Source organism: Rhinoraja longicauda, chromosome 39 (assembly GCF_053455715.1).
Source record: "Rhinoraja longicauda isolate Sanriku21f chromosome 39, sRhiLon1.1, whole genome shotgun sequence".
NCBI classification, from domain to species: domain Eukaryota; kingdom Metazoa; phylum Chordata; class Chondrichthyes; order Rajiformes; family Arhynchobatidae; genus Rhinoraja; species Rhinoraja longicauda.
Window position 1 is genome coordinate 13,844,690 of NC_135991.1, and position 72,089 is coordinate 13,916,778.

The following is a 72,089-nucleotide window of genomic DNA, read 5'->3' on the forward strand; positions in this document are numbered from 1 at the left end:
AAACGGCAGCGAAGCCCTGCTCTAACTACTGACGGTAATACCACAAACGGAGCAACGTGCACACATTGGACAGGGTCAGAGTGTAGCACAGTAGATAAACTGGCCAAGCACATATCTATGTCTATGCTATCCATTTACTAAATAGCATTTATTCGCAACTCATCCGCAGAATATTATGCCCTGACACTATATATTTAAGGAAGGCAGTCCTTACTTAAAATACGACGTGGAGACTGAAGTTGAGCTTTATCTCTCGGATGAAGGAGCTTCCAAATGAACCACAATTGATCACATCATCTACGCTGTGCAGTTCGGAAGAATACAAGTGAATTGATTGACACTGTAAATGTAGGAGTCTGCGAGGCCTGGACTGGATAGATGTTGAAAGCATTGTACAACCGATATATAGGTGTTGACTTCCGGATACAAGTTACAGAGTGACTTGTGATGAGAAGTAATTTACGCTTGCAAAAAGATATGAACCTCCACGACCCTGTACACCATAAAATTAGTGATGACAACTCATTACGTTAAAACAGGGCTGGAGCGAATGTGTTCGTAGCCAATAAGCAAGTAAAAACCAATGTTATGGATTAGTACAAGTCCAAGATCAGTTCCCGTTTAATATTGAAAATGGGAATAGTCTCGCTCTTTAAATTACGCATTCAGCAGTGTACCTCTATAGGATAGAGGGTGGAGTTTCTATTATCTCCAAACGCCGGGACAGAGGTATCTTCACCTACTCTACCCCTGAATGCTCGATTCTATGACCAACAGTCCTCAGTCCGTGTGGGCAGGTTACACTTCCTCCAGGATAACACCGGAGCCCTGCAAGGATTCGTTTTCAGTCCACTGCTATACCACCTTTACCTGGAGTACAGGCCCAAATCTGTACCAATTGTATGGAATTGAAAATAGTTGAGAACAAGTTGCATGCGTTACACCAACCAACAATCTGTCGCGTGGCAAGCACTTTGATGCGACACCCAAGGAGGCACACGAACGCCTCTTCTACAGGTGGAGTCTGAGGAAATGCTGTATGTCAACATTAACTTTTACAGTGTTCTAGGGATGTACCGTGGACTGCAGACTGTCGGGTTAGACCACAGTTTGGATCGGGTACAAGTCTGTCTAGCCGGCGAGAAATTGCAGGGAGATATAAATGTAGGCTACTACATCACACGGACCAGACGTTCTACCATTGACTCCATCTGCACATCACGCTGCCTCGAAAAGAAAACGGCCAACGTAATCGAAGAATTGTCCAAACCTGTCCGTTCTTCTTTCCCCTACTCAAGTCATGTAGAAGGTGTAGAGGCTTTTAAGCGGCGAACACTACCGGATAAAGGTATTTATTCACAAAATGCTGGACTAATTCAGCAGGTCAGGCAGCATCTCAGGAGAGAAGGAATGAGTGACGTTTCGTGCAGACCCTTCTTCAGACTGATGACAGGGGGGCGGGACAAAGGAATGATATAGGTGGAGACAGGAAGATAGAGGGAGAACTGGGAAGGGGAGGGGAAGAGAGGGACAGAGAAACTATCTAAAGTTGGAGAAGTCAATGTTCATACCGCTGGGCTGCAAGCTGCCCAAGCGAAATATGAGGTGCTGTTTCTCCAATTTCCGGTGGGCCTCACTATGGCACTGGAGGAGGCCCATTACAGAAAGGTCAGACTGGGAGTGGCAGGGGGAGTTGAAGTGCTCAGCCACCGGGAGATCAGTTTGGTTAAGGCGGAGTGAGTGAAGCTGTTGAGCGAAATGAATGCCGAGCCTGCGTTTGGTTTCGTCGATGTAAAGAAGTTGACATCTAGAGCAGCGGATACAATAGATGAGGTTGGAGGAGGTGCAGGTAAACCTCTGTCTCGCCTGGAAAGACTGTTTGGGTCTTTGGATGGAGTTGATGGGGGAGGTAAAGGGACAGGTGTTGCATCTCATGCGGTTGCAGGGGAAAGTGCCTGAGGATGGGGTGGTTTGGGTAGGAAGGGACGAGTGGACCAGGGAGTTACGGATGGAACGGTCTCTGCGGAACGTAGAAATGGGAGTGGATGGGAACCTTCATTCCTTTGTCGTCCCCACCCCCCGGCATCAGTCTGAAGAAGGGTCTCGACCCGAAACATCACCCATTCCTTCTCTCCTGAGCGGCTGCCTGACCTGCTGAGTTATTCCAACATTTTGTGAATAAATACCTTCGATTTGTACCTGCATCTGCAGTTATTTCCGTACACTGCCGGATAAAGCATTAGCTTATTTTCCTTCGTAATCACGGTTCTAAACGGCCCCTCCATATACTAGGGTAGTTCAATTCGCCTCTACACCATTGCGGATATCGGAAGGTATCTCAAAATGCTGGAGTAACTGAGCGGGCCAGGCAGCATCTCAGGGGAGAATGAATGGGTGACGTTTCGGGTCGAGGCCCTTCTTCAGACTGATGTCAGGGGAGGGAGCGGGACAAAGATAGGATGTAATAGGAGACAGGAAGACAGTGGGAGAACTGGGAAGGGGAGGGGAAAGAGAGAGACAGAGGAAGTATCTGAAGTTAGAGAATCAATGTCCATACCGCTGGGGTGTAAGCTGCCCAAGCGAAATATCCTCTGTCATTGCGGATACTAGAAATTGTCGAGGTAATTGATGCACTGCAATAGGGTCCAATGCTTCGAACTATATTCTGCACTCTGTATTTTCCACATTTCTCTATCTCTTGTCATAGAGTTATCGAATCGTACAGCACGGTAACAGGCCTTCTAGCCAGATTGCCCATACCGACCAATATGCCCCATCTACACTAATCACTCCTCTCCGACTTTCATCCACATTACTCTAAATCTTTCTGATTCATGGTGGAGTCTTACTGTCTTTGTCACAATGTCTGCCTCAAATACCTCCCCTGGCAGTTCATTTTCTTTGTAAATTCATATCCCCACCATCTTATGTTTTCGAGTTTGAACTGATACTGTCTATATATGGTATATGTGATGTGTCTGGATACCATGCAAAACAAAGCGTTTTATTGTAGCTCGGCACATGTAAGAATAATAAACTTAAACCTGAATCTAAAACCTGAAACGCCTCTCATTTTAATTGTTTCCAACAACGCGATCCCAGCGGGATGTTTCATTGCTCACAGAAGCATTGCATCACCCATTGTTCCAGACGTGCACTTCTGCAGATTTAAATAATATGTTTTGCACAAATTTTAAGCTTTGTGTTTTCACAGAACTCGAAATCTCAAACTGCACTTGTCCGGTTCGATGGAGAGCAGAATTAAGCAATGTGGCTTGAGTAAATGTTGTTCATATTCACAAATATACGGACAATTCAGGGATTAATGGAAATAGCCAACAATAATCAGCATTCTATATCTTCCTCCTCGCTGCATCTGCAGGACGTTAACTGATTGTAGCTATGTATGGCTCATCTGAACTGAATGGACAGCGTGCAAAGCAACGCTTTTCACTGTATCTCGGATCATGAGGCCTAGCTGAACCTCACCTAGGCTAATGATCTGACGTAAGTAACATCTATGATGTCTACTAAGATTGTCCATGTATCACAAACAGTATTGATATGCAAAGTAAGGTGTTGAATGCGGGTTAACCACAAATTAACTGTTAGACAAATGCGAAGACAAGGTGAGGAGTGGGCACAGGAGGATGATCACGCAAAAACACCTGATACCGAATAAGGCGCCGTACTAATTGCCGGGTATCTGCAATACAGGTGTAAATGCATGTAGAAGGCTCCGATGACGTAAGTCCAGGAAGGAAAGTCATGTAATGTCAGAAGACCTTATCAAAGATCGTACCATCTCCCCAGCACCCTCTCTGCGTCAAGCCTTCATTTCAGGTTCTTTGTAAATCTTGTCCCTCTCACCTTCAACCTATGATATCTGATTTTTGATACCACAAACGGAGCAACGTCGGGATGCATCACAGCCTGGTTTAGATATAGTTCTGCCCAAGACGACATGAAATTGCCGAAATGTTGTCGGTTGTGCCCATGTATAGTATGACTGATCTGAGTGGATTGCATGCAAAACCACGCTTTTCGCTGTAACTCGGTACATGTGACAATAATAAATCTAGCATAACCCAAACCAACCTACTGTCTGGAGATAAGTAACAACTGTGATCAAACCCGAAATATAAGTACTATGATGGGACAAAGATTACCCGCGTGACACAGCCGATGTTGATGTACAAGGGAAGATGACGAATCGCTGCTAACCGCAAATGAACAGTTCGACAAATGTCAGAGAAGGTAAGGTGTGGGGGCAGGAGACAGAATAGAGTAAAATGCTCACACTGTATTGTGGAACACAGTTATTGCCGGGCATCTGAAATAAAAGAGGAAAAAAGGATAAACCAGAAGATTCGGAAGACATCAGCTTGTGGGGACAACGTATCTCATGTCAGAAATGAATGACCTTTTAAAAGCTCCGATCTCGTCGAAACTAATGCCCACACTGCTATTGTTTCGCGAAGCATACGCCCGCAAAATATTGGCGTTGCACCGCCCTCTGAATTAGCGTGTAATCTGGTTCATCAGCGCACCTCAACATTGCTGCAGAATCAGTTGCTGCCCAACATTTATTACTCAGCAGAAATAAGATCCAAGATGGCTGTGCCGCCATGCGGCTGCGGCTCGCCGGCAGTCTGTTTGTATTTTTTCTTTTTTTGTCTATGTGTTAGTGTTAGATATGTGTAGTACTCTATTTTAGCTGTGTATATATGGAGGGGGGAGGGAACCTTTCTTTTAAAAAAAAAATCACTTCCTCGAGGCGCGGCTCGGCCGCGGGACCTTCCATCGCCCGGCACGGCTCGGCCGCGGGACCTTCCATCGCACGGCACGGTTCGGTCGCGGGACCTAGCGAGGGAAGGCGATCAACCTGAAGTCGTTGTGCACGTGGGCACGAATGACGTCGGGCGGAAGAGGAAGGAGGTGCTACAGCGGGAGTTTAGAGAGTTGGGAAAAACGCTGAGAAGTAGGACGTCGAAGGTAGTTATCTCTGGACTGCTACCGGTCCCTCGTGCTGGTGAGGCCAGGAACAGAGAGATAGAGGGTATGAATTTATGGCTGAGGGACTGGTGCAGAGAGCAGGGATTTAGATTTCTGGACCACTGGGATCTCTTCTGGGCTAGGGGTGACTTGTACAAAAGGGACGGGTTGCATCTTAACAGCAGGGGGACAAACATTCTGGCAGGCAGGTTTGCTAGTGTGACACCTGTGGCTTTAAACTAAGTAGTGGGGGGGGAGGGGTTAACAAATTGTGAATATGAAGATGAGGTAAAAGGGAATACAGGAGATATTGCAAAAGACTCTCGGAAGAATGGGAACAGAAGTTCTAGAGCGGAAAAGAAATTAAGGGCAGGGCCAATTGTGAACGATGTGAGAGGGGAGGTAAATACAGAAGTTAAAGTGTTGTACTTAAATGCGCGTAGTATAAAAAATAAAGTGGATGAGCTTGAGGCTCAGTTAGTCATGGGCAAGTATGATGTTGTAGGGATCACTGAGACATGGCTACAAGAGGACCAGGGCTGGGAACTGAATATTCAGGGGTACACAACGTATAGAAAAGACAGACAGGTGGACAGAGGGGGTGGGGTTGCTCTGATGGTAAGGAATGATATTCATTCCCTTGCAAGGGGTGACATAGAATCAGGAGATGTTGAATCAGTATGGATAGAAATGAGAAATTGTAAGGGTAAAAAGACCCTAATGGGAGTTATCTATAGGCCCCCAAACAGTAGCCTCGACTTAGGGTGCAAGTTAAATCAGGAGATAAAATTGGCGTGTCAAAAATGTAATGCTACGGTGGTTATGGGATATTTCAACATGCAGGTAGACTGGGAAAATCAGGTTGGAAATGGACCCCAGGAAAGAGAGTTTGTAGAGTGCCTTCGAGATGGATTCTTAGAACAGCTTGTACTGGAGCCTACCAGGGAGAAGGCAATTCTGGATTTAGTGTTGTGTAATGATCCTGATCTGATAAGGGGACTGGAGGTAAAAGAGCCATTAGGAGGCAGTGATCACAACATGATAAGTTTTACTCTGCAAATGGAAAGGCAGAAGGGAAAATCGGAAGTGTCGGTATTGCAGTATAGCAAAGGGGATTACAGAGGCATGAGGCGGGAGCTGGCCAAAATTGATTGGAAGGAGGCCCTAGCAGCGAAGACGGTAGAACAGCAATGGCAGGTATTCCTGGGAATAATGCAGAGGTTGCAGGATCAATTTATTCCAAAGAGGTGGAAAGACTCTAAGGGGAGTAAGAGACACCTGTGGCTGACAAGGGAAGTCAGGGACAGCATAAAAATTAAGGAGAGGAAGTATAACATAGCAAAGAAGAGTGGGAAGACAGAGGATTGGGACTCTTTTAAAGAGCAACAAAAGTTAACTAAAAAGGCAATACGAGGAGAAAAGATGAGGTACGAGGGTAAACTAGCCAATAATATAAAGGAGGATAGCAAAAGTTTTTTTAGGTACGTGAAGAGGAAAAAAATAGTCAAGGCAAATGTGGGTCCCTTGAAGACAGAAGCAGGGGAATTTATTATGGGGAACAAAGAAATGGCAGACGAGTTAAACCGTTACTTTGGATCTGTCTTCACTGAGGAAGATACACACAATCTCCCAAATGTTCTAGGGGCTGGAGAACCTAGGGTGATGGAGGAACTGAAGGAAATCCACATTAGGCAGGAAATGGTTTTGGGTAGACTGATGGGACTGAAGGCTGATAAATCCCCAGGGCCTGATGGTCTGCATCCCAGAGTACTTAAGGAGGTGGCTCTAGAAATAGTGGAAGCATTGGAGATCATTTTTCAATGTTCTATAGATTCAGGATCAGTTCCTGTGGATTGGAGAATAGCAAATGTTATCCCACTTTTTAAGAAAGGAGGGAGAGAGAAAACGGGTAATTATAGACCAGTTAGTCTGACATCAGTGGTGGGGAAAATGCTGGAGTCAATTATAAAAGACGAAATTGCTGAGCATTTGGATAGCAGTAACGGGATCGTTCCGAGTCAGCATGGATTTACGAAGGGGAAATCATGCTTGACAAATCTACTGGAATTTTGTGAGGATGTAACTAGGAAAATTGACAAGGGAGAGTCAGTGGATGTGGTGTACCTCGACTTTCAGAAAGCCTTTGACAAGGTCCCACATAGGAGATTAGTGGGCAAAATTAGGGCACATGGTATTGGGGGTAGGGTACTGACATGGATAGAAAATTGGTTAACAGACAGAAAGCAAAGAGTGGGGATAAATGGGTCCCTTTCGGAATGGCAGGCAGTGACCAGTGGGGTACCGCAAGGTTCGGTGCTGGGACCCCAGCTATTTACGATATACATTAATGACTTAGACGAAGGGATTAAAAGTACCATTAGCAAATTTGCAGATGATACTAAGTTGGGGGGTAGTGTGAATTGTGAGGAAGATGCAATAAGGCTGCAGGGTGACCTGGACAGGTTGTGTGAGTGGGCGGATACATGGCAGATGCAGTTTAATGTAGATAAGTGTGAGGTTATTCACTTTGGAAGTAAGAATAGAAAGGCAGATTATTATCTGAATGGTGTCAAGTTAGGAGGAGGGGGGGTTCAACGAGATCTGGGTGTCCTAGTGCATCAGTCAATGAAAGGAAGCATGCAGGTTCAGCAGGCAGTGAAGAAAGCCAATGGAATGTTGGCCTTCGTAACAAGAGGAGTTGAGTATAGGAGCAAAGAGGTCCTTCTACAGTTGTACCGGGCCCTGGTGAGACCGCACCTGGAGTACTGTGTGCAGTTTTGGTCTCCAAATTTGAGGAAGGATATTCTTGCTATGGAGGGCGTGCAGCGTAGGTTCACTAGATTAATTCCCGGAATGGCTGGACTGTCGTGTGTTGAAAGGCTGGAGCGATTGGGCTTGTATACACTGGAATTTAGAAGGATGAGGGGGGATCTTATTGAAACATATAAGATAATTAGGGGATTGGACACATTAGAGGCAGATAACATGTTCCCAATGTTGGGGGAGTCCAGAACAAGGGGCCACAGTTTGAGAATAAGGGGTAGGCCATTTAGAACGGAGATGAGGAAGAACTTTTTCAGTCAGAGGGTGGTGAAGGTGTGGAATTCTCTGCCTCAGAAGGCAGTGGAGGCCAGTTCGTTGGATGCTTTCAAGAGAGAGCTGGATAGAGCTCTTAAGGATAGCGGAGTGAGGGGGTATGGGGAGAAGGCAGGAACGGGGTACTGATTGATAGTGATCAGCCATGATCGCATTGAATGGCGGTGCTGGCTCGAAGGGCTGAATGGCCTACTCCTGCACCTATTGTCTATTGTCTATTGTCTATTGTCTATTGTCTTCCATCGCCCGGCGCGGCTCGGCTCGGCTGCGGGACCTTCCATCTCCTTGCGGGGGCTGCGCGAGTCCGGAGCCACGGTCGCCTCGGCAGAAGTCGAACTATCTGTCCGTGAGAGAAGCATAGGGGAAGAGAGAAGATTATTTTTGCCTTCCATCACAGTGAGGGGGTGTCTGGAGGAGTCACTGTGATGGATGTTTGTGTTAAAATTGTGTGTCTTGCGTCTTTTACTCTGTACTGTTGTGGCTGTGTGGCAAATTATTTTCGTTCAATTTATTTCGAATGACAATAAAGGTAATTCAATAACCAAACCTGGCTGCCTATTGCAACTGCCGAGTTGCCCATACAAGGAAATAGCGGTGAACCCTGCTACAACTACTGACGGCGATACCACGTGTTGAGAAACGTGCACACACCGGCCCAATAGCCATTGAGTCACATTGCATAGACATAGGCCGAAAAACTGTCTGTGTGTATGCTGTTCAATTACTAAATCCCATCTACCAGTACTTAGTCCGCAAAATATTATGTCCTGGAGCTATCTTTTTTTAAGGAACGGGATACGTACCTTCGACTCGGGGCAGAGACAGAATTCGAGACTTATCCGTCGCTTCAAGCGGCTCTCGAAGGCGAACAGTTGATCAGATCATCCATTCTGCGCAGCTCGTAAGAACGATAAGTGAATGTATTGACCCGACATCGAGACTTCTGCGAGAACTTTGCAGGATAGATTTTGAGAGAATGACAGTCGCCTATGGATGATCACGTTCGGATTATCGTTTAGGATAAGAATTCACCTTGGAGTGACTGAGGTCAGATGTAAAATATTCTCGCAGATGTATCTGAATCGTAGACAGTATTATCTAACCCAGAAAACAAGAATGACCATTTATGAAATGCAGACAGGGTTGGGGCGAAGATCTTTGTGAAAAATAGGGAAATGAAAACTAATGTGACCTGGGTGGAAATGAACATGAAACCAAGAATAGATTGTAATTATGATCTTGTATTCCAAACATACTTGAGCTGGGCATTGTGCGTGTGACCGTGTGTACCTGTGTCTTCTGGGGAAGGGGTGGCTGTTATCTCCAAACTACGAGACCTAGGAATCTGCTCGCCTCCGCCACTGCTTCAAAGGCTTTAATGCCCAAGGACCACAGACAGTGAGGATAATGGACACCATCTCCTCCATAATAACCCTCCACATCGGTGCCCTGCAAGGATGCGGTCTCAATCCCCCACTATACTCCCTTTACACTCTCGATTGTACGGACAGATTTATCTTTAATTACATCTGCAGGTTTGCTCACAACATCACTGTGGTGGGTCTAATCAGGATGAATGACAATAAGGAGTACGGGAAGGAGATAGAGAAATAAGATACATGGTGCCAAGACAATATACTTTTCCTCAATGTCAGCAGGGTGAAGGAGCTAGTTATTGACTTCAGGAAGCAAGGTATAATACATATCAAATCAGCATCAATGGTGCAGAAGTGGAAATGGTTGACGTTTCCCCTTGGTGTTAATACTATCAAGGCCTATACTGGATGAAACACATAGAAGCAAGAACCCGAAGGCGCACTGACGTCTTTTGGGAAGAATATTTATATGGACAATGTGGAAGACTAATATGACCAGTTATGGAAATGTATATGAGACCAAGCCAAGTGTGATAATTATGATTGAATGTCTCAACAAACCTGAGCTTGGCATTGTGCATGTGTGCCTGTGTTTCCCGTTGGAGATAGACAACGCAGAAACGTGGTATCAGGAAAATAACCTCTCCCTCAATGTCAGCAAGCGTTCGTCATTGACTTCAGGAAACGTGTTGAAGTACGTGCCACAGTCAGCAACGATGATGCAGAAATGGAAATGGTAGAGAGCATCACGTTTCTTCGAGTTAATCCAACCAAAGATATGTCGTGGACCAACTACATGGATGCAACAGACCAGAAGCCCCCCAGACCCCTTTCTATACCGAAGAGACAGAGAAAATTGGCATGGCTCCAGTGACTCTTCCAAACTTCTATAGATGCACCATAGAAAGCACTATGTAGGGCTGCATCACAGCTTGTTTTGAGAAAATCTGTGCCTAGGAACTCAAGCAGTTGCAGAGATTTGTAGATGTAGCCCAGTCCATCACACAGCGCTGACTTCTCACCACTGATTCCATCTACACTATACGCTGCCTCGGAAAAGCCGCCAATGTAATCAAAGACCCGTTCACTCAGACCATTCCTTCTTCTCCATGCTCCAGTCGGCAGAAAGTACACATGCGTGAAAGCGCGCACAACCAGCAGCTTCCACCCGTCCGTCATCGAGCTTCTTAATGGTTCTTCCATAAGCGATTGTACTGTTTAATTCACATGTCGTAATTGGACCTTGTCTCTGGAGCTGATGCGCTGCATTCTGAAACTGTATCCGCACTCTGTACCTTCCCTTCTCTATATCTATGATACTTGAGTTCGAACTAATTGTACCTGTGCATGGAATAGCTCACTGGATAGTAAGCAAAGCACAGTTTCTTCTTTCACTGTACCCCATGTAACAATAATAATCCCAATCCTAAACCTACACCTGCAATCATATGTGCCTCGCATCTTCAATGTTTACAACTCCGCCAAGCCAGTGGGAGGTCTCAAAGGTTATGGAAGTATTGCAACATCTACCTCTCCAACTGTGCACTCCAACGTTTAAATGATAATTTCTGCACCTGCTCGAATGAATCTTTTGTGTTTTTACAAAACTCGCATACTCAACTGTCCATTTCCGTTTCTTAGGACAAACGTTGAGCGGAATTATGCAATGCGGTTTGCGCAGATGTTTTTTATTCTTACAAATTTACAGATCAATCAGGGTTTGAAGAAATTAAAGTACGATATGCAGCATGATATTCTATATCATTAACTACAGTTTGCTTGTGTATCTTCTTCTTTGCTCTATCTATTGTACAAGATTGAACTGTTTGCAAATATATATGATACATCTGTGAGGAGCTGGTAGCAAGTGAAACAAATAATTCCACTGGACACCAGTACCCGTGACACAGACAAACCTTACAGACGCTAACCAACCAAATGATTTGAGGTGAGTAAGAACCATGACTAGAGCGGTAATGTTCATACTCTGATGGAGAATACAATTGGAGCCGATGCTGTTACACAGGAGAAGGTGATGAATGGTTGTAAACAACAAATGAACTGTTAGAGCAATGCAAAGAGAAGGCGAGGAGGGGGAATGGGGGGGGGGGGCAACACAGTAACATCATTGATAATGTAGCAGATCGTAGAAATTGCCGCGCTTCTAAAACAGAGGAGAAAGACAGGATATACGCAGACGGGGATCCGCTGTGGTTGATGTTTATGTTAACTTTTATGTATTTGTGTATCTTGTTGCTTTTTTTTAGTATGGCTGTATGGTAATTCGAATTTCACTGTACCTTAATTGGTACACGTGACAATAAATTGGCCTTGAACCTTGAATAAGAGAGTCATACAGCTGGCAAACACGCCGTTCCACACAACTTGCCCCTGCTGAGCAACAGGAATCATGGACGCCAGGCCCACCTGCCAGATTAGGACAATATCCGTCTAAGCCTAACCTATCTATGTACCTGTCTAAATGTTTTTTTAAAACATTGTGATAGCACCTGCCTCATCTACCTCCTCCGGCAGCTCGATCCGCACACCAACCTGCTTTGTTTAAAAAAATATCGCTTAGTTTTCTATTAAATCTCCCACCGGTCACCTTAAACTATGTCCTCTGGTTCTCGATTCCCCTACTCTGGTTAAAAAATGGTGCATTTACACTATCCATTCCTCTCATGATCTTGTATACCACGAACGATCATCCTTCATCCTCTTGCACTCCAATAAATAAAGTCGTGGCCTCCTCAACCTCTCTGTATCGCTCAGACACTCGAGTGCCGGCGACATCCGAGAAAATCTGTTCTGTATCCTTTCCATCTTAACACCATCTTTCCTCCAACAGGACGACCAAAACGGAACACAATACTCCGAGGCCCACCCAATGTCCTGGACAACGGCAACAAGACTTCCCAACATCGATATTCAATACTCTGATTGATGATGGCCAATGTGCCAAAGGCCTTCTTGACCACACTGTCTACTTGGGACGTCACTTTCAAGGAGCTGTGTACCTGCAGTGCTGGATCCCTCTTCACAACAACACTCGCCAGAGCCCTGAAATTCACTATGTAACCCGTGCCCTTGTTTTTACTTCACAAAATGCAAAACATCCCGTCTATGCATTAAATTCCGTCTACAAGTCCTCAGCTCACCTGCCCAACCAATCAAGGTCCTGCTGTAATTCTTAACCACCATCTTCGCTATCTGCAACGTTAGTGACATCGGCAAACTTACTAATGATGCCCTGTACGTTCTCATCCGATTCATTGATATAGATGCCAAATAGCAATCAGCCCAGCACAGAATCCTGAAGTGTGTAAACATCATTGCTGGCATGCCAAATTACCGCAGGTTGCTGTTGGTGTGCTTTATTGGCTGACGTTTCTATCTGGTCGGTGCACGACATATTAATGCCAAGGAATTACGTGTTCAACTATTTCCAGTTTGGTGCTGAATGGGGCAGGGTACTCGTGTCAGGGGTGGGATTAAGAAAGAATATAGGTGGAGACAGGAAGACAGTAGGAGAACTGGGAAGAGGGAGGGGAGGGGGGGAGGGAAAGCAGAGGAACTATCTAAAGTTGGAGAAGTCAATGTTCATACCGTTGAGCTGCAAGCTGCCCAAGCGAAATATGAGATGCTGTTCCTCCAATTTCCAGTGGGCCTCACTATGGCACTGGAGGAGGCCCATGACAGAAAGGTCAGACTGGGAGTGGGAGGGGGTGTTGAAATGCTCAACCACCAGGAGATCAGGTTGGTTAAGGCGGACTGAGCGAAAGTGTTGAGCGAAACGATCGCCGATCGTGCGTGTGGTCTCGCCGATGCACAGAAGTTGACATCTAGAGCAGCGGATACAATAGATGAGGTTGGAGGAGGTGCAGGTGAACCTCTGTCTCACCTGGAAAGACTGTTTGAATCCTTGGATGGAGTTGAGAGGGGAGGTAAAGGGACAGGTGTTGCATCTCCTGCGGTTGCAGTGGAAAGTGCCCGGGGATGGGTTTGATTTGGGTAGGAAGGGACGTGTGGACCAGGGAGTTACGGAGGGAACGGTCTCTGCGGAACGCAGAAAGGGGAGGAGATTGGAAGATGTGGCCAGTAGTCGGGTTCCGTTGGAGGCGACGGAAATTGTGGAGGATGATTTGTTCGATACGCTGGCTGATGGGATGGAAGGTGCGGACAAGGGGGATTCTGGCCTTGTTACGAAGGAGGGGAGGGGAGCAAGAGCGGAGCTGCGCGATGTAGAGGATGCCCTAGTGAGAGCTTCATCTATAATGGGAGAGGTGAAGCACTCACTAACTTCATACATTTCACCACCGATTTCCATCCTGCTCTTAAATATACTTGGACTATCACCGACATCTCTCTACCGTTTCTGGACCTCACCATCTCCATCACAGGAGACAGACTAGTGACTGACATCTAGTACGCCTTGCACCGCCAGGGACCTGGGTTCGATCCTGACTACGGGTGCTGTCCGTACGGAGTTTGCACGTTCTCCCAGTGACCTGCGTGGGTTTTCTCCGGATGCTCCGGTTTTCCCCAATATTCCAAAGACGTACATATTTTTAGATTAATGGCTTGATAAAATTGTAAATTGCCCCGAGTGTGTGTAGGATAGTGTTAGTGCACGGGAATTGTTGGTCAGCGCGGACACGGTGGGCCGAAAGGCCTTTTTCCCGGCTGTATCGTTTAGTTTAAAGGAAAGCAAATTCGGGCTTCACCTGGGAGTGGAGCTCACGGTTCACCCATGGTTTCGGTTTGGGGATTATACGTACCGCATTCTTTGGTACACAGTGTCCTTGTGCGTATTAACCAGCGTCTGTAGTTCTTTGTTCCCAGCTTCTGTTTATGTGCTGTGCCGTTCCCTGTTCCCTTTGTTCTGCAGCTCGCTGTATAACTAGTTGTGTGTTGTGAGCCCAGGTGTACTCCGCGCCCGCCCACAACTCTCTGGCTGAGGCGGCGGTTTCCAATAGAGACGGGGAGCGGCGGCAGGTTAGTGGGGGGGGGGGGGGGGGTCGGGGCAGGTTTCCTTTGTGTGGAAATCAGGCTGCGGTGTTTTTTACCTGCTGCTGCAAGTCCCGCCCAAAGCAGCGATTGCCATTGAAACTGCGGCAGACTGATTCACTGTCTGGAGCGGTGACAATTTGTCCGCCACTTCATTGACCAGTGTGTGGGCAGTGAGCGTTTGTGGAGATGCCCCACTGGATAAACTTGTGTATCGCTGATCGTCCGCAACTCCCCGAGGACTGAGTCCCTTTGTTTTCCCTTCTGTGGCAGAGTCTGGGCGCCGGGGCTGCGGCTACAAGGCGACAATGTTAATCCGCTCTCTCGCTCGTTCTGTCTTGGACGGAGCTCACTGCGATTTCCCCGAAGTCTTGAAGCTTCAAAGTCACCGATTTTACTGGCAATTGGGCATTCCGCTGCCTCATCTGGTTGGTCCTTGCTGTGTTGAGGGTCTGAGTCTCGAACTACATGAGAAACCGTCAATCTTACTGGAACACTGCTCGGAATCTCAACTCTTGGTCGAACAACTGAAGCAGAAGTGCGTATGTTTGACATAAGGTTTTGAACGGGAACAAGGGCGGGTAGTTGGGGGTTAGATGCAGGAAATGCAGATTATCAAATTACCCTCCCTCCGCTCGCCCCCCTACCTCCCGTTCCCATTCTCCACCGGACCCCCAATGCCAAACCTCCTCCCCAACCATCCCACCCATCTCACTCCATTGCTCCTTCGCTGTCTTCCCAACACATCCACTCCCCCATCACCCTCCCATTCCCACTAACCCTCAATTTAACCCTCCCCCCACACCCTATCCCCCCGTGTCCCCCACACACAAACACCTGACCACCAGACCCCCAACATATCCGACGGCCTATACCTCATCCCCCCACACACTCGACCCCCAATTCCCACACAAGGCACCCCGTGAAACCCAGACCCCCACACTCCTGACTCCCAGCCCCGCTGCACACCTGACCCCACAGCCCCCCGCACACCTGAACACCAGCCCCCACACACAACTGAACTCCTGCCCCCTCCTACACTTGACCGCCAGCCCCCCAGCCGCCCAGCCCCCCCCCCACACCAAATCTCCTGCCCCCTCACACCTGAACACCAGTCCCCCCACACACACACCTGACCGCCTGACGCCCATCCCGCCGCACACCGTACACCTGGCCACCCACACGTGACCCCTAGTCCGACCCCCAGCTTCCCCACACACCTGACCCCATGACCCCCACACACACTTGACCACCTGACCCCCCCACACACCTGACCACCCAGTCCTCCCCACACCTGACTCCCTGTCCCCCACACACCTGCCTCCCAGCCCCCCCACACACCTGAACCCCAGCACCCCCACACCTGAACACCAGCCCCCACACACCTGACCCCTTGCCACTCCCATTCACCTGTCCCCCAGCCCCCCACACATCTTACCCCCAGACCACACACACACACCTGACACCCAGCCCCCACAAACCTGATCCCAAGCCCCCCACATACCTGACCCCCAAACACACCTGTCACCCAGTCCCCCATACTCCTGCCCCCAGGCCTCCCACACACCTAAATGCCAGCCTCGCACACAGCTGACCCCCAGCCCCCACACACCTGACACTCTGACTCCCCACACACATGACACCAGCCCCCCACACACATGACCACATGTCCCCCACACACCTGAACCCCTGATCACAGTCCCCCACAAACCTGACCCCCATTCCCCCGCAAATCTGACCACCAGCCCCGCACACAACTGACAACCAGCCGCCCCAGAAAACTGACACACAGCCCCCACACACACACTTGAACTCAGCCCCGCACACACCCGATCTCCAGCCGACCACAAACCCGACACCCAGCCCCCCCATACAACTGACACCAGGCCTGCCACACACAATTGACCCCCAGCCCCCACACACCTGAACCCCAGTCCCCAAACACCTGATCCCTGATCCCCAGTAGCCACACATACGTGCCCCCAGCCGCCCCCCTACACGCCTGATCCAGCCCCCCACACTCATGCCAACCAGCCCGGTCACACACCTGACCCCCTCAACCCCCCACACACCTAACCAACTGTTCCCCACACACCTGAACAACTTGTCAACCAGACCACCGGGCACCTGTCCCTCAGCCTCCCCACACACGTGAACTCCAGTCCCGCACACACCTCAACTCCTGCCCCGCACACACCTCAACTCCAACCCCCAAAACACATGACCTTAGCCCTCCAAAAACCTGACCCCCTCAGGCCCCCGCACCTTTGATCCCCACCTCTACCACACACCTGAACCCCAGCCCCGCACACAGCTGACACCATGACCCCCAGCACACCTGTCCCTGAGCCCACCCACACACCTGAACCCCAGCCCCCCAGAACCCGGAAAACCAGACTCACACACACATGACCCCGCAGCTTCCCCACACACCTGACCCCCATAACCCAGCATACCTGACCCCCAGCCCCTCATAAACCTGACCCCAGACGTCCAACACATCTGACCCACTGACCCGCCCAACATTTGGCCCAAAGCCCAATCACACACCTGCCCCACAACCCTCACACACCTGAACCACTGACCCACATCCCCCGCACACACTTGACCCCCATCCCCCCATAAACCTGACCCCCATCCCTCCACGCACCTGGCAGCCAGCCCGCTCACACACCTGACCTCAACCTCCACATACACCTCAGCTCCATACCCCCACATACCTGACCCCCAGTCCCCCCGCACAATTGACCCCCAGCCCCCCACTCACCTGACACCCTGACCCCCATCCCCCCACACAACTGACAACCAGCCTCCCCACAAACCTGAACCCCATCTCCACACACATCTGACCTCCAGCCCCCTGCATAACTGGCCCCCAACCCCCACACACCTGACCCCCAGTACCCCATGCACCTGAACCCAGCCCCCCACACACACGTGACCCCAGCCTCCACACACCTGAACTCCAGTCCCCACACACCTGACCTCTGAACCCCAGTAACACACACACATGGCACCCAGTCCCCCACACACCTGCCCCCCCAGCCGCCCCCCACACGTTTGATCCACGCCCCCCTCCCAAACCTGACAACCAGGTCCCCCACACACCTGACCCATTGGTCCCCACACACCTGATCAACTTTTACCCCCAGCCCCCCGGACACGTGTCGCTTAGACCCCCCACACACCTGAACTCCAGCAAACCACGCACATCAACACCTGCATTCCACACGCCTGACCCCCTCAGCTCCCCCACATAGCTGACCCCCCAGTCTTCCCACACACCTGACCCCAGACCCCAACACACCTGACCGCCTTAGCCCCCCACACCACTGAAACCCACCCCTCCGACACACCTGACCTCCAGCCCCGCATACACCTGAACCCATAGCCCCCCACCCACCTGACCACCTCAGCGCCCCTCACACCTGACCCCCAGTGCCCCCCACACACTTGAATCCCAGCCCCCCGCACACACCTGACGCCCGTAGCCCCCCACACACGTGACCCCTTGCCCCAACACACGTGACGTCAGCCATCCACACATCTGACCCCCTGAGCCACCCAAACACTTGTCCCCACCACTCCGACAAACTTGAACTGCAACCCCGCACACACCTGAACCCTAGCCGTCCCACACGCCTATCCCCAGCACTGCACATAGCTGACATCCAGCCCCCCACACAGCTGAAACCTATCCCCCCATACACCTGACCCCAGCCCCCACGCACACATGTGACCCACAGCCGCCACGCACCTGAACACCAGTCCCCACACAACTGGCCCCTGATCCCATGTAGCCACACAAACATGACACCCAGCCTCCCACACACGTGCGCCCGAGCTACCACACACTCCTGAACCACAACCCCCTCTCGAACACTCAGCCCCCCCACACACCTGACACCCAGACCCCCACACACCTGACCCCAGTCCTCAGCACCTGACTCCCAGCCCCCCCCATTCACCGGACACCCTCAGCCCCCCATACACCTGGCCTACAGCCCCCCACACACCTGACCAACTTGTCACCCAGCCCCCGCGGTCACCTCAGCCCCCCCTCCCACCTGAACCCCCGTCCCGCACACACCTGAACACCAGCCCCCCACGCACCTGACCCCCACAGCACCCACTCCACACACCTGATTCGCACCCTCCACACACCTGACTCCCAGCGCCCCAAACACCTGACACCCTCAGCCCCCACACACCTGAACACCAGCCCCCCACACACCTGACCCCCAGTGCCCCCCACACACTTGAATCCCAGCCCCCCGCACACACCTGACGCCCGTAGCCCCCCACACACGTGACCCCTTGCCCCAACACACGTGACGTCAGCCCTCCACACACCTGACCCCCTGAGCCACCCAAACACTTGTCCCCACCACTCCGACACACTTGAACTGCAACCCCGCACACACCTGAACCCTAGCCGTCCCACACGCCTATCCCCAGCACTGCACATAGCTGACATCCAGCCCCCCACACAGCTGAAACCTATCCCCCCATACACCTGACCCCAGCTCCCACGCACACATGTGACCCACAGCCGCCACGCACCTGAACACCAGTCCCCACACAACTGGCCCCTGATCCCATGTAGCCACACAAACATGACACCCAGCCTCCCACACACGTGCGCCCGAGCTACCACACACTCCTGAACCACAACCCCCTCTCGAACACTCAGCCCCCCCACACACCTGACACCCAGACCCCCACACACCTGACCCCAGTCCACAGCACCTGACTCCCAGCCCCCCCCCATTCACCGGACACCCTCAGCCCCCCATACACCTGGCCTACAGCCCCCCACACACCTGACCAACTTGTCACCCAGCCCCCCCGGTCACCTCAGCCCCCCCTCCCACCTGAACCCCCGTCCCGCACACACCTGAACACCAGCCCCCCACGCACCTGACCCCCACAGCACCCACTCCACACACCTGATTCGCACCCTCCACACACCTGACTCCCAGCGCCCCAAACACCTGACACCCTCAGCCCCCACACACCTGAACACCAGCCCCCCACACACCTAACCCCCTCAGCCCGTCCACATAGCTGAGAACACACTCCCCACGCACCTGACCCACTGACCCACAGCCCACGCGCACACATCTGACACCCATCCCCCACAAACCTGACTCCCAGCCCCCCACCCACCTGACAGCCAGCCCCCCCACACATACACCTGACCCCAACCCACACACACACCTCTCCCCAGTCCCCCAAATACCTGAGCCCCAGCCCCCCACTCACCTGACGCCTTTACCCCCACACATCTGACCGTCTGACCCACAGCCCCCACACCTAAAACCCAGCCCGCCATACACCTGATTCCAGCCCCCCACACACCTGACCCCAGCCCCACACAAACCTGACCCCAGCCCCCCACACACCTGACCCCGTCAGCCCCCCACACAGCTGATCCCTTGCCCACAACAGACCTGACCTCAGCCCTCCACACACCTGAACCCGGCCCCCCCACACCCATGATCCCCCACCCCTCCGACGCACCTGAACTCCAACCCAAACACACCTAACCTCATCCCTCCAAAACCTGACTTCCTCAGCCCCCCACACAACCGACCCCCTGACTCCCCACACACCTGACTCTGAGCCCACCCACACACCTGAACCTCAGACCCCCCAGAAACCGGACCACCAGCCTCCCACACAAATTAACGCCAGCTCCCCACACACACCTGACCGCCAGACCACCACACACCTGACCCCCAGCCGCCCAACACATCTGACCCACTGACACGCCCAACATTTGCACCAAAGCCCCATCACACACCTGGCCCCCAAACCCATCAAACCCCTCCCCTCTGGCCCACAGCCCTCGCACACACCTGGTCCCCAGACCACCACATACCTGAACGCGTCCCACCACAAACCTGACCCCAGCACCTAACTGCCAGACCCCCACATACACCTGACCCCAACCTCCACACACACCTCAACTCCAGTCCCCCACATACCTGACCCCCAGTCCCCACGCACACTTTATCCCCAGCTCCCCCACTAACCTGACCTCCTGACTCCCACCACCCCCCACACAACTGACAACCAGACCCCCACAAACCTGATCCCCAACCCCCCCCCCCACACACCTGACATCCAGCCCCCAGCATACCTGGTCCGCAGCCCCCACACACCTAATCCGCAGCCCCCCATACACCTGACCCCAGCCCCCCAGACACACGCGTGATCCCAGCTCTGATGCACACCTGACCCCCTCAGCCCCCAAACACACCTCACTGCCAGACCCCCACACACCTCACTCCCAGCCCCCCCACACACCAGCCCCCCTCAGCCTCCCACACACCAGCCCCCCTCAGCCTCCTACACACACCTCACTCCCAGCCCCCCCACACACCAGCCCCCCTCAGCCTCCCACACACCAGCCCCCCTCAGCCTCCTACACACACCTCACTCCCAGCCCCCCAACCGCCTGAACCCCTCAGCCCCCCCCCCGCACATAGCTGACCACCAACCCCCCCACACACCTGACCCGATCAGCCCCCCCACACACCTGGCCCCTCAGCCCCACACACGCCTGACCCCCTCAGCCCCCCCCCCACACATCTCACTCCCAGCCCCCCACACATACCTCACCCCCAGCCTCCCAAACGCCTGAACCGCTCAGCCCCCCCCGCACATAGCTGATCACCAGCCCCCCCACACACCTGACACGCTCAGCCCCCCCACACACCCCACCCCAGCCCCCCCACACACACCTGCCCTCTCAGCCCCCCCACATACTTGACCCCTTGCCCACAAAAGACCTGACCTCAGCCCTCCATTCACCTGTCCCCCCGACCCCCCCAAACCCTGACCCCAACCCCTCCGACACACCTGAACTCCTGCCCCCCATACGCCCGTCCCCCTCAGCCACCCCCCACATAGCTGACCCCCAGCCCTCACACACCTGACCCCCTGCCACAACACATCTGACCTCAACCCCCCGCACACCTGAACCCCACCCCTCCCACACACCCGAACCCCAGCCCCGCAAACAGCTGGCCCCCTGACTCCCCACGCACCTGACCCTGAGTGGCCCATACATCCGAACCCCAGCCCCCTAGAAACCGGCCGCCCAGCCTCCCACACACATGGCTCTCAGCTCCCCACACACACCTAAACCACAGACCCTCACACAAATGACCACCAGCCCCTCACAAACCTGACCCCCAGCAGCCCAACACACTCGACACTCCGTTCCCCCAAAACACCTGACCCCTAACCCCCACACAGCTGACCCCAGCCCCTCACAAACCTGACCCCCAGCTGCCCAACACATCTGACCCACTGACCCCACCAACATTTGACCCAAAGCCCCCTCACACACCTGACCCACTGACACCGCACACACACCTGACCACAATCCCCCCCACATACCTGGCCCCCCAGTCTCCCCGCACACTTGACCCCCAGCCACCTGCGTACCTGACCCCCAGCCCCAATTCACCTGAAGCCCTGACCCCCACACATCTGACCCCCTGACCCACAGACCCCACACCTGAAACTCAGTCCCCCATGCACCTGACCCCAGCTCTCCCCAAACAGGTGACCCCAGAGCCCAGACACCTGAACCACAGTCCCCACACACCTGACCTCTGAACCTCAGTAGCCACGCACACATGACACCCAGCGCCCCACATATGTGCCCCCAGCCGCCCCCTCCCACACGCTTGAATCACGCCCCGAACACCTGACAACAGCCCTCTACACACCCGACCCCCTCAACCACGCACACAATTGACCCACTGCTCCCCACTCACCTGAACAACTTATCACCCAGTACCCCGGACACCTGTCCCTCAGCTCCCCCCAAACCTCAACTCCAGCCCCGCACACACCTGAACCCCAGCCCCCCAAACACCTGACACCATGCCCCCAACACACGTGACCTCTACCCTCCAAACACCTGATCTCCTCAGCCCCCACACCTCTGACCCCCAATCCGACCGCACATCTGAACCCCAGCCCCCCACACACCTGAACCCCAGTCCCCCAGGAACTGGACCACCAGCATCCCACACACATGACCCAGCTCCCCATACACAGCAGATCCCCATACCCTCACACCACCTGACTCCCAAACCCCACAAACCTGACCCACAGCCGCCCAACACATCTGACCCACTGACCCGCCCAACATTTGACACAAAACCCAATCATACACCTGGCCCCCACACCCCTTATACACCTGACCTACTGATACACAGCCCCGCACACACCTGATCACCAGAACCCCACACACCTAACCCCCATCTCCATGCACACTTGACCCCCAGCCCCCCACTCACCTGACACCCTGAAAACCACACATCTGACCCCTTGCCCCCCAGCTCCCCACACTACTGACAACCAGCCCCCCACAAACTTGAACCCCAGCCCCGCAGACACCTGACCTCCAGCCCCCTGCATACCTGTCCCCCAGCCCCCACACACCTGGCACCCAGCTCCCAATACACCTGACCCCAGCCCCCACACGCACGTCACCCCAGTCCCCACACACATGAACTCGAGACGCCACACACCTGACTTCTCAACCGCAGTAACCACACACACATGACACGCAGCCGCCCACACACGTGCCCCCCAGACACCCCCGCACACGCCTGAACCACGTCCCCGCCACACACCTAACCAGCAGCCCCCCATACACCTGTCCCACTGCTCCCCACCCACCTGAACAACTTGTCACCCAGCCCCCCGGACACGTGTCCTTCAGCTCCCCCACACACCCTAACTCTAGCAAAGCACGCACATGAATCTCAGCTTCCCACACACCTGACCCCCTCAGCCCCCCCAAAAAACTGAACCCCCAGCCCCCCACACACTTGAACCCCCGCCCGCCACACACCTGACCGCCTCAGCCCCCACACACCTGAACCCACCCTCCGACACACCTGACCTCCAGCCCCGCATTCACATGAATCTACAGCCGCCCACATTACTGAACCCCTCAGCCCCCCAAACACCTGACCCTCAGCCCTCTACACACCTGACCAATTTGTCACCCAGCTCCCCGGACACCTGTTCCACAGCCCCCCACGCATCTAAACCCTAGCCCCTCACACACCTGAACTCAAGCCACAAACACACACCTGAAACCCAGCCCCCAACTCACTTGACACCCTCATCTCCCCCCACAGAGCTGACCAGCAGCCACGCACACACCTGATCCACAGCCCCCCACACACCTGACCCCTTGCCAACAACAGACCTGACCCCTGCCCCCACACACCTAACCCCCTCATCCACCTCCTCCCCACATAGCTGAACCCCAGCCCCCACACACCTGACCTCAGTCCCCCACACACCTGACCCCCACCCCACCCACACACCGGAACCCCAGCCCCGCACACAGATGGCCCCCTGATTCACCACACACATGATGCTGAGACCCCACACAGCTGACCCCCACCCCACCCACACACCTGAACACCAGCCCCGCACAGAGTTGACCCCCTGATTCATCACACACATGACCCTGAGCCCCCTCACACAGATGAACCTCAGCCCCGAACAAACCAGACCCCCAGCCTCCGACACACACCTGACCCCCAGACCCTCACAAACATGACCCCCAGCCGCCCAACGCATCTGACCCACTGACCACCCCCAACATTTGACCCAAAGCCCCATCACACACCTGGCGCCCACACGCTTCACACACCTGACCCACTGACCCACTGCCCCCGCACACACACCTGACCCCCAGCCCCCACTCACCTGATGCCCTGAACCCCACACATTTAACCCTCTGACCCACAGCCCCCCACACCTGAAACCCAGCCCCTCTACACCTGACACCAGCCACCCCACACACACGTGACCCCAGCCCTCACACACCTGAAACCCAGTCCCCACACACCTGACCTCTGAACAACAGTAGCCACATACCTATGCCATATGACACTCAGTGCCCCCACACGCTTGAACCACGCCCCACAGACAACCAGCCCCTCAACACACCTGATCCCTTCATCCCCCACACACCTGACCCACTGCTCCCCACACATCTGAACAACCTGTCACCGAGCCCCCCGGACACTAGCCCCTCAGCCTCCCCACACACCTGAAACCCGGCCCCGCACGCAAATGATCCCCCGCCTCCCACACACTTGAACCCCAGCCCCGCAAACACCTGAACCCCAGCACTGCACACACCTGAACCCCATCCCCTCACACACCTGACCCACTGCTCCCCACACACCTGAACAACCTGCCCCCAGCCCCCGGACAACTGTCCCTCAGCCCCCCCACACACCTGAACTCCAGCCCCGCACACACCTGAACCCCAGCCCCCCACATACCTGACCCACTTCCCCAACACACCTGACCTCAGCCCTCCACAAACATGAACACCTCAGCCCCCGCACCTCTACCAGACATGTGAACCCCAGCCTTGCACACAGCTGACCGCTTGACTCCCCACACACTTGCCCCCAGCCCCACCCCCCCACACACCTGAGCCCCAGCCCACCAGAAACCGGACCACCAGCCTCACACAAACATGACCCCCATCTCCCCCACACACCTGACACCCAGACTCCCACCCACCGCCCAACATTTGACCCAAAGCCCAATCACACACCTGGCCCCCACACGCTTCACACCTGACCCACTGACCCACAGCCCCCGCACACACCTGATCCCCCAAACCCCACACACCTGACACCCATCCCCAACAAACCTGACCCCCCAGCCCCCCAAGCACCTGACAGCCAGCCACCCCACACACACCTGACCGCAACCTCCACACACATCTCACCTCCAGACCCCCACATACATAACCCCAGTCCTCCTGCACACTTGACCCCAAGCCCCCCACTCATGCCTGACACCCAGCCCCCATATACCTGACCCCAGCCCCCACACACACGTGACCCCAGCCCCCACACACCTGAACCCCAGTCCCCACACCCCTGACCTCTGAACCCCAGTAACCACACACACATGACACCCAGCCCCCCACACACGTGCCCCTCAGCCGCCCCCACACACCTGAACCACGCCTCTCCCACACACCTGACAAGCAGCCCCCCCCCACATGACCCCCTGATCCCCACACACAAGAACAACTTGTCACCCAACCCCCCGGACACCTGTCATTCACCCCCCACACACCTGAAATCCAGCAAAGCACGCATCTGAACCCCAGCCTCCCACACACCTGAACCCTCAGCCCCCCACATAGCTGACCCCCCAGCTCACACACACTTGAACCCCAGCCCCCCACACACTTGACCGCCTCAGACCCCACACACATGACCCCTGCCACAACACACGTGACGTCAGCCCTCCACAATCCTGAACTCCTCACCCCCCCAAACAGCTCAATCCAAGACCCCCCCACACTCCTGGCCCCCTCAACCCCCGCACGCCTGACCCCTTGCTCACAACAGACCTGACCTCAGCCTTCCACACACCGGACTTCTCGACACCACCCACACCCCTGACCCCCACCCTTCCAACATACCTGTACTCCATTACCCCACACACCTGACCCCCTCAGCCACCCCCTCACATGGCTGACCCCACACGCCCCCCATACCTGACAACCAGCACCCCCACACACCTGACCCTCAGCCCTCCACGCACCTGACCCCTCAGCCCCCACTCCAACGTAGCTGACCCCCAGGCCCCCCCCCACACACCTGAACCTCAGCCCCCCAGACACCTGAACCACAGCCCCGTACTGGCCTGAACTCCAGCACAGCACACACCTGAACCCCAGCCCCCACACACTGGACCCCTGCCCCCAGCAGACGTACACCTTAGCCCCGCCCACAGCTGACTCCCTGTCTCCCAACACACCTGACCGTGCGCCCCCCCCACACCCCTGAGCCCCAGCCCCCCAGAAACCGAACCACCAGCCTCACACACACACATAACACCCAGCTCCCCTCACAAACCTGACCCCCCAGACCACCACACACCTGACGCCCAGCCCCTCACAAACCTGAACCCAGACGCCCAACACATCTGACCCACTGACCCGCCCAACATTTGACCCAAAGCCCCATCACACACCTGGCGCCCACAACACTCACACACCTGACCCAGTGACCCAACCCCCCCCCCCACACAACTGACCCCATCCCCCGACATACCTGATCCCCTGTTCCCCCGCTCATTTGACCCCCATACCCCCACTCGCCTGACGTCCTGACCCCCAGCCCCCCACACCAACCCCCCCACAAACCTGAACCCCAACCCCGCACACACCTGCATGCCTGGCCCCCAGCCCCCACACACCTGACCACAGCCCCCCATACACCTGACCCCAGCCCCTCACACACACCTGAACCCCAGGCCTCACACACCTGAACCCCAGCCCCCAAACAACTGACCCCCTCTTCCCCCCCCACATAGATGACCATCAGACCCCTCACAGCTGATCCACAGCCACCCACACACCTGACCCGCTCAGCCCCCCCCCACACACCTCACACCCAGCCCCCCACACACATGACCCCCTCAGCCCCACACACACATGACCCATTGCCCACAACAGACCTGACCTCAGCCCTGCACCCACATGACCCCATGACCCACACACACCCCTGACCGCCACCGCTCCGACACACGTGAACCACTGCCCCCACACACCTGGGCGCCCAACTCCCACACCCGGAACCCCATCCCTGCGCACAGCTGACGCCCTCACTCCCCACACACCTGAGCCTGAGCCCCTCACATACCTGAACCCAGCCCCTCACTAACCAGACCCCCAGCCTCCCACACACATGCCTCTCAGCTCCCCACACACACCTGACCCACAGACCGTCACACAAATGACCACCAGCCCCTCACAAAGCTGAACCCCAGCCGCCCAACACACCCGACCCTCAGTTACCACACACACCTGACCCCCAAACCCCCACACACCTGACCCCCAGCCCCTCACAAACCTGACCCCCAGCTGCCCAACACATCTGACCCCTTCAAACATTTGACCCAGAGCCCTATCACACACCTGCCCCCCACACCCCTCACACACCTGACCCACTGACCCACAGCCTACGCACAGACACCTGACGCCCACACCCCCCCCAACAAACATGACCCGAGCCCCGCAAGCACCTGACAGACAGCCCCCCACACACACCCGAACTCAACCCCCACACACACCTCACCTCCATTCCCCCACATACCTGACCCCCTGTCCCCACGCACACTTGACCCCAGCCCCTGCGTACCTGACACAAGCCCCCACTCACCTGATGTCCTGACCCCCACACAACTGACACCCTGACCCACAGACCCCACACCTGAAACCCAGCTCCCCATGCACCTGACCCCAGCCCCCCCAGACAGGTGACCCCAGAGCCCACACACCTGAACCTCAGTCCCCACACACCTGACCTCTGAACATCAGTAGCAACGTACACATGACACCTAGCGCACCACATATGTGCCCCCCAGCCGCCGCCCCCTCCCCCCACACGCTTGAACTACGCCCCCAGACATCCAGCCCCTCAACACACCTGATCCCTTCAACCCCCCCACACACCTGACCCACTGCTCCCCACACATATGTGCAACTTGTCACCCAGCCCCCCGGACACTTGTCCCTCAGCCCCCCGCACACACCTGAACAACAATCCCGCACACACCTGATCTCAGCCCTCCACACACCTGACCCCCTCAGCCCCCCGCACCTCTGACCCCTGCCCCTACCACATATCTGAACCCCAGCCCCGCACACAGCTGACCACTTGACTCCCCACACACTTGCCCTCAGCCCCCCCACACACACACCTGTGCCCCAGCCCCCCAGAAACCGGACAACCAGCCTCACATACACATGACCCCCAGCTCCCCACACATACCTGACCCCCAGAGTCCCACACACATGCCCAACAGCACATCACAAACCTGACCCCCAGCCGTCCAACACATCTGACCCACTGACCCGCACAACATTTGACTCAAAGCCCAATCACACACCTGGTCCCCGCACCCTTCACATCTGACCCACTGACACACAGCCCCCGCGCACACCTGATCCCAAAACCCAACACACCTTACCCCATCCCCCCACAAACCTGACCCCCAGCCCCCCAAGCACCAGACAGCTAGCCACCCCATACGCACCTGACCCCAACCTCCACACACACCTGACCCCCAGTCCCCCTGCACACTTGACTCCCAGCATCCCACTCTCCTGTCCCCCTGACCACCACACATATGACCCCCTGACCCCTAGCCCCCAACATAACTGAAAACCAGCCCACCACAAACCTGAAACCCAGCCCCGCACACACCTGAAGTCCAGCCCCCTGCATACCTGGCCACCAGCCCCACACACGCCTGACACCCAGCCCCCCATACGCCCGACCCCAGCCCCTACACACATGTGACCCCAGTCCCCACACACCTGACCTCTGTACCCCAGTAACCACACTCTCATGATACCCAGCCCCCCACACACGTGCCCACTAGCCCACCCCCCACACGCCGGAATCACGCCCCTCACACACACCTGACAAGCAGTCCACCCGCACACCTGACCCACTGCTCCCCACACACCTGAACAACGTAACCCAGCCCCCCGGACACCTGTCCCTCAGCCCCCCACACACCTGAAATCCAGCAAAGCACGCACAGGAACCCCAGCCGCCTACACACCTGGCCCCCTCAGCCCCCCCCACATAGCTGATACCCCAGCCCCCACTTTTGAACCCCCAGCCCCCCACACACCTGACCGACACAGCCCCCACATCTGTGAACCCCACCCCTCCGACACACCTGACCCCCAGCCCCGCATTCACCTGAACCCAAACACCCCCCACACAACTGACCCCGTCAGCGCCCCATACACCTGGCCCCCTCTGGCGCCCCATATAGCTGATCCCCCAGCCCCCACACACTTGAACCCCAGCCCCCCACACACGTGCGCACCAGCCGCCCCACACACCTGAACCACGCCCCTCCCACACACCTGACAAGCAGCACCACCCGCACACCTGACTCACTGCTCCCCACACACATGAACAACGTAAAACAGCCCCCCGGACACCTGTCCCTCAGCCCCCAACACACCTGACAAACTCACCCCCCACACCTCTGAACCCAACCCCTCCGACACACTTGCCCCCAGCCCCGCATTCACCTGAACGCACAGCCCCCCACACAACTGACCCCCTCAGCGCCCCACACACCTGGCCCCCTCAGTCGCCCCACACACCTGAATCCCAGCCCACCCACACACCTGAATCCTTCAGCCCATCCACACACCTGCCCCCCCCTGCCCCCAACACATGTGACGTCAGCCCTCCAAGCACCTGACCCCCAGCCCCTCACACAACTGTCCCCCACCACTCCGATACACTTGAACACCAGCCCCGCACACCCCTGAACCACAGCCGTCCCACACGCCTGTCCCCCATCCCCGCACACACCTGACCTCCAGCCCGCCACACAGCTGACACCTAGGCCCCAGACACCTTCCCCCAGCCCCCACGCACACATGTGACCCACAGCCCCCACAAACCTGAATCCCAGTCCCTACACACCTGCCCCCTGATCCCATGTAGCCACACAAACCACGAAACCCAGCCTACCACACACGTGCCCCCGAGCTACCCCCACACTCCTGAACCACAGCCCCCCCCGACAGATCTGACACTCAGTCCCCCACATACCTGACACCCAGACCCCTACAACGTGACCCCAGTCCTCCGCACATAACTCCCACCCACCCACTCACCTGACCCCCTCAGCTCCCCACATAACTGACCCACAGCCCTCCACACACCTGACCAACTTGTCACCCAGCCCCCCGGACACCTGTCCCACAGCCCCCTCGACACCTGAACCCCCACCTCTCCGACACCCCTGAACTCCAGCCCCGCACACACCCGAACAACAGCCCCCGACACACCTGACTCCCTCAACACCCCCACACACCTGACTCCCAGCCCCACACGCACCTGACCCCCTCATCCCGCACACACCTGGCTCCCAGCCCCCACACCTGACCCCCAAGCCCTCACACAGCTGACTCCCAGCCACCCAACACACCCGACTGCCAGCCCACCCACACACCCGACACCCAGCCCACCCGCACATCTGATGCCATCAGCTCCCCCACACACCCGACAGCCTGCCCCGAACAGACCTGACGTCAGCCCTCCACACACCTGACCCCCCTCATCCCCCTCATCCCACTCATCCCCAAAAAAACACCTGACCCTCACCCCTCCGACACACCTGAACCCCAACACCGCACGCACCTGACCTTCAGGCCTCCCACACACCTGACACCAGCGCGCACACAGCTGACGCCCAGCCCCCCATACACCTGACCCCCTCAGCCCCTACACAATGGACACCCTGTCCCCAACACAGCTGGCGTCAGCCTCCCACACATCTGATCCCATCAGCCCCCCACACACCTGACCCCTAACCCTCCGATACACCTGAACCTCAGCCCCGCACACACCTGAACCCAGCCCTCCCAGGCACCTGACCACCAGACCACCACACACCTGACTACCAGCCCCCCACAAACATGCCCCCCAGCAGCCCAACACATCTGACCCACTGACCCCCCCTAAAATCAGACCCATAGCCCCATCACACACCCGTCCCCCACATCCCCCACGCACCTGACCCACTGACCCACAGCCTCCGCACATAAATGACCCGCAGCCACCCCACACACCTGACCCCCAGACCCTAACCCACCTGACCCCCACACCCCACACACCTGACTCCTGGCCCCCACGCATCTGACAGCCACCCCCCAACCCCCACACACACCTCACCTTCAGTTCCCCACATTCCTCATCCCCAATCCCCCCACACTCTTGACCCCCAATCCCCAATCACCCGACTCCCTGACCCCCACACATCTGACCCCCTGAACCCCAACCCCCGACAAACCTGCCCCCCACATACACCGGAACCCCAGCCCCGCACACATCTGACTTCCAGCCCCCTGCATACCTGACCACAGTCCCCCCATACACCTGACACCCAGCCCCCACACAACTCAACCCCAGTCCCCACACACCTAACCTCTGATCCCCAGTAGCCACGCACACCTGACACCCAGCCCCCATCAAACGTGCCCCCCAGGCCCCCCTCACCCACACTCCTGAACCACAGCCCCCCCCCACACACCAGAGCAACTGACGCCCAACCCCATCACACACATGACCTGCAGCGCCCCATACACTTGACCCCAGCCCTCCACACACCTGACTCCCAGCCCCCCACACACATGACCCCTAGCCCCACCACACATCTAACCCCCTCACCCAACCCACACACCTGTTCCCCAGCCCACCACACACTTGAACACTTTGACACCCAGACCCCCGGACACCTGTACCAACCACGCACCTGAACACCAGACCCGCACACACCTGAACTCCAGCTGCGCACACACTTGAACCCAATCCCCCCCACACACCTGACCCCCTCAGCAACCCCCAACATAGCTGAACCCAGCCACCCACACACCTGACTCCCAGCCCCCCTACACAGTTGACCCCCTCAGCCCCCACACACCTGACACCCTGCCCCCAACACATTTGACCTCAGCCCTACACACACCTGACCCCCCGGCACACCTGAACCACAGCTCCGCACACACATGACTCCCAGCCCTCCACAAACCTGACTCCCAGACCACAACACTCCTGACCCCCAGCCCCCCACAAACCCGACCTCCATCCGCAAACACACCTGACCGACTGACCCCCAGTCCCTCGCCTAAACTCCAGTCCCCACATACCTCACACACCTCACCTCCAGTCCCCACATACATCACCCGCATTCCCCCCACACACATCACCCTCAGCCACCCAATCACGTGACTCCCTGAGCCCCACACATCTGACCCCCCTGACCTACACCCGCCCCCTCACAAACCTGAGCCCCTGCCCCCCACACACGTGACCGACAACCCCCCACACACCTGACCAACTTGTCACCCAGCCCCCCGGACAACTGTCCGAACCCCCCCCACACAGCTAAACCTCAGCCCTGCACACACCTGAACTCCAGGCCCCCACACACCTGACCCCCACAGAAGCAACCCCACACAGTTGAATCGCAACCCTCCACAAACCTGATTCCCAGTGCCTCACACACCTGACCCCGTCAGCCCCCACACACCTGACACCCTGCCTCCTACACACCAGACATCAGCCCTGTAAACACCTGACAGCCTCCGCCCCCCACAGCCCTGACCCCCATCCCTCCGAAACACCTGAACTCCTGCCCCGTATACACAAGTGAACACCAGTCACCCACACATGACCCTCACAGCCCCCCTACATAGCTGAACCCAAGCGCCCCACACACCTGACCCCCTCAGCCACCCCACACACCTGACCCCCAGCCCACGCACTCATCTGACCACCTCAGACCCCCCCCCCACACACCTCACCCCCTATCCCCAACATACCTGATGTCAGGCCTCCACACACCTTCCCCTCTCAGACCCTCACACACCTGACCCACACACCTCTGACATACCTGGACCCCAGCCCCGCGCACACCTGACCCCAGGCTTCCCACACACCTGAACACAGCTGACCCCCAAACCCCTAAACACCTGACCCCCCCAGCCCCCTACACAACTGACCCCCTGCCACCAACACACCTGGCTTCAGCCCTCCAGACATCTGACCCCCTCAGCCCCCCACACATCTGACTCCCACCACTCCGACACACCTGACCCCAGCCACGCACACACCTGAACCCCAGCCCTCCCACACACCTGACCACCAGACCCCCACACCCGTGAACCCTGCCCCCAACAAACCGGACCCAGCGCCCCAACACGCCTGACCCACTGAACCCCACAACATTTGACCCAAAGTCCAATCACACACCTGGCCCCCACAGTCCCCACGCTCCTGACCCACTGACCCACACCCCCGCACATAACTGACACGCAGCCCCCCACACACACCTGACCCCTCAGCTCCCACACACCTGTCCCCCACCCACCCCCCACACACCTGACACCCTCAGCCCCCCACACACATGCCCCCCTGCTCCAACACACGTGACGTCAGCCCTCCGCACACCTGACCCTCTCATCCCCCACACACCTGACCCACACCCCTGCGACACACCTGAACCCCAGCCGTCCCACACGCTAGTCCCCCGGCCCCGCACACAACTGACATCCAGCCCCCCACAGGGCTGAAGCACAGCCCCACCACACACCTGACCCCAGCCCCCACGCATACATGTGTCCCAGTGCCCCCACACACCTGAACCCCTGTCCCCTGATCCCATGTAGCCACACAAACATGACACCCAGCCTCCCACACAAATGCCCCGAGCTACCCCTACACTCCTAAACCACAGCCCCCATCCCCGATAGATTTGACAGTCAGCCCCCCCCCACACACTTGACACCCAGACCCCTACAGACCTGACCCTAGTCCTCCGCACATGACTCCAAGCCCCCCCCCCCACCCACCTGACCCCCTCAGCCCCCCACACACATGTCCCACAGCCCCCCAGCACTTGACCAAATTGTCACTCAGCCCCCCGGACATCTGTCCCACGCTCCCCCCACCCAAACCTGAACCCCAGCCCCCCACACACCTGAACCCCAGCCTCCCACACATTTGACCCCCATAGCACCTACCCCACACACCTGAGACGCAGCCCACCATACACCTGACTCCCAGACCCCCACACATCTGAATCCCTCAGCCCCCACACACCTGACACCCTGCCCCCAACACACCAGACCTCAGCACTACAAACAACTGACCGCCTCAGCCCCCACACCCCTAATCCCCACCCCTCTGACACAACTGAACTCCAGCCCCGCTCACATTTAGCACGAGCCCCCTACACACCTGACCCTCTCAGCCCCTCCCCTTCATGGCTGACCCCAAGCCCCCCACACACCTGCCCCCTCAGACCCCACACACCAGACCCCCAGCCCCACAAACCTGACCCCTCCAGTCCCACACACCTGTCTCCCAGCCCGCCACACATTGGACCCCTCCAGCCCTCACACACCTGACTCCCAGCTCAACACACACCTGACCCCTCCAGTCTCCCACACCTGACCCTCTCAGCCCCCCTACATAGCTGAACCCAAACCCCCACACACCTGACCCCCTCAGCCACCCCACACACACCTGACCCCCCAGCCCATCCACTCATCTGACCCCCTCAGCCCCCCACACACCTGACACCCTGCCCCCAACACACCTGATGTCATGCCTCCACACACCTGCCCCCCTCAGCCCCTCACACAACTGACCCACACACCTCTGACATACCTGGACCCCAGCCCCGCGCACACCTGACCCCCAGGCTTCCCACAGACCTGAATCCCAGCCCCGCACACAACTGACCCCCAACCCCCCACACAACTGACCCACTCAGCCCCCTACACAACTGACCCCCTGCCACCAACACACCTGGCTTCAGCCCTCCAGACATCTGACCCCCTCAGCCCCCCACACATCTGATTCCCACCACTCCGACACACCAGACCCCATCCACGCACATACCTGAACACCAGCCCTCCCACACACCTGACCACCAGACCCCCACACACGTGACCCCTGCCCCCAACAAACCCGACCCAGCGCCCCAACACGTCTGACCCACTGCACCCCACAATATTTGACCCAAAGTCCAATCACACACCTGGCCCCCATACTCCCCACGCACCTGACCCACTGACCCACACCCCCCGCTCATAACTGACACGCAGCCCCCCACACACCTGACACCTCAGCTCCCACACACCTGTCCCCCACCCACCCCCCAAACACCTGACACCCTCTGCCCCCCACATACATGACCCCCTGCCCCCAACATACGTGAAGTCAGCCATCCGCACACCTGACTCTCTCATCCCCCACACACCTGACCACACCCCTACGACACACCTGAACCCCAGCCGTCCCACAAGCTAGTTCCACGGCCCCGCACACAACTGACATCCAGCCCCCCACAAGGCTGAAACACAGCCCCACCACACACCTGACCCCAGCCCCCACGCACACATGTGACCCACTGCCCCCACACACCTGAACCCGAGTCCCCGAATATCTGACCCCTGATCCAATGTAGCCACACAAACATGAAACCCAGCCTCCCACAAAAGTGCCCCGAGCTATCCCTACACTCCTAAACCACAGCCCGCATCCCCGATAGATCTGACACTCAGCCCCCCCACACACCTGACACCCAGACCCCTACAGACATGACCCTAGTCCTGCGCACATGACCCCCAGCCCCCCACTCACCTGACCCCCTCAGCCCCCCACACACCTGACCCACAGCCCCCCAGAAACTTGACCAAATTGTCACCTAGCCCCCCGGACATCTGTCCCAAACTCCCCCCCACACAAACCTGAACCACAGCCCCCCACACACCTGAACCCCAGCCTCCCACACACAAGACCCCCATAGCACCTACCCCACACACCTGAGACGCAGCCCTCCACACACCTGACCCCCAGCCCCCACACACCTGACTCCCTCAGCCCCCACACACCTGACACCCTGCCCCCAACACACCGGACCTCAGCACTACAAACAACTGACCGCCTCAGCCCCCACACCCCTAACCACCACCCCTCTGACACAAATGAACTCCAGCCCCGCTTACATCTGAACACGAGCCCCCTACACACCTGACCCCCTCAGCCCCCCCCTCATGGCTGACCCCAAGCCCCCCACACACCTGCCCCCTCAGACCCCACACACCAGACACCCACCCCCACACACCTGATCCCTCCAGTCCCAAACACCTGCCTCCCAGCCCGCCACACATTTGACCCCTCCAGCACCCACACACCTGACTCCCAGCTCATCACACACCTGACCCCTCCAGTGCCACACACCTGACTCCCTCAGCCCCCCTACATAGCTGAACCTAAACTCCCCACACACCTGACCCCCTCAGCCACCCCACACACACCTGACCCCCCAGCCCACCCACTCATCTGACACCCTCAGCCCCCCCACACACATGACCCCCTGCCCCCAACACACCTGATGTCAGGCCTCCACACACCTGCCACCTTCAGCCCCTCACAAAACTGACCCACACAACTCTGCCTTACCTGGACCCCAGCCCCGCGCAAACCTGACCCCCAGGCTTCCCACAGAACTGAACCTCAGCCCCGCACACAACTGACCCCCAACCCCCCACACAACTGACCCCTCAGCCCCATACACAACTGACCCCCTGCCACCAACACCCCTGGCTTCAGCCCTCCAGACATCTGACCCCCTCAGCCCCCCACACATCTGACTCCCACCACTCCGACACACCTGACCCCAGCCACGCACACACCTGAACCCCAGCCCTCCCACACACCTGACCACCGGACCCCCACACACGTGACCCCTGCCCCCAACAAATGTGACCCAGCGCCCCAACACGTCTGACCCACTGAACCCCACAATATTTCACCCAAAGTCCAATCACACACCTTGTCCCCACATTCCCCACGCACCTGACCCACTGACCCACACCCCCGCACATAACTGACACGCAGCCCCACACACACACCTGACCCCTCAGCTCCCACGCACCTGTCCCCCACCCACCCCCCACACACCTGACACCCTCAGCCCCCCACACACATGACCCCCTGCCCCCAACACACGTGACGTCAGCCCTCCGCACACCTGACCCTCTCATCCCCCACACACCTGACCCACACCCCTACGACACACCTGAACCCCAGCCGTCCCACACGCCAGTCCCCCGGCCCCGCACACAACTAATAATAATAATAATAATAATGCATTACATTTATATAGCGCTTTTCAAACAATCAAAGACGCTTGACAGGGATCTATAGAACATAGAGAAGTGAATAAATAGATAAATAAGTAAACGAATAGAGAAAGGAGACAGAAGGTGAGGTGACCTTCAGTGGTTGAAGGCGGTACTGAACAGTAAGGTAATAAGCGGAAGGCAGCTTCGTTGCGTAAGGGGTGGAAGGTGGCCAACTTGGGGCAGTAAGGTTTGAGATGTATCCAGCTTGGGTGTATTAAGGGATGGGAGGTAGCCAGTTTGTTAGAGTAAGCGGACTGGTAGGTAGCCAGCTTGATGGAGCAAGGAAAATTAGAGGTAGACTGCTTGGGGTGTAAGGGGAATGTGAGGAAGCCAGCTTGGGGGAGTATGGGATGGCTGGTAGCCAGCTTGGGGCAATAAGAGATGGATGTGTAAGGGGGATAGGGTGAAGCCTGGGTTTGTTAGGGATGGGAGGTAGCCTGCTTGGGGCAGTAAGGGTTGGGATGTACCCAGTTTATGGGAGTAAGGGATTGGATGTCTCCAGCTTGGGGGAGTAAGGGGAATGGGAGGAAGACTGCTTGGGGGAATAAGGCGAATGAGATGGAGGCAGCTTGTAATCAATTGGTTGTAGCCAGCTTGGGGGGTGGGAATGGGAGGAATGGAGTTTGGGGGGATAAGAGATGGGATCTAGCCAACTTGGACGAGTAAGGGGGGTGGGGTAAGCCAGCTTAGGGGAGTAATACGGATGGGAGGAAGGCAGCAGGGGAGTGAGGGGTGGGAGGTAGTCAGATTGTTAGGCAACTTGGGGGAATAACGGGTGGAACGGGGGCTGCTTGGGTGTGTAAGGATTGGGTCGTGGTCAGCTTGTGGGAGTAAGCGATGAGAGGTAGCCACCTTGGGGGATTAATGGGACTGGGAGGTAGGGGAGTAAAAGGAATGGGAGGAAGACTGCTTGGGAGAGTCGGGGAATTGGGAGGTAGCCAGCTTCGGGGAGTATGAGATGGGAGGTCAGCATCTTGGGGGAAGTAAGGGATGGAAGGTAGCCACCTTGTGGGGGCTAGGGGATGGGAGCTGGCCAGCTTGTGGGACTAAGTGACCGGTGGTAGCAGGCTTGTGGGCGAAAGGGGAATGTGAGGGAGCCATCGTGGGGAAGTAAGGGAAATGGGATACAGCGAGCTTGGGGGAGTAAACAATGGGAGGTAGCCACCTTGTCGGCGTAATGGGGAGTAATGGGGATGGGAAGTAACCAGCTAGTGGAAGTAAGGGACTGGGAGGTAGCCAGCTTGGGGGAGTATGGTGAATGGGAGGAAGACAGCTTGAGGGAGTAAGGAATAGGAGTTAACCAAATTGGGGGTGTAAGTGGGTGGGATGAAGCCAGCTTCGGGGATTAAGGGCGATGGGATGAAGCCATCTTTGGGGAGTGAGGGATGGGAGGAAGCCAAATTGGGGGAGTAAGAGATAAGAGGAAGCTGTAGGGGCCCCTGGTGGTGGGCCACACAGTACATAACCTTCAGCTCGTGAGAGGCTCGTGAGAGGTCACGAGTCCAAGAGCAGGAGATAAGAGAGTTGGGAAGGAGGGTGCGACACACGGAATAAAGTGGTGTTGGATAACTCAGTGTGCAGGCTCATTCTTGGACAGACAGCTCCGTGTCCGCCACGTCTGGTGACCCCGACGTCCAAAATCGACATTTTGGAAGTTCAGCATGTACGAATACGCAGACAGTGACAAGCCCACCACCGCCGCCGAGCAGGCCCGAATGGAGGCTGTCTCACTGAGACTACCTACCTTCTGGAGCGCCCAGCCTCGGGTATGGTTTCAACAGGCCGAAGCACAGTTTTACTTCCGCAAAATCAAAGCTGAAGTGGCCCGTTACTATTACGTAGTCGATTCACGTGACCAAGACACGGCCGGGCGAATACTTCCCAACCTGCAGATTCCACCGATAGCCGAGAAATACAAGGGCCTCAAGGCACTACTACTCCGCACCTTCGGGCTCAGTCGATGGAACGAGCGGCCCGTATTTTCAACATGGGCGGGCTGGGTGAGCGGAAGCCCTCGGCCCTAATGAGTAAGATGTTCTCGCTCATGGACGGCCACCAGCCCTGCATGTTATTTGAATATGCCTTTTTGCAGCAGCTTCCAGAAGATATGCGCCCGCTCCTGGCAGGGGTAAGTTTCGAATACCCTCAGGCTTTTGGGGAGCGTGCCGACGAGCTGTGGGTGTCCGCGCGGCAGAAAATGGGGGGTGCTAGGCCTAGTGTCCACAATGCCCGGGAAAACACGGCGGTCTCGACCCACACCGGCCAGGGACTCCACGGAGCCGTCTGATCCTGCCAGAGAAACCCGTGAACGGGCATGGTGTTTCTACCATCAGCGCTGGGGCTCGGCGGCCGGTAATCACCGCGGCGCTCGGCAAGTTCCATCGCTTATACGCCTGGGATCGGCGGTCAGGCCACAGATTTCTGGTGGATACAGGGGCAGAAATCAGCATGTTGCCTCCGTCCGGGATGGACACGTGTGCTGGCAATCGGGGTCCTTTATTGACCGCCGCTAATGGGAGCCCCATACGGACATATGGCGTCCGTACCATTCTCCTGATATTTGGTGCTTGCCACTTTTCCTTGACATTTACCGTGGCAGACGTACATCAGCCACTGTTGAGCGCGGATTTCCTCCGGGCGCAATCTCTGTTGGTGGACGTGCGAGGTGAACGCCTGGTCCATGCATCTACACTAGAATGAATTCCCTTACGTCCTCCTGCGTCCGCTGTGCCAGTACGCGACCCGGTAGCAGCGGTGGTTAACATCTACGCCCAAATTTTGGCCGATTTCCCTGAAATTCTGACCCCTAAATTCAGCGCAACCGACCCCAAGCACGGGATTCAACACCATATCCTCACTTCGGGACCACCGCTTCATGCCCGCGCCCGCAGACTGGCCCCCGACAAACTGCAGATGGCGAAAGCAGAGTTTCAGAAGATGGAAGCCATAGGAATGGTTCGACGATCGGACAGCCCATGGGCTTCTCCACTGCACATCGTGCCCAAGGTGTCCGGCGGTTGGAGGCCTTGCGGTGACTACCGCCGCCTAAATGACGCCACAATTGCAGATCGGTATCCCATCCCACACATTCCAGATTTCTCTGCCCATCTGGCCGGGGCCAAGTTCTTTTCTAAAATCGACTTAGTCAGGGGTTACCATCAGATCCCCGTGCGACCGGAGGATGTGCCGAAAACCGCCCACATCACCCCTTTCGGGTTATTTGAATTCCTGCGTATGCCTTTCGGCCTTAAAAACGCCACGCAGGCATTCCGCCGCCTGATGGACACCGTTGGGCGGGGGCTCGATTTCGCTTTCAGGGCGGCACGGTAGCGCAGCGGTAGAGTTGCTGCTTTACAGCGAATGCAGCGCCGGAGACTCAGGTTCGATCCTGACTACGGGTGCTGCACTGTAAGGAGTTTGTACGTTCTCCCCGTGACCTGCGTGGGTTTTCTCCGAGATCTTCGGTTTCCTCCCACACTCCAAAGACGTACAGGAATGTAGGTTAATTGGCTGGGTAAATGTAAAAATTGTCCCTAGTGGGTGTAGGATAGTGTTAATGTACGGGGATCGCTGGGCGGCACGGACTTGGAGGGCCGAAAAGGCCTGTTTCCGGCTGTAGATATATGATATGATATGATATATGGATGACATCCTGGTGGCAAGTTGTTCACGGCAGGAGCATTGCGCCCACCTCCGGCTGTTGTGTCATCGCCTCAATATCATATCATATCATACATATACAGCCGGAAACAGGCCTTTTCGGCCCACCAAATCCGTGCCGCCCAACGATCCCCGTACATTAACACTATCCTACCCCCACTAGGGACAATTTTTACATTTACCCAGCCAATTAACCTACATACCTGAATTTGGGCTGGTGATCAACCCGGCTAAATGCCAGTTCGGCCTCCGAGCAATCAATTTCCTGGGCCACCGGGTGACGCGGCATGGCACGGTACCCCTACCAGACAAGGTGGAGGCCATTCGCCGGTTTCCCCGACCATCCACAGTGCGGGGCCTGCAGGAGTTTGTGGGCATGGTTCAATTCTACCACCGATGAGTGCCGGCGGCGGCGTGAATACTGCGGCCCTTATTCCATCTGTTGGCAGGCTAGCAGCGGGACATGCAGTGGTCCGACGTCACCGTGGCGGCATTTGAGGGGGCGAAAGAATCATTGGCTCCGGCGACGATGTTAGTGCATCCGCGTGTCGACGCCCCTACAGCACTAACCGTAGACGACTCGGACTCTCCGGTCGGTGGCGTATTGGAACAATTTTTTGACGGACACCGGCAACCTTTTGCCTTTTTCAGCCGCCAGCTTAGCTCGGCGGAATGTAAATATAGCACATTCGACCGGGAGCTGCTTGCTTTACATCTGGCAGTTAGACATTTTCGGTATTTCCTGGAGGGCCGAAACTTCATCGCTTTTACCGACCATAAGCCCCTTTACCTTTGCTTTTGCCAAGGTTGCGGATCCTTGGTCCGCTCGGCAGCAGCGCCAACCCACGGCGTTCTCGGAGTTTACCACGGACATCCGCCACATAGCAGGGAAAGGTAATCGGGTCGAGGACGCCTTGTCTCGCCCGACTGTGATAGCCGCTCTCGACATGGTTTCAGGAATTGATTATTCTGTTTTAGCGGCAGCACAGCTGGCAGACGAGGAGATGAAAGCATACCGAACTGCCATCACGGGTCTGATGCTCGAAGACATTCTTTTGGGCCCCGCCGGTATCACCGTCCTATGTGACATCTCCACAGGACAGCCGCGGCCTGTTGTTCCGGCAGCCTGGCGTCGTCGGGTTTTCGACGCCATTCATACTTTGGCCCATCCATCTATTCGCACGACGGTGGAATTGGCTGCTTCAAAATTCGTGTGGCATGGTTTGAGAAAGCTGGTCAGGCATTGGGCCCGGACGTGCATTGCATGTCAAACGTCGAAGGTTCAGCGGCACATCCGGGCGCCTGTTCAAGGCATCGCAGTGCCTCGCCTGCGTTTCGACCATATCCACGTAGATATCGTAGGCCCGCTGCCTCCGTCCCGAGGCATCTAGCATCTGCTTACGGTGGTGGACCGCTTCAAGCGGTGGCTCGAGGCCATCACGCTCATTGACAACTCGGCCTTGTCCTGCGCACGTGCCTTAGTAGCTAATTGGATTGCTCGTTTCGGGATACCGTCTGTATCACGTCCGACCGGAGTGCCCAGTTCACGTCAAACTGTGGTCTGCAATGGCTCGCCTATTGGGAGCTCAGCTTCACCACTCAACGACTTACCACCCCCAGTCCAATGGGTTGTTGGAACGTTTCCACCGCCATCTTAAAGATGCTTTAAAAACACGCCTCACCGGCCACGGCTGGATGGACGAGTTGCCGTGGGTCCTGTTGGGAATTCGCACTGCCCCTAAAGAAGACCTGCAGTCTTCATCGGCAGAATTGGTTTACGGTTTTCCGCTCACCGTGCACGGAGAATTTATTCCGAACACCTGTGACCCCCAGGAGTCATCATCCGCCATGTTGGTCCGTCTGCGGGAAAGGATTGGCGCCCTGGCTTCTGTCCCAACATCCCGGCATGGGATCACCCCATCGTATGTGCCTCCGGCTCTTGCCAACAGCTCGTACGTTTTTCTTCGACGCGACGCACACAGGTCGCCCTTGCAGCGCCCATATGAATGTCCTTTTCGGGTGCTGAAGCATGGGCCCACGACTTTTGTATTGGACATGGGGGGTCGGCAAGAGACGGTATCGGTGGCCCGTTTAAAACCGGCCCATTTGGATCTGAGCGAGCCAGTACGAGAGGCCCAGCCCCGTCGTCGGGGACGTCCTCCATCTCGGGCCCAACCTAATTTGCCCTTACAGGGCAGGACTCCTTTGCACGGGAACGTGCGTACAAGATCCGGCCGCCTCGTCCGGCTGCCCGACCGTTTCTGCGCCTCTGGTTCTGGGGGGGGGGGGGGGCACGTAGCGGCCCCTGGTGGTGGGCCACACACAGTACATAACCTTCGGCTCTGTAGCGGCTCGTGAGAGGTCACGATGAGTCCAAGAGCAGGAGATAAGAGAGTTGGGAAGGAGGGTTCGACACTCGGAATAAAGTGGTGTTGGATAACTCAGTGTGCTGCCTCATTCTTGGACGGACAACTCCGTGTCCGCCACAATGCCATTTAAAACGGAGGTGCAAAAAAAATCACCCAGATAGTTGCGACTTTGTGGAATTCTCTGCCACAGAAGACAGTGGAGGCCAATTCACTGGATGCATTTAAAAGTGATTTGGACAGAGCTCTTGGGGCTAGCGGAATCAAGGGATATGGGGAGAAGGCAGGCACGCGGTACAGATAATCAGCCATGATCACAATGAATGGCGATGCTGGTTCGAAGAGCCAAATGTCCACCTCCTGCACCTATTTATCTATGTTTCTATGTCTCTAATACTCGTTCCCTCTGTGCCGTCCATTTAATCGACCGGGACAATTCACCGCAACCATCGTGTCGGCGGTCGACATACCACACAAAGCCAACACCATGGTGGCAGCGGATGATTTATACTCGGTCATGAACTCTCTTTAAGAACCAAACCCCATGGTACTGTTCATCATTTGCGATGAACTCAACCAATGTAGCCTAAAAAAATGCACAGGTAACTAAAATCAACATCTCTCTCTCTCTCCCCCAGCCCAACCCCCTCGGCAGGGCTTAAGCACTTTGGTCTACACGACCAGTAAGTATGCCTTCCGTTCAATTTGTCGCTCTCGTTTGTTATCCGATCATCTATTGGTAGTGCTCCTGCTGGCATTCCGAAAGATTTAATAACGAAGCACCAACGAAAAGAGCAACACAGCAGTGGTCTCAGGAGACCGGGGGTCTCCATTAGGTCTGCCCTCAGTCGATGAAGTGGAACTCTTATTAAGCTATTTGCAGTTTTACAGAGCGAAGGCACAGTAATCGGTCCGATTGGATAAGCGTTGGGGAACATTGAGTCGTAATATGGAGGCAAATTATCAGGAAATCAACTCAATCGAAGTCTGGGCTGCATACAAAGACTGTGGCAAACGTCAATAATGAGCAGTTAATGGACGACGAAACAAATCTGTCATCAAACAATATAAATCTTTCATGTCAAAGGAGAATACAGATGCTGTAATCTTGAATAAATAGACATAACTCAGCGGGTCATGCAGCATCCGTAGAAGCAGCTGACGTAAGTTGAAGATTCGGGGACATAAGACGGAGCAGAAGGCATCAATGATTAGAAAGTTGGAAAGTAAATGATGGGGCCGATCAATGGCAACATGTGAATTTTCGTGTGTAGCGTAGTGCATGGCTGGGGATCAGAGTGAAGATGTTCCGTCTGCCTGTACGGGAGGACTGGATGAAGCTCATGACGGAACAGATGGGGAGTGAGGAGAGAGGTTCCACTGAATGGAATAGACAGAGAGCGGGTGGTGAACAGAGTGGCGTCACTTGGTGTTAAATGTTATCTGGGCATATTGGGATCTGTCCTCGTCTGGGGTGGGAATCTGCAATAAAGGGATCACGAAGATGCACTTCAGTTTACAGGGCAACGGGTCATGGATGGAAATTCCATCCCCGATGCACAGACGACCTCACAGTGAATAATAATTGCCTATGGGATCCACTTTACTCCAGAACACCTTCCTGCATCATTTATAGGTTCAAGGTGCATGTGGAAAAGATTAGTAGGAACCTGATGGGTAACTTTTTCACGCAAAGGATGGTGGATGTATGCAACAAGCTGCCAGAGGAGGTAGTTGAGGCAGGGACTGTCCAAACATGTAAGAAGCAGTTAGACAAGTACATGGATCGGACAGGTTTGGAGGCATATGGGGCAAACGCGGCCAGGTGGGAGTCGTGTAGCTGGAACATGTTGGCCGGTGTGGGCAAGTTGGGCCGAATGGCCTGTTTCCACTCTGTATCATTCTATGACTCAATGAGTCTATGCATGAATTGCTATCGGAATTAAGTTTCTGTGCTCTCTGTAGGCAGATTTCCCGTGCATTGGGAATGTTGCGGTGATCGGATTCGAACCCCGACCACCTGCTCGGGATGCAACTGGTGAGGCACGGTTGCCGATTGACGAAAGGAGACGCACAATAGCACAGTGTTTCCCCCGGATCGGGAGCCGGAATAATGACAATCTGATGCAAAAACTCAGAAAACATAAAATCGGAAGATATGCGAGGATTTCTCACGGAATGATATCGCGCGGCCGGACGCCGTGAGACCAGCGGTCCGTGGTCTGTTGAGGGAAGTGTTCGGTTTCATCAAGAATAGAGCCATTTAGGTCCCGTCCTAATCAGAAGCCTTGGATGAAAAGGGAGATTCACACTTGGTTAATGTCCTGGTCTGAGGCTTTGAAGCAAGATGACCCTGAACGGAACACGAAGGAGAAGTGTGATCTCCGCAAGTCAAACAGGGATAAGAGCATTCCAAATCAGGCTGGGCGCTCAATTCAAGCAAGCGGATGCCTGGCGACTGCATTGGCTCTGATGACCACCACTGGGTAATGCGGATGGAATGGCAGATTTGAGGTAGTCCTGATGGTGTGAAACACTTTGGGGAGTACTGATGGCAGAACATACTGCGGAGAGTACTGATGGAGTGACACGTTCTAGGGTTGCACTGGAGTGTCATGATGTGGGGCAGTGCCAATGTAGTGTAACAATATGGAGTGTATTAATGCAGTGAGACACTGTGTGGTTTCATCGACGGTGTCACACACTGAGCGGTAGTACTATTGTGATGACAAACTATGGTGTCGTACTAATGCAATGACACACTGTTTGGTAATACTGATAGAATGACACAATTTGTTGCAGCACTTATGGAGTGACCCACTGGGATAGTCCTGATTGAATGATAAACATCGGGTAGTGCTAATGGCGTGAGGCATTGTGGGTAAATACTAATAGAGTGAAACTGTGGGGAATTATTGATGGAGTGACACAGTGAGATAGGGCTGATGGAGTGACATACTGTGGGGAATACTGATGGAGTGACACGCTGCGTGGTAGTACTGATGGAGTGATAATGGATTGTTCTGATGGAGTGACACACGTACTGATGCAATGATAACCCGAGTGATATTCCTGATGGTGCGACGCTCTATGGAGAGGCACTTGTGGAGTGGCACAGTGTAGGGTAGTACAGATGGAGTAACAAACTATATTTTATTACTGATGCAGTGGCACACTGTGGGTAGTGCTGGTGCTGTGACACACTTTGAGGTAGTACTGATGGAATGGCACACTATGTGGCAGTACTGACGCAATAGCATATTGTGGAATAGTACTGATTGTGTGACACCCTGCGGTGTAGTACTATTGGATAGACATATACAATAGACAATAGACAATAGACAATAGGTGCAGGAGTAGGCCATTCAGCCCTTCGAGCCAGCACCGCCATTCAATGCGATCATGGCTGATCACTCTCAATCAGTACCCCGTTCCTGCCTTCTCCCCATACCCCCTCACTCCGCTATGCTTAAGAGCTCTATCCAGCTCTCTCTTGAAAGCATCTAACGAACTGGCCTCCACTGCCTTCTGAGGCAGCGAATTCCACACCTTCACCACTCTCTGACTGAAAAAGTTCTTCCTCATCTCCGTTCTAAATGGCCTACCCCTTATTCTTAAACTGTGGCCCCTTGTTCTGGACTCCCCCAACATTGGGAACATGTTTCCTGCCTCTAATGTGTCCAATCCCCTAATTATCTTATATGTTTCAATAAGATCCCCCCTCATCCTTCTAAATTCCAGCGTATACATGCCTAATTGCTCCAGCCTTTCAACATACGACAGTCCCGAGTAATACTGGTGGATTGAAGCACTGTGGGGTAGTACTCATGGAAGGACTCATTGCGTAGTACTGATGGAGTGACACACCGTTGGATAGTACTGATAGAGTGACACCCAGCGTGGTAGTACTAATGGAATAGTACACAAGGTGGTACTGATGTTGAAAAACACTGTGGGTGTGTATTGATGGAATGGTATATAGTGCGGTAGTACCAATGAAGTGACACGCTCTGGGGTTGTACTGATGGAGTGACATAGTGTGTTGTAGTAATGATCGTCTAACACACTGTAGGCTTGTATTGATGGAGTGATGTCCAGCGGGGTAGTATTGATGGAGTGACACAATGTGGGCAGTACTGATGGAGCAATACACTTTGGGGTTGTACTAGTGAAGTGACAAACTGTGGGCAGGTACTGATGGAGTAAAACATTCTGGTGTATTACTGATAGAGTAACACAGTGTGCGGTAGTACTGATGGAGGAACAAGCGATATGGTAGTACTGGTGTCGTGGCACACTGTCGGATAGTATTAATGGTGTGAAACTAAATGGGGCAGTACTGATGTAATGACACATTATAGTTTAGTTCTGATGGAGTGACACGCTGTGCATTGAGGGGGAGAACTGATCGAATGACGCACTGTGGGAAAGTACTGATGGAATGACTATCCATTTGCTAGTGCTGACGCAATGGCGTTCTATGGGATAGTACCGAATGAATGACATTGTAGCGCGTCGATAAAGGCAAGGAGCCAGGTATTTCGGGAAGGTATATTTATTGGTTCGTGGGTCTCAGACGGGTCTAGTCTGCCGGAATGGCTTGGCGCCCAAACCTTGTCCTTATATTCCTGAGTCCAGGACCGCCTCCCGGGACTGGTCCATTCCCGTGCCGAGGGGTCGGTAGTAGTATGGCCCGACCTTTGGGAGCCGCCACAGTACCCCCCCCCCCAGATCCGGAGGCACGAAACGCACTGGTGGTCGCACAACCCGACCTGACCGCGTACGGTAATCGGTCGACAGAGGGGCCGGCGGAGGCACAGTTGGAGGGACAGGCGGTGGGACCCGCAAAGGGGGGCGACCTCGTGGCCGAGGCTGGGCCACCCGCACCGGTTGGTCGATGTCTAAGTGGGCCGGCTTCAGGCGGTCAATTGACACGGCCTCCGGCCGGCCCCCCATGTCCAAAACAAAGGTTGTCTGTCCGTGCTCCAGCACCCGGTACGGGCCTTCATACGGCCTCTGGAGTGGCGCCTGGTGGGCGTCACGGCGCAGGAAAACAAAGGCGCAGTCCTGGAGGGCGGTTCCTCTCGCCCCGGCAACGAGAGCACGAACTCCCCGGGCACCGTGAGCGGAGACCCGTATACGAGCTCCGCTGAGGATGAAGCCAGGTCTTCCTTGGGGGCAGTCCGGATGCCCAGCAAAACCCATGGTAGCTCGTCCATCCAGTCGGGGCCGGCGAGTCGCGCCTTCAGCGCTGCCTTCAGCTGCCGGTGGAACCTCTCCACCAAGCCGTTTGCCTGCGGGTGATAGGCCGTGGTGTGGTGCAGCCGCACGCCCAACAGGTGGGCCATGGCCGACCACAGCTCGGAGGTGAACTGTGGCCCCCGGTCCGATGAGATGACCACCGGCACACCAAAGCGAGCAATCCAGTGCGCGGCCAACGCACGAGCGCATGTGGCTGTAGACGTATCAGCCAATGGTATGGCCTCCGGCCACCGCGTGAAGCGGTCCACCACCGTGAAGAGGTGGGTGATGCCCCGGGACGGCGGGAGGGGGCCCACAATGTCCACGTGCAGGTGGTCGAAACGGCGGCAGGGTAGACCGATCCCTTGGAGTGGCGCCTGGACGTGGCGTTGAATTTTTGATGTCTGGCACGGAATGCAGGTGCGGGCCCATTGGCCAACCTGCTTGCGCAGACCATGCCACATGAACCGCGCAGCTACCAACGAGATCGTTGCCTGGATGGATGGGGGAGCCAGCCCGTGGACCACGTCGAAAACCCTCCTGCGCCACGCGGCCGGGACGATGGGGCGCGGCTGACCTGCCGACACATCGCAAAGTATCGTCGTCGCACCAGGGCCGAGGGGAACATCCTCAAGGCGGAGGCCAGAGATGGCAGTCCGGTAGGCGGGCATCTCCCGGTCCGTTAGTTGGGCCTCCGCCAGGGCAGAATAATCAATGCCGGGTGCCACTTCTAACACGGCGTTGATGGCGGGGCGAGACAATGCGTCGGCCACCCGGTTTTCCTTCCCCTCGATAAAGCGGATGGAGGTGGTAAATTCTGATATGTAGGCCAACTGGCGCTGCTGTCGGGCGGACCATGGGTCGGAGACCTTTGCCAGGGCGAAAGTGAGCGGCTTGTGGTCCGTGTAAGCGGTGAACGGGCGGCCCTCCAGAAAATAGCGGAAGTGACGAGCGGCCAGGTACAGGGCGAGGAGCTCGCGGTCGAAAGCGCTGTACTTCTTCTGGGCGTTGTCGAGGTGCCGGCTGAAGAAGGCCAGGGGGCGCCAACCCCCGTCCGTGAGTTGCTCCAGTACGGCACCAACCGCCAACTCTGAGGCGTCCACCGTAAGGGCTGTCGGGGCATCCTCCCGTGGGTGAACAAGCAGCACAGCCCGAGCCAGGGCCCAGCTGTCGACGCGGTAGGAATTAAGCTCCCGACCTTCTGGACCACCCGGGCTCGCATTTGGTTTTACCAAGCGGAGGCCCAGTTCCAGCTGCAGGGCATCACAGTGGATAACACCCGGTTTTTCCACCTGGTGGGAGCCCTTGACCAGGACGCGGCCGAAGAGGTAACGGAGTTCCTCCAGGACCCACCGGCCGACGGTAAATATGAAGCCCTTAAGGAGCTGCTGCTCCAAACCTACGGGCTAACCCGAATGGAGCGGGCCGAAAGGCTCCTCCACATGCCAGGCCTCGGTGACCGGCGCCCATCTAGCCTCCTGAAGGAGATGGTCGCGCTGCTCGACGGGCACAGACCGTGCCTGATGTTTGAATATACGTACCTGCACCTGCTGCCGGCCGACATTCGCCTGCAGCTCACCGACGCCTCCTTTGCAGACACCCGGGCCCTCGGCAGGCGCGCGGACGCGCTGTGGGCGGCGCGCCGTGATGACGTCAGTGCGCTTAACGTCACTCGAGAAGCGCCCGATTTTCTCCGGTCGGGCGGGGGAACTGTGGCCCCCCGGTCCGATGAGATGACCACCGGCACACCAAAGCGAGCAATCCAGTGCGCGGCCAACGCACGAGCGCATGTGGCTGTAGACGTATCAGCCAATGGAAGGTCGGGAGCTTAATTCCTACCGCGTCGACAGCTGGGGCCTGGTCGGCCTGCGAGCCGGACGGGCGGTCGGAATATGTTTTTCTGTCCATCCTAATGAATGGACCGTCGAGGTCACCAATGTAGCGCGTCGATAAAGGCAAGGAGACAGGTATTTCGGGAAGGTATATTTATTGGTTCGTGGGTCTCAGACGGGTCTAGTCTGCCGGAATGGCTTGGCGCCCAAACCTTGTCCTTATATTCCTGAGTCCAGGACCGCCTCCCGGGACTGGTCCATTCCCGTGCCGAGGGGTCGGTAGTAGTATGGCCCGACCTTTGGGAGCCGCCACAACATGTTGTGATGCAGTAATGATGGAGTAACCGACGATGTAGTAGTACTGATGGAGGGACACGCTGTGCGATAATACTCATGGATTAGCATCCTGTGAGGTAGTAGTGAAGGACTGGTATATTTTGAGGTAGTACTGATATAGTGACACATTCGATGGTATTATTGAAGGGGTGAAAAACTGTGGGTAGAACTGATGAAATTACATACTTAAGGTGGTACTGACAGAGTGAAACACCGTCGGGAAGAAATGATGGAATGACATACTGTGGGGTTGTACTGACGAGAGTGACACATTCTTGGGTACGACTAATGGAGTAACATGTAGTACTGATGTAGTGACAGACTGTGAAGTAGTATTGATGGAGTAACCTAACGTAGGGTAGTGTTGAAGTAATGGCACATTCTGGGGTAGTTCTGATGGGGTGACACACTGTGCGGTAGTACTGATGTTGTGACATAATGTGGGATGGAATTGATGGAGTGACACTGTGCGGTAGCACTGATGGAGTGACGCACTGTAGGGTAGTGCTGGTGTAATGGTATACTGTGGGATAGTACTGATGGAGTGACGCACTGTAGGGTAGTACTGGTGTAATCGTATACTGTTGGATAGTACTGATGGAGTGACGCACTGCAGGGTAGTACTGGTGTAACGGTATACAGTGGGACATTGCTGATGGAGTGACGCACTGTGGGGTAGTACTGGTGTTATGGTATACAGTGGGATAGTACTGATGGAGTGACGCACTGTGGGGTAGTACTGGTGTAACGGTATACTGTAGGATAGGACTGATGGAGTGACATCGGCGAGACCAAGCGCAAGCTCGACGATCGTTTCGCTGAACAGCTCCACACAGTCGTACCTGATCTCCCGGTTGCTCAGCACTTTAACTCACCCCCGCTCCCCCATTCCCAATCTGAACTTTCTGTCCTTGACATCCTACATTGTCAGAGTGAGGCCCAGCGCAAATTGGAGGAACAGCACCTCATACTTCGCTTGGGCAGTTAACATACCAGCGATATGAACATTGACTTATCTAACTTCAATTAACCCTTGCTTTCCCTCTCCCTCCATCCCTCCTCCTTCCCAGTTCTACCACCAGTCTCACTGTCTCCAACAAAATTCTATCTCTTTCCCGTCGACCTCTCCGACATCAGTCTAAAGAAGGGTCTCGACCCGAAACGTCACCCATTCTTTCTCTCCAGAAGTGCTGCCTGTCTCGTTGAGTTACACCAGCATTTTGTGTCTACCTTCGATTTAAACCAGCATCTGCATTTCTTTCCTACACGAACTACGAGGCACGGCAGGACTTTCGGCTAATAATAGCTGTGCCGAACATGAGACGACCAACCTTACCTGCCTTCTCACAATGTATATCCCTTCATTACCTGAAAATCTGAACTTGTCTTAAATATCACTATTGTAACTGCCTCCAACACCAGTGGAGTGGGTGGTAAGATTTTAGGACCCGTTATACAGGATGACGTGACAGAGTATTTATAAGTGCACGATGAAATAGGCATAAGTTGGCATGGCTTTGTGAAGGGAAGGTCGTTTTGATAAATTTGCTGGAATTATTTGAAGAAGTAAATAGCAAGACAGCCAAAGGAGAGTCAGTAGATGTTGTTTACTTGGATTTTCAGAAAGCCTTTGACCAGGTGTCACAAGATGGCTGCTTACGAAGATGAGAGCCCACGGTGTCAAAGGGCAGATACCAGCATGGATAACTGGTTGGCTGGATGGCAGAAGACAAAGAGTGGCAAAAAAGGGGGATTTTTTTCTCTTTGGCTAACAGTAACTAGTGGAGATCTTCAAGGATCGGTGCTTGTCCGCTACTCCACGTTTTATATTATGATTTGGACGAGGGGATTGAAGGCTTTGTGGCCAAGTTTGCGGATGTTACGAAAATAGGTGGAAGGGCAGGTATTGTAGAGAAAGCATGGACTCGGCAGAAGGACTTGGACATGTTGGGGGAATGTGCAGAGAAGTGGCAGATGGAATATAGTGTAGCAAAGTGCGGAGTACTGCATTTTGGTAGTAGGAATAATGGCGTAGACTATTGTCTACGTGGTGAAATAATCCATAAATCGGAAGTGCAAAGGGAGTTGGGAGTGCTGGTTAAGGATTCCCAAAAATTGTATCTGCAAGTTGAATCGGTGAGAATGATCAGCTATGATCACATGGAATGGTGGTGCTGGATCGAAGGGCCGAATAACCTACTCCTGCACCTATTGTCTATTGTCTATTGTCTAATGGACGCAAACTCAATGCTTGCTTTTATTTCAAGAGGACTTGTAGACAGAAACACGGATGTAATGTTCAGGCTATACAAGGCGCTGGGAAGGCCGCATTTGGAATATTATGAGCAATTCTGGGCACCATATCAGAGGAAAGGTGTGCTGGCTCTGGAGAGGTTCCAGAGGAGGTTAACAAGAATGATCCCAGCAATAAGTTAACCTATGGCGAGCGTTTGTCGGCTCCCTGCTTGCACACGGAGTTTAGAAATATGAGGGTGGACCTCATTGAAACATACAGATATGTGAATGGTTTAGATCCAGTGGATGTGGAAAGTATGTTTCCACTTGTGGGAGCGTCTCGGACAAGAGATAATTTCCTCAGAATTAATCAACGTTCTCTTTTGAAGATGATCAGAAATTTATTTATTCAGAAATTGATGAATTATTTGCCACAACAGGCTGTGTAGGTCACGTCAATGGATATTTAAAGGCGTAGACAGAAAGATTTTTGATTAATACAGGTATCAGAAGTTATGGGGAGAAGGCAGGAGAATGTGGTCTGGAGGGAAAAAGATTAGTGGATAAGACGATTGGCCGAATGGTCTAATTCTACTCCTATTCCTTATCACTAAATGCCCACCTGCGGTATTGCGTTCGATGAACTTAATGCCCCTTGCTTTCCCCGCACACCTCGTTTAAACTTCACCCCTTTCACAATAAAGGGGTGGCCTTCAATATTTGATATTTACATCTTTTTTTAAATTAATTTTATTTAAATTTTAACAAAACAAATACATGTATAAACTCATAGTATGCGATGGTACCTACATTATAAATTTGATTGTACATTTTAAATTCGATTATACTTGTATTGTTCTGTATTATCTCCCCACCCACAACCCCCCTCCCCTCCACCCCCAGTTAGAAAAAAGAGGAAAAAGGAGAAGAAGAAAGATAAAAAAATAAAAATAAAAAAGAGGAAAGAAAGAAAGAAAGAAAGAAAGGAGAAAGAAGGAAACCTGGAGACAAGAAGGAAACACTTCCGGCTAATTTCTTATTAAATTCTTTTTAGGGGTATCAAAACAATCCTGAAATTAAATATTTCCAATTCTTCATCCTAGTTTTAAAGTGAATGGGTTCCAAAGTTTCAAAAATAAATCATATTTATTTCTCAGATTATGAGTAGCTTTTTCTAATGGGATACAACTACGCATTTCTGCATACCATCTTGCAATTCTTATTTCATTGTGATCTTTCCAAGTGACCGCCACACATTTTTTTGCTATTGCTATTGCTATTTTGAGAAATCTTTCCTGATATTTATCTAAAATTAATCTTGGAAATATTCCTTTAGTGTCTCCCAATAAAAACAACCTTGAATCCAATGGTATGGTCTTATTCATCAATTGTTCCAAAAAGTTTTTTAGGTCTTTCCAAAACGGAGTTACTTTCGGACATGCCCATGTGGAGTGTAAAAAAGTACCCACCTCCTGGTTGCATTTAAACAAATTTCAGGTAAATTTGGATTTCAATTGTTTAATTTTTTCGGAGTTAAATATAGTTGATGTAAAAAATTGTATTATACTAAACTATATCTCACATTAATAGTATTTTTCATACTTTCTAAAGATAATCTTTCCCAACTGAGTTCATCAATACTAATATTCAGATCTGTTTCCCATCTTTGTCTTGATTTTTGAATTCCTGTCTTTGGACTAGATTTTTGTAACAATTTATACATTGAAGATATAAATGTTTTAGTTCCCTTGCCCTGAATCAGGGATTCAATTCCTTTAATTTGAAATAAAAACATTGAATTACCTAACTTTTCCCTTAAAAAAGATTGTAATTGATAATAGAAAAAATACTATTCCCTGGAATTTGATATTTGTTTCTCAATTGAGAAAATGTCAAAAAATTATTTCCTTCGTAGCAATCTCCTATAAGTTTAATACCTTTCTGTTCCCAGACTTGTAATGTTTGATTATTCCAAGCAAACGGCTGTAATCTATTTTTTACTAATGGAGTTTTAGCTGTTAGAATAAATCTTTTATATTAGCTTTAACTGTTTTCAACAATATATTAATTAAATGTTTTAGCAAAGGTGACTCTTGATCCTTAACTAATAGCTTCGCTTCCCATTTATAGATAAATTCTTCTGGGCATAGTTCTTTTATTTTATCCATTTCAATTTTAACCCATGCTATTTTTCCACCCTCTTGATAAAAGGATGAAATAAAACTCATTTGTGCTGCCAGATAGTAATTTTTAAAATTTGGTAAATGCAGTCCACCTAATTCAAATTTCCATGTTAATGTTTCCATAGAAACTCCTGGCATTTTACCTTTCCAAAAAAATTTCTCACAATTTTATTCAATTCTTGAAAAAAATAATTGATAATGGTATAGGCAGTGTTTCGAAGAAATACTGTAACCTCGGAAAAATATTCATCTTAATGAGATGGGTTGAGATTTTGGATTGGAGAAAGGCTAATTTTGAGGAGATGAGAAAGGATTTAAAAGGAGTGAAATGGAACTTTTTGTTTTATGAAAAGGATATAATAGAGAAATGGATGATATTTAAAGGTGAAATTTTGAGAGTACAGAGTCTTTATGTCCCTGTTCGGTGGAAAGGAAAGAATAATAATTTGAAAGAGCCGTGGTTTTCCAGGGAAAATGGACACTTGGTTCGGAAAAAGAGGGAGATATACAATACATATAAGCGGCAGGGAGTAAATGAGATTCTTGAGGAATATAAAGAATATAAAAGGAATCTTAAGAAGGAAATTAGAAAAGCGAAAAAAAGATATGAGGCTGCTTTGGCAAGTAATATAAAAGTAAACCCCAAGGGGTTCTACAGATATGTCAATAGCAAAAGGATAGCGAGGGATAAAATTGGTCCATTAGAGAGTCAGAGTGGACAGCTATGTGCTGAGCCGGAGAAATGGGGTAGATATTAAACAATTTATTTTCTTCGGTATTCACCGAGGAGAAGGATATTGAATTATGTGAGTTAAGCGAAACAAGTAGAGTAGTGATGGAAATTATGAGGATTCAAGAAGAGGAGGTACGGACACTTTTGAAAAATATAAAAGTGGATAAGTCTCCAGGTCCTGATAGGATATTCCCTAGGACATTGAGGGAAGTTAGTGCAGAAATAGCAGGGGCTATGACGGAAATATTTCAAACGTCATTAGAAACGGGGATGGTGCCGGAAGATTGTCGCATTGCGCATGTTGTGCCTTTGTTTAAAAAAGGTTCAAAAAGTAAACCTAACAATTATAGACCTGTTAGTTTGACGTCTATGGTGGGAAAATTAATGTAAAAGATACTTAGGGACAATATATATAATTATTTGGATAAACAAGGCCTGATTAGAAAGAGTCAACATGGATTTGTGCCTGGAAGGTCATGTTTGACTAATCTTCTTGAATTTTTTTAAGAGGTTACCAGGGAAATTGATAAGGGCAAGGCTGTGGATGTTGTCTATATGGACTTCAGTTAGGCATTTGACAAGGTTCCACATGGAAGGTTGATTAAGAAGGTTATATAGTTGGGTATTAATTGTGAGGTTGCAAGATGGATTCAACAATGGCTGAATGGGAGATACCAGAGGGTAATGGTTGACAATTGTATGTCAGGTTGGAGGCCAGTGTCTAGTGGAGTACCCCAAGGATCTGTGTTGGGTCCACTGTTGTTTGTCATTTACATTAATGATCTGGATGATGGTGTGGCAAATTGGATTAGTAAATATGCAGATGATACTAAGATAGGTGGTGTAGTTAATAATGAAGTAGAGTTTCAAAGTCTACAGAGAGACTTGGGCCTTTTGGAAGGGTGGGCTGAAAGATGGCAGATGGAGTTTAATGCTGATAAGTGTGAGGTGCTGCGTTTCGGTAGGACAAATCAAAATAGGGCGTATAGGGTAAATGGTAGGGAATTGAGGAATGCAGTGGAACAGAGGGATCTGGGAATAACTGTGCATTGTTCCCTGAAGGTGGAATCTCATGTGGATAGGGTGGTGAAGAAGGCGTTTGGTATGCTTGCCTTTATAAATCAGAGCATCGAGTATAGAAGTTGGGATGTAATGTTAAAATTGTACAGGGCATTGGTGAGGCCGAATCTGGAGTATGGTGTGCAGTTCTGGTCGCCAACTTATGGGAAGGATGTCGACAAAATGGAGAGCGTACAGAGGAGATTTACTAGAATGTTGCCTGGGTTTCAGCACTTAAGCTACAGAGAGAGGTTGAACAGGATGGGTCTTTATTCTTTGGGGCGTAGAAGGTTGAGGGGGACTTGATAGAGGTTTTTAAAATTTTGAGAGGGACGGACAGAGTTGACGTGGGTAGGCGTTTCCCTTTGAGAGTGGAGAAGATTCCAACAAGGGGACATAGCTTCAGAATTGAGGGACAAAAGTTTAGGGGTAACTTGAGGGGTAACTTCTTTACTCAGAGGGTGGTGGCTGTATGGAATGGGCTTCCGGTAGAAGTGGTGGAGGTAGGCTCGATTTTATTAATTAAGAGTAAATTGGATAGGTATATGGATAAGAGGGGATTAAAGGGTTATGGTCTGAGTGCAGGTAGATGAGACTAGGTCAGGGAGAGTGGTCGGCGTGGACTGGTAGGGCCGAACGGGACTGTTTCCGTGCTGTAGTTGTTATATGGTTATATGGTTAATACAGTTCACTCTCCCTAGCAATGTAATTGGAAGATTCATCCATTTCTTCAAGTCCTCCTCATTTTTTTAATTAGTGGTTTATAATTTAGTTTATACAGATTATTTAACTTCTAATCTACTTTAACCCCTAGGTACTTCATGCCTTCTTTTTGCCATTTAAACTGACTTTCTCTTTTACATTGATCATAATTACCTTCAGAAAGAGGCATTATTTCAGTTTTATCTTTATTAATTTTGTATCCTGATACTTTCCCATATTCTTCCAGTCCGAAATATAATTTTCTTAAGGATTCCAATGGTCTAGTAAGACAAATTAAAACATCATCTGCAAATAAAGTAATTTTGTGATTTTCCTGATTAACTTTAAATCCTTCAATGTCTAAATCTGATCTTATTAGCCCTGCCAGAGGTTCAATAGCCAATACAAATAAAGCCGGTGACAAGGGACATCCCTGTGTACTAGATCTTTCCAAATTAAATGATTGAGAAGATTGGCCATTTGTCACCACTTTGGCTTTAGGTTGTTTATAAAGAGCTTTTACCCAGTTAATGAAACCATTCCAAATCCGTACTTCTCTAATACTTTAAATAAAAAATCCCATTCTAACCTGTCAAACGCCTTTTCAGCATCTAATGCAACTGCTCCGCTCAATTCCTTTCTTTTCTGTGCTAATTGTACAATACTTATAAATCTTGCTACATTATCAGATATTTTCCTTTTTTGACAAATCCAGTTTGGTCCTCTTTAACCAGCTTCGGTAAATATTCTGCCAATCTCATTGATAAAAGCTTAGCAACTATTTTATAATCTGCATTCAACAATGATATTGGTCTATAAGAAGATACATTTAAAGGGTCTTTCCCTTTTTTTTGAACTACGGTAATAATTGCCATTGAGAAGGATTCTGGTAACGTAGAAGTTTTTTCCGCTTGATATATCACTTCCATAAATATTGTTAACAACAAATCTTTAAATTTTTTATAGAACTCAGGTGGGAAACCATCTTCCCCTGGAGATTTATTACTTGGTAAAGAATATAATACTTCCTCCACTTCTCTCAAAGTAAAGGTGGCATTTAGTCCCATCTGCTCATTAGAGATTGTTGGTAATTGTATCTTGGATAAAAAATTATTTATCTTAATTTCATCCTTTTCAGATTCAGAATGGTACAGATTAGTGTAGAATTGCTGAAATACCTCATTGATTTCTCTAGGTTTATAAGTAATAATGTTTTGATCTGTTCTAATTGAATTTATTGTTCTTAATATTTGTTCTTCTTTCAGTTGCCATGCCAATACCATGTGCGCTCTTTCTCCTAATTCATAATATCTTTGGTTAGTTCGTAATATTAGTTTTTCTGTTCTGTAAGTATGTAAAGTATTGCATTGACATTTTTTATTTGCAAGTTGTATTTTTTTCGTATCTGAAGAAGCATTCTGTAAGTCTTTTTCTAATACGGTGATTTCTTTTTCTAATCTTTCAGATTCTTTCCTATAGTCTTTCTTTATCTTAGATGAGTAGCTTATAATTTGGCGTCTCAAATAAGCCTTCATTGCATCCCATACAATAAATTTATCATCAACTGAATTTAAATTTGTTTCCAAAAATAATCCAATTTGTCCTCGAATAAAATCACAAAAGTCTTGCCTTTTCAATAGTAAAGAGTTGAGTCTCCATCTATATACTGACTGTTCTTTATCTGGCATCGTAATTTTCATTAATAATGGTGAGTGATTCGATAGCAATCTAGCCTTGTAATCTATTTGTATTATTCTACCCCTTAATTGAGCTGAAATCAAAAATATATCTATTCTAGAATATGTATCATGTCTATTGGAATAAAAGGAGTAGTCTCTTTCCCTGGGATGGCTTTTCCTCCAAACATCTATTAAATTTAAATTTTCCATTAAATTCAAGATGCCTTCGCTGCTCTTGTCCTTGTCGTTGTCCTTCTTGATCTATCCATTACTGGATCTAAACAAAAATTGAAATCTCCCCCTATCAATATATTTTCATGTGCTTCCGCCAGATTTAAAAAGGTACTCTGCACAAACTTCTCATCATCTATATTTTGTGCATATATATTCATTAAGGTCCACAATTCTGAGAAAATTTGACAACGTACCATTATAAATCTACCTACTGGGTCACTTACAATATTTTGTATCTTAATTGGTAGCGTTTTCTTAAATAGGATAGCAACCCCTCTTGCTTTTGAGTTAAAAGAAGATGCGACCATACTTCCTACCCAATCTCTCTTTAACTTTTGATGTTCTTTTTCCGTTAGATGTGTTACTTGCAAGATTTATCCATTTATTCCTTTTTTTTCCTTACCTTGATACGTCTTCCGGTATTTACATTGTGCCGTATTTCAGTGTGCTCCCCTCCATAGTCCAGGTATAAAAACAGAAAAGGAAAAAGAAAGATAGAGAAATAAACCCTCCCTCTAATGTTGCTAATAAATAGATTAGCAACATTACCCCCCTCTATTATATGAGGTGTGGTCCGCACCACACTTGTGCCCATGATTATGGTGGAGCATCCACATTCTCAACCCCCCCCCCCCCCCCCGATATATCAAGTACTTCTAAAAAATAACAATCCTTAATACAATTAATCCCCTCTATAGTATACAGATCTTATTAATAATCATTCATTCATGAGTCTTCTTAAGCATATCTCGTTGGCAATTCTTCCGCATATTCTTCTGCTTTGACAAAGTCTTTAAAAAAATATTTTCTCCAGTGTTGATCATAATCTTCAAAGTAGCCGGATGCAGTAAAATAAACTTATAGCCTTTCTTCCATAGAATATTTTTTGCCTTATTAAATTCTTTTTTCTGCTCAACAAGGCATTACTGATGTCTGGGTAAAAGATTATTTTAGTGCCTTCATGTTCTATTGGTTTTCCCTCTCTTATATTATTCCCGACTGTTTTGAAAACCAATTCTCGATCTTGGTATCTTAAAATTTTAATCAACACATATCTTGGCTTTTGATTAGCTGAGGGTTTCGGTCTTAGAGCCCTATGTGCTCTTTCTATTTCCATCCGACCTTGTTTATCTATTCCCAGAGTGGTCACTATCCAATCTTGAAAAAAGTTAATTGGGTCTTCCCCTTCCACTCCCTCTGGCAAACCAACAATTTTAACATTATTTCTCCTGCTATAGTTTTCCAAGGCATCCAACTTCCCCGCCGTCTTTTTGCTTTCAATTGCTGCTGCAGTAATACTGTCTTCATTTTTTTCCACTCTAGATTTTAACATTTCATTTTCCATTTATATATTATCCACTTTATTTGTCACTGTTTGATATTTCTCCTCCATTTTTTTCAAAGTCTTCTGAAATTTCTTATTATCTCTCCTCATTAATTTGTTATCTCCTTCAATTTTCTTAAGCCTGTTAATAATTTCTTGAAGCATCGTTTTCATATTAGTCTCTGTATCTTCTTGTTTTTCTTCTTCGTCCTCATTTCCACTTCCACTGCTAGTGGAGTCTCCCGTTACCTCATCGTCACTCGTGTCAGAAACTCCAGACACAACATCAACAGCCTCTCGGCAAACAGTGGGCCTTTTTGGTTACTCACGGCAACTCCCTCGTATTTTGACCCGAGTCAAAGAGCGCTTGCTGGGAGTAGTAGACTCCAGCTTCGTACCGGAGCCCTCCCCAGACTCACCGCCTGCCGAGGGGGTACCAAATCTAGTCCCCTGCTCCATCAGAGCTGTGGGCCTACCTTCGATTTTTTTTCTTGATTCCTTTGCTTGCTTCTGTGGCTGTTGTACTCCTCCTTTTACTTTCTTGGAAGGCATCCGTACGTTCTGTATACTTTCTAATTTAATTTAAAGTACTTGATTCCTTGAGTTCGTCTTTTTTTTTTTAGCAGTTTAGGGCTTTGTTTTCGGGAGTGCTGAAAAGTTATGACTACTCAGCCAAGCATTGGACACGCCAATGAGGTATTTAAGCAATTCTACACTAATCTGTACCATTCTGAATCTGAAAAGGATGAAATTAAGATAAATATTTTTTTATCCAAGATACAATTACCAACAATCTCTAATGAGGAGCAGATGGGACTAAATGCCTCCTTTACTTTGAGAGAAGTGGAGGAAGTATTACATTCTTTACCAAGTAATAAATCTCCAGGGGAAGATGGTTTCCCGCCTGAGTTCCATAACAATTTTAAAGATTTGTTGTTACCAGTATTTATGGAAGTGAACATGTTCCCAATGTTGGGGGAGTCCAGAACAAGGGGCCATAGTTTAAGAATAAGGGGTAGGCCATTTAGAACGGAGATGAGGAAGAACTTTTTCTGTCAGAGAGTGGTGAAGGTGTGGAATTCTCTGCCTGAGAAGGCAGTGGAGGCCAGTTCGTTGGATGCTTTCAAGAGAGAGCTGGATAGAGCTCTTAAGGATAGCGGAGTGAGGGGGTATGGGGAGAAGGCAGGAACGGGGTACTGATTGAGAGTGATCAGCCATGATCGCATTGAATGGCGGTGCTGGCTCGAAGGGCTGAATGGCCTACTCCTGCACCTATTGTCTATTGTCTATTGTCTACATCAAGCAGAAAAATCTTCTACATAACCAGAATTCTTCTCACCGGCAATTATAACCGTAACTAAAAAAAAAGGGAAAGACCCTTTCAATGCATTTTCTTATAGACCAATATCATTGTTGAATGCAGATTATAAAATAGTTGCTAAACTTTTGGCAAGGCGATTTGCAGAATATTTACCGAAGCTGGTTAAAGAGGACCAAACTGGATTTTTCAAAAAAAGGAAAATATCTGATAATGTAGCAAGATTTATAAGTATTTTACATTTAGCACAGAAAAGAAAGGAACTGAGCGCAGCAGTTGCTTTAGATGCTGAAAAGGCGTTTGACAGGTTAGAATGGGATTTTTTATTTAAAGTATTAGAGAAGAACGGATTGGGAAATGGTTTCATTAACTGGGTAAAAGCTCTTTATAAACAACCTAAAGCCAAAGTGGTGACAAATGACCAATCTTCTCAATCATTTAATTTGGAAAGATCTAGTAGACAGGGATGTCCCTTGTCACCGGCTTTATTTGTATTGGCTATTGAACCTCTGGCGGAGCTAATAAGATCAGATTTAGACATTGAAGGATTTAAAGTTAATCAGGAAAATCACAAAATTACTTTATTTGCAAATGATGTTTTAATTTGTCTTACTAGACCATTGGAATCCTTAAGAAAATTATATTTCAGACTGGAAGAATATGGGAAAGTATCAGGATACAAAATTAATAAAGATAAACTGAAATAATGCCTCTTTCTGAAGGTAATTATGATCAATGTAAAAGAGAAAGTCAGTTTAAATGGGAAAAAAAGGCATGGTACCTAGGGGTTAAAGTAGATAATAAGTTAAATAATCTGCATAAACTAAATTATAAACCACTAATTAAAAAAATTGAGGAGGTCTTGAAGAAATGGATGAATCTTCCAATTACATTGCTGGGGAGAGTGAAGTGTATTAAGATGAATATTTTTCCGAGGTTACAGTATTTATTCCAAACACTGCCTATACCTTTACCAAAATGTTTTTTTAAAGAATTGAATACAATTGTGAGAAATTTTCTTTGGAAAGGTAAAATGCCAAGAGTGTCTATGGAAAAATTAACATGGAAATTTGAATTATGTGGACTGCAATTACCAAATTTTAAAAATTACTATCTGGCAGCACAAATGAGTTTTATTTCATCCTTTTATCAAGAGGGTGGAAAAACAGCATGGGATAAAATTGAAATGGATAAAATAAAAGAACTATGCCCAGAAGAATTTATCTATAAATGGGAAGCGAAGCTATTAGTTAAGGATCAAGAGTCACCTTTGCTAAAACATTTAATTAATATATTGTTGAAAACAGTTAAAGCTAATGATAAAAGATTTTTTCTAACAGCTAAAACTCTATTAGTAAAAAATAGATTACTGCCGTTTGCTTGGAATAATCAAATATTACAAGTCTGGGAACAGAATGGTATTAAACATATAGGAGATTGCTACGAAGGAAATAATTTTTTGACATTTTCTCAATTGAGAAACAAATATCAAATTCCAGGGAATAGTATTTTTTTCTATTATCAATTACAATCTTTTTTAAGGGAAAAGTTAGGTAATTCAATGTTTTTATTTCAAATTAAAGGAATTGAATCCCTGATTCAGGGCAAGGGAACTAAAACATTTATATCTTCAATGTATAAATTGTTACAAAAATCTAGTCCAAAGACAGGAATTCAAAAATCAAGACAAAGATGGGAAACAGATCTGAATATTAGTATTGATGAACTAAGTTGGGAAAGATTATCTTTAGAAAGTATGAAAAATACTATTAATGTGAGATATAGTTTAGTACAATACAATTTTTTACATCAACTATATTTAACTCCGAAAAAATTAAACAATTTAAATCCAAATTTACCTGAAATTTGTTTTAGATGCAACCAAGAGGTGGGTACTTTTTTTACACTCCACATGGGCATGTCCGAAGGTAACTCATTTTTGGAATGCCCTAAAAAACTTTTTGGAACAATTGACGAATAAGACCATACCATTGGATTCAAGGTTGTTTTTATTGGGAGGTACTAAAGGAATATTACCAAGATTAATTTTAGATAAATACCAGGAAAGATTTCTCAAAATAGCAATAACAATAGCAACAAAATGTGTGGCGGTAACTTGGAAAGATCACAATGAAATAAGAATTGCAAGATGGTATGCAGAAATGCGTAGTTGTATCCCATTGGAAAAAGCTACTTATAATCTGAGAAATAAATATGATTTCTTTTTGAAACTTTGGAACCCATTCACTTTAAAACTAGGATTAAGAATTGGAAATATTTAATTTCAGGATTGTTTTGATACCCCTAAAAAGAATTTAATAAGAAATTATCCGGAAGTGTTTCCTTCTTGTCTCCATGTTTCCTTCTTTCTTCTTTCTTTCTTTCTTTCCTTTTTTTTTTCCTTTTTTAAAAATCTTTATTTTTCTCCTTTTTCCTCTTTTTTCGGACTGGGGGTGGGGGAGGGGGGTTGTGGGTGGGGAGATAATACAGAACAATACAAGTATAATCGAATTAAAAATGTATAATCGAATTTATAATGTAGGTACCATCGCATAATATGAGTTCATACATGTATTTGTTTTGTTAAAATTTAAATAAAATTAATTTAAAAAAAAGAAACACCCCTCCCTCATACACACACACGCAGACAGATGCACAAACAAACATTCACGCAGTAAGTCAAATAATTCCTGTCTATGGATCTATCTTTATCAACCGCCATCCGTTTCCATTCGGATTGGTCACATGTGTCATAGCTAAGTTCCATGAGTTCAGCATAGTGCGCTCTATTTGAAGTTTGTCCATCTGCCCTTAAGTAATTAGAGTCGTGGAATCATAGTGATTTAGTCTTACAGCGTGGATATAGGGCCTGTGGCTCAACTGCTGAGACCTGCCATTATGGCCCGCTGCACTCGTCCCACCTACCTGCGTTTGGCCCAGATCCCTCTAAACATGGCCTATCCATGCACATGTGCAAAAGTAAACTTTGCGATTTTACCTGCCTCAACTACTTTCTGTGGCAGCATTTTCCATACACCGACCATCTTTTGCGTGAAAACGTTATCCCGGTGCTCTTATGAAATCTTTCCCACCTCACGTTAAACCTATGCCCACTGTTTTTCAATACCCTTACTCTAGGCAAGAGACTGGGCATCTACCTGATCTATTCCTCACACCATTTTCTACACCTCTATCTTGCGCTCCAAGGAAGAGTCTCAGCTTGCTCAACGTCTCCCCAGAGCTCAGTTCTTCATGTCCTGCAACATCATCGTAAATCTTCTCTATACCTATTCCTCTGCCGCCTTGTTTCCCGGGGTTCGAAGTGTCCAAATAGGAGTTCATTTGCGACTGTCCAAGTTGAATTCTCGTTGTCTGCTGTCGAGATTGTGCATTGCGGATCACCTCTCGCCTTGGCCACTCAGGTAATAAAGTGAGATTCACGACTGGTCACTTGAAATGTAGTGTGTTCGGGAGAAACTTCAATTTCTTTTGTCAGAGGGCAGTGAATCTGTGGAATTCATTGCCACAGTAGGTTGTGGTAGTCATGTCAATTGATATTTTTAGGGCGGAATTTGATAGGCTCTTGGTTGTACGGAGATTAAGAGTTATGGGGAGAAGGCAGAAGACTGGGATTGATGGGGAAAGATAGATCAGCCACAATAGATTGGCTGAATAGGCTTGATTCTGTTCATCACTTATCAACTTATTAACAAGAAAACTGAAGGCTGACGTTTAAAGTAAATGAGAAAATAAAGATAAAATATCGCCACCCTTCAATCTGCACCTCCGCATGTCTCTGTAGTAGCGAACATATTTATTTTTTAACTGTATATGCAATCACTTATCGACGAGCCTTCATTGCGATTAATGCATAATGGACCATATTCTCGCAATAATACTTGTGCATGTCGGATCCGGGGTTTGGATATCGCACTACATCATGATCAGATTGGCCACGTTTCCCATTTTACATACCTATCTGCTGAGAGAGCCGCTAGGCCACACCTCAGTATGGAGGTACATTGTCAGACACGTACAAGAACGCCTGAAGCCGAGATCCACGTAGAAAACGGGGTAGAAATTGATAAAGAAATCGGGCCTTTATTGGTGCGATAGCACACAGTATTTGATGCCACTATATAAAATATTACTCCGATCTCAGCATGAGTTCAGTGTCCACCATAGTATAGGAATAGGTGGTAGCACCGGAAAGGGTGCAGAGTTGATTCACCGAGATGTTGTTGTAAAGGTCTGCTTCATTTTTGTGGGTGTGATGCGAGCGGTCAATCTAATTTTACGGAAGCAGAGAAGGTTTAGAAGGGACGTGACTGAGGTGTCTAACTTTATGATGGGTAGACTCTATTAGACATACGTAAACAAATCACCTGGTGGAAGTTGGACAAAGTAAGAGATCAGATCAGCGGGAGACGTTTTCACCCAGGGAGTAGTGATTACATGGACAACGCTCTCGGATGGACTGTTGGGAGCAGATTCGCTTATATAATTTAACAACTACCATGAAAAGCGCCAGATTCGTCAAGGTACAGAAACATACGGACCAATTGCTACTCGATGTGATTAATACGTCCAATGCCTGGATAAATATCGCTCTCCCTCTCGTCCTTTGTGACGGGCAAGTGTCTGTGTCTCATGATGCAGAACACGCATTATGTGTTACATAAGACTGGCGGTATAGACATATGAGGTTTGAGTAGCACAAGGCGTTCCATAGAATATAACTAATGTTGTACGGAACCTATTAATATGAATACCGCCCTACTTCTCATTCTTTCTTCCAGCCAAATGACTGTGTCTCATTATACAGAGTACGGGTTATCTGTTAACTATGACTGGCGGGACAGACATCATCAGATTTGGCATGACACTGAACTCGAAGAGAGCGGAACGTGAAGAACACAACGGCCTCATTTCATATGCAACAGTGAGCAGAAATGAAACAAACATAATGACAAAGTGTATTAACGACCAGAGACCAAGTCAGCTGATCATAGTGCGGGAAATCTCTTACATGTGAAGACGAATCGGCAGGCATGCGTTCGAGAACAAATGCGGAAGTGACCGTCGCATGCCGTCTATCCCCCATAAACAAGGGATAAAGCAGATATTGATATGCGATATTATAAGTCATTGCACCTGGTGCAACAGAAATATATATTTCCACACAGCGTGTAGTTGCCAGTCAACAGAGAATATGGTCCGTTATCAAGAAATCACATGCAGCCGTTCTGATTGAGACAATAGACAATAGGTGCAGGAGTAGGACATTCGGCCCTTCGAGCCAGCTCCACTATTCAATGTGATCATGGCTGATCATTCTCAATCAGTACCCCGTTCCTGCCTTCCCCCATACCCCCTGACTCCGCTATTCTTAAGAGCTCTATCTCGCTCTCTCGTGAATGCATTCAGAGAATTGGCCTCCACTGCCCTCTGAGGCTGAGAATTCCACAGATTCACAACTCTCTGCCTGAAAAAGTTTTTCCTCATCTCCGTTCTAAATGGCCTACCCCTTATTCTTTAACTGTGGTCTCTGGTTTTGGAACCCCCCCAACATTGGGAACATGTTTCCTGCCTCTAACGTGTCCAACCCCTTAATAATCTTATATGTTTCAATTAGATACCCTCTCAACCTTCTAAATTCCAATGTATACAAGCCTAGCCGCTCCAGTCTTTCAACATGCGACACTCCCGCCATTCCGGAAATAAACCTAGTAAACCTACGCTGCACGCCCTCATTAGCAAAAATATCATTCCTCAAATCTTCTGCTCCTCGCTCCGATCCACGTTAACTAGAATTATACCAAGAACCCCAGCAGCAGGGTTTAAAATAAATACAATTATATAGCTTCATCCTGACTAGTGAGGGCAAGCATCCTCACTACATTTATTCAAATGCTTCTCTGCCCTTCGGAATGTACATAATTAAGACAAGAGAACACTTATTTCTCAATACCCGCTTTGCATGTTGTACCGATAATAAACATCCGAAAATGCTCCACCTCAATCAAGCATGGGAGGCTACCATGGAAGGTTATATCCCACGCAATCCAGGAAGAGCTTGCCGAATCGACAAATATTTTTTCTCTTATATGGGAGCAGAGGGAGGTAGTGGAAGTTTGTTTTTCGGGCTGGAAGCTTCTCAGTCGAGGTGTGCCTCAGACATTGGTGCTGGACGCATTAGTGCGTATGGTTTATATCAGCGATATGGATGAGAATGTCGATAGTAGGATTAGTACTTTTGCAGAAGGCACAAGAGTTGCTGGATTCATAGATGGCGAAGACGTTTATCAAAAGATACTGAAGGGTCCTGTTCCAATTTGGCAAGTGAGCTGAGTAATGCTCAATAGAGTTTAATACAGCTAAGTGAGTGTTGTTGCATTTAGGGATAGAAACCAATGCAGTACGTTGACAGTGAATGGTCGGACCCTGCGGACTTTTGCAGATCGGAGATAATTGGAGGTCCAGGTTTGCTGCTTGCGTGCCACATTCAGTTGCCTTTGTCTGTCTCTGTTGTTCTTCTACTCTCGTGTAGCAAAGCCAGTTGAGTATTCCAGCATGAACGAATATTCCATGAATATTCACGTTCCAGGAAAATCGCACATGTCCACTGCTACATTACTCCGTAGGGCCCGACCATGCACTGTAAGAGTCGTGTCTTGGCTTGATTTCCCAAAATGCAAACTCTCACAATGTACTGCATTAAACACATTTTAACAATTCCACAGCGCTGTTTTCCAGCTGAAAAACATCCTGCTATAATTATTGATAATCATATTTGCTATCTGAAATCCCTCCCACTTTTGCAGGTATCTGCAAACTTGCCTAGCAAGCCTTGGACATTCTTGTCCAAATCGTATCGATAAACCACAAACATCGATCACTGTATTCATTTCGATTCAAAATTCCTGAGCAGGCAGACATCCAGAATTGTGTGATTGACCTGCTGATCGCCTTGTTATACCCAGATTTAGGCAAATTCTAATCGAGAGTTTAACGTAGTGGGGCACGAGGGTGGGGACCAGATAAGGCCACGGCGACACAATGTGCCAATTTCCTACGTTTAGTCCAAATCCCTTTTAATGTATCCGATCCATGTACATGTTCAATTTCCTTCTTTTTGTATTTGCCGCACCTACATTCTAAACTATTAATTTACCGGACAGATATATTTCCATTTGGATAATCTCCGTAACTAAATGTAAACACATTTGACAAGAGGTTAAAAAAAATGAAGTTTCGCAAGATTCGTGAGCGACCTACAACATATTCCTCAACTCTTTCTCCTTTAACTGAAAAGTCACAATCAATTTGCGTTCGCAGTCACTCGCAGATATCATGCCGAGTACCTGTTCCTCATGCTCTACATTATCCATGACACAGATCCCTCTTAATATGTCCTATCCATGTACCTGTGTAAATATATCTTTAACTTTGCGATTTTATCTGCCTCAAATACTTCCTCTCGCAGCTCTTTCCACACACCAACCATCCTTTGCGTGAAAAAGTTATCCCTCGGATTCTAATTCAATCTTTCCCACCTCAGCTTAAACTTATGTCCTCTGTTTTTCGATACACTACTCTGAGCATGAGACGGAATCTCACCGATCTACTTCTCTCAACATTTCATACACATCTATAAGACCAATCCACATTCCTCTGCGCTCCAAGGAAGAGCCCCTGCATGATCAACCTCTCCCCAGAGCGCAGGCCTTCATGTGCTGGCAACATCCTTGTACATCTCTCTACACCCATTCTTGTGCCGCCTTGTTTCCCGGGGTTCGAAGTGTCGAAAAGGGATTGATTTGCGACTGTCCAAGTTGAATTCTCGTTGTCTGCTGTCGATGTTTTCCTCTGCGGATCACCTCTCGCCTTGGCCACTCAGGTAATAAAGTGAGATTCACGACTGGTCAGTGGAAAAGTAATGTGTTTGGACGAAACTCCTTTTTTTGTCAGAGGGTGGTGAATCTGTGGAATTCATTGCCACAGAAGGTTGTGGGGGCCAAGTCAATTGATATTTTTCGGCGAAAAGTGATAGATTCTTGATTGCGCGGATATCAAGAGTTATGGGGAGAAGACAGAAGAATGGGATTGATGGGGGAAGATAGTTTAGCCACGATAGAATGGCGGAACAACCTTGATTTTGCTCATCACTTGTCAACTTATCAAATGAAAACTTTGAAGGCAGCCGTTTAAAATAAATGGGCGCATAAAATATCGCCACCCTTCAATCTGCACTTCGGCATGTCTCTGTGGCAGCGTACATATTTATTTTTTACTGTTTATTCAATTACTTATCGATGAGCCTCCATTGCGATTATTGCATGCTGGGCCTTATTCTTGAAATAATACTTGTACATGTCGGAATCGGGGTTTGGATATCGCACTACTTCATGATCTGCTTGGCCACGTTTCCCATTTTTCATACCTACCTGCAGAGAGGAGCCGCTAGACCACACCAGTGGACCTCAGTATGGAGGTACATTGTCAGACACGTACAAGAACACCTGAAGTCGAGATCCATGTAGAAACCGGGGTCGAAATGGATATGGAACTTTGGCCTTTATTAGTGCAATAGCAGGTAGTAATTGATGAAACTATATAAAATATTAGTCAGATCTCAGCATGTGTTCAGTGTCCACCATAGTGTAGGAATAGGTGGAAGCATCGGAAAGGGTGCAGAGTTGATTCACCAGGATGTTGTTGGAACGGACTACTTGAACTTTGTGGGTGTGAAGCGAAAGGTTAATTTAATTTCACGGAAGCGGAGAGATTTTAGAGGGGACGTGACTGAGATGTCCAACGTTATGATAGGTATTCTCTATTGGACATGGTAAACAAATCACCACGTGGAATTTTGGCAAAGTAAGAGATCGGATCAGCGTTGGACGTTTTTCACCTAGGGAGAAGTGATTTCATGGACAACATTGTCGGATGGAGTGTTGGAAGTAGAATCGCGTATATTATTTCACAACTACCAAGAAAAGCACAGAATCGTGAAGGAACATAAACATACAGGCCAAGTGCTGCACAATGTGATTAATTACGTCCAGTGGCCGGATAAATATCGCTCTCCATCTCAACCTTTGTGAAGGCCAAGTGTCTGTGTCTCATGATGCAGACAACGAGTTATGTGCTACATAAGACTGGCGGAATGGACATGTGAGGTTTGAGTAGCATACGGCCTTCCATATTTTTTTTTTAAATGGTGTACGGAATCTATTAATATAAATATCGCTCTACTTCTCATCCTTTCTGACAGCCAAAAGACTGTGTTTCATTGTACAGAGTACGGGTTATCTGTTAACTATGACTGGCGGGCCAGACATCATAAGATTTGGCATGACGCTGAACACGAAGAGAGCGGAACGTGAGGAACAAAACGGCCTCATTTCGTATGCAACAGTGAACAGAAATGGAAAAAAAACCCATAATGACAAAGTGTATTAACGAGCATAGTGCAGGAAAACTCTTAGATGTGGAGCCTGGTCGGCAGACATGCGTCAGAGAACAAATGCGGAAGTGACAGGCAAATGCCGTGTATCCCCCCATAAACACGTGATAAAGCAGATATTCATAAGCGATATGATAAGAATCATTGCATCTGGCTCAACAGAAACATATATTTCCACCCAGCGTGTAGTTGCCAGTCAACATAAAATATTCTCCGTTATTAGCAAATCACCTGCAGCCATTCTGATCTACTGCTGCTCGTTCCGAGCCACGATCGATAGAATTATACCAAGAACCCTAGCAGCAGGGGTTAAAATAAATACTGTGATATAGCTTCATCTATATAGCTCCAGAACAAGGGGCCACAGTTTAAGAATAAGGGGTAGGCCATTTAGAACGGAGGTGAGGAAGAACTTTTTC